Source organism: Sardina pilchardus, chromosome 8 (genome assembly GCF_963854185.1).
Source record: "Sardina pilchardus chromosome 8, fSarPil1.1, whole genome shotgun sequence".
NCBI lineage: Eukaryota > Metazoa > Chordata > Actinopteri > Clupeiformes > Clupeidae > Sardina > Sardina pilchardus.
In genome coordinates, this window is record NC_085001.1 from 2321644 (window position 1) to 2393732 (window position 72089).

Sequence of the window (72089 nt, forward strand, 5' to 3'; positions counted from 1 at the left end):
TATATCCTGGGATTGTCCAAAGCCATCAGAATACAGGCAAAATGCACAATGGGAAAATCTTTTCTATGGATGTGCCGTTAGAACCATCACACATATTAGGAATATTGCCAGATGATCTTGATGGACATAGCCAAACATGTCTAGAGTTCTCCTTCTGCAAATAAAGTAATACGTAAGAGCCAAGAGCATTCTGGCTGAAGCCACACCCTCCCACAATGACACAATGGAGGGAAAGAATTCAAGATGTTTACTGCATGGAATATACTGTAACATTCCATGCAATGAGACAGTTTACCATTAACCGGTACATTTAATGTTGACTGCTATAGGCCATGCACAGCCACGCCACCAGAACACTTTTACATGCTCAAATAGGAGCTCCAACTCACACACATCCTCTCGTTATCTCACACACGTTTTACCCCCAAAACACACACATATTACCCCCAGACGGGAGAGGTACCCCAACCACTGGCTCAGGTAACAGAGCCTATCAGAAACATCTAACACATTAACTGTCCCGACATAACTTTCAAGAACTATTATTATTATTGGGGGCCAAGCAGCGAAGCTGCGAAGGCACCCATTGTGTTTCTATGTTTTCTTACTATTATTATTATTATAAACTATTATACCTCTGCCATTGGAGTCAATGGCAGCCCATAGAACCGACTGGTGAAAAGTTGTGAAATTTGGCACACTGATTGGGGACAGTCCAATAATTAATTTCACCAAGTTTCATGTCGGCACCTCATATGCTCTAGCGCCACCAACAGGTCAAAGTTGGACATGCGTTCACGCACGTAACTTTTCAACCCTTGGGCCAATTTTCAAAAACCAGGTATCTTTGGAATCCTTGGACCAGCCCGAGTTCAACGCACCCTGTGACGTCATTTTCCGCCATGATGGATTTTCCGCCATTTTGGATTTCATCAAAAACACTTAAAAGATTATATCGGTCACAACTTTTGTCTCATCGACACCAAACTTGACACAGAGTATCCTCAGACCATGCCTTATTTAGCTCGTGCTTTGTTTCTTCGGAACTTTAACCGTTGGCCCATAACAGCCAATCGAAACTCGCTGCGAAGCCGCCAAACAGGAAGTGGGCTCATATCTCAGCAACCCTTGCACACATCAAAGCCAAACTTAGTACATGGACTCAACACCCCATTACACGGAGGCTCAAGAAATTTGGTGACCTTTGACCTCTAGGGGGCGCTGCAATTAGCAAAAAAGCATTTTGGCTTGTAGCTGTTGATGTGTTTGAAATCTAAACTTGCTACTGGTGCCTGGCTATACTGTTGAAGGTCCTTAGGATGACCCAGCTCAATTTGTGACATCAACCTATTTTATTCGGCCGCCATACTGGATTTAATCAAAACCCCTTAAACATTTCCACAGGTCACAAAATTTATCCGATCTGCACCAAACTTCACACGGATGATCTTCAGCCCAAATGTAACATAGGCCTGGCTTTTCGGAAGGATATCTTAAACCGTTCGCCAACAACAGCCAATCGAAATTGGCGGCGAAGCTGCCAAACAGGAAGTGAGCTCGCATCTCGGCCATTCTTGGGTTGTTTGACATCAAAATTCTTGTGACTGCTTAAAACTATATACCTGATGTAACAGCATTGAGTTACCGTGGCAACTCTGGCCTTTTTGTCCTGCCTGCTTGGCCCCCACATTGCTGCTTGCAGCTATATTTATCATTATTATTATTATTTCAAATGTAACATTCATCCATGCTGTGTACAGAAATAAGACAATGTGCAAGTGGATAGGCATGCCTCAAAATTGGAAGTTCTTGGTTACCAATAAGATCTGGTTCACCTGGATAAACCAGTTACCTCACTGCACTCTTATAGCTGTTGAAATCGAAAGAACTTACAAACTTACAGACTTGCAACAGCATTTTGCAACAGACTGAAGATTATGATGTTTCTCAAGATTTTGTAAATAGTTTTGGTGAGACAATGATATAATAAGCAGCTTGAATAATGACGACCACCATCAGGAACCCTTCAGGAACACTGTGTGTAAGTAAATGTTATCCTCTCCTTTAAACACTGTTTACAGTGTAGCCTACTTGTCGTCATCCACAGGACGACTACCAATGTGAATGCATTGGCCTATTGGGAAACCGAAAGATTCTGCTGAAAAGTCTTATTTTGAGTAAAGTAGTTAATGAGGGACAGGTCAACGTTTAAATGTGTAATGTCCTTAGTAGCTCATGTTTATGGGAAACTAGGTCATAACTTAACAATAGATATTCAGCAAGATTATTTTGTTCTTACTTCGATATAACCACTTGAAGATACACAGACCCACTCTCTTCTGAAATGTATTTAGTCTGTATAAAGCCACCTTAAGAGGATGGGGGTCGCTCAAAAATGTTTGCATAACACTGTAAATAACAGCATGTAGCCTTAGACTTTGACTAAAGAATCCTGGGAATTGCTCAGCCTCTTCAGTATTTTTTTTTACCTTTTGAACGCATCGGCTTCAGTGTTGGTAAGTGACCTCAATAACACACAGCCACAATAGACAGTAAGAGTGATCTGATTGAAATGAAAACATTCTTCTCTGTGTGTGTGTGTGTGTGTGTATGTGAGTGTGTGTGTGTGCACTTCTGTCAGTGTTCTGTAGGGCGTGGACATGGCCAACAATAACCTATTGTTGTGCATAGTGCTTCCTGAAATAGTAGGACAGCACAATAAGATGTTTCATTAAATATTATGTGAGGAGATCTGGGAAACCCTTGACACGGTACAGACAAAAGTCATTGATTTTGCCCTGTTTTAACCCTCTCTGACTGACCCCTGTTCTGGAACTGGAACATTTCAGCCTAGTTATCTAGTCTGACTAACAAAAATCAGAATGTTGACAGACCTGCTTTTTCAAAATTACTGACTGTAATACATGCATTGGACTTGTCTGTCTGTCTTACCTGGTAAGGGAGATGGTGGGATGAGTCTTCACAGGATAGGAGTTAATATGGATCTATATATATTTTTTAACATTTTTAGGAAAAATGGCATGTCCAAAATTCTCCTTTTAAAATAATCAATGGAAATTTGCCATCATAGCTCTCAAAATGGTTCTTAAAATACCTACCAAGCCTCTGCATGTCTACACAATGACTCTAGACTTCATCTTTTTAGCAGCAGTGGTGGTTTTGAGGCAGGAACCATTATTTGCCATCATTCTGGCCTCACTTTGTGTTCACTTTTTTATGGATTGAGTTCTGAACTCTGGGACACTCTAAAATGGGCATCTAGGGTAATATTAGAATTGGCCATGTGGCCTCTCAAAGACTAGACCCTGGCTACAAGTACAAGTAAATCTACTTAGACTTTTCTGCAGTATTAAGCCATTCATCCATGCTGTGTACAGAAATTGAAAGAAAATGTGCAAGTAGATACGCATGCCTCAAAATGGATCTTGGCTACCCATAAGATCTGGTTTACCTGGATAAACCAGTTACCTCACTGCACGCCTACAGTTGGAGTGCACTGTTGAAATCATATGATTTATAAATACCATTTTACAACCGACTGAAGAACAAGAACATGAACCACCACTTGTAATATATTCTTTTGACCATTCTTCCAGAGACTGGCTTTCAGTCTGGGCTCTAATTCATCTCAAAGGTGTTCTTTTGGGTTGACGTCAGGACTGGCAAGTCTAGTTCATCCACACCAAACTCTGTTTGTAGAGCATTGTGTGTGGTAATGCTTAAGCAGATAGACTACATGCACTGGTGATGTCTGCATGTTTTCAGCAAGATCTTGATGAATGTCACTCACTGGGCTTTGTGAAAATGTGAATCTCCAGCATTTGAGAGGCAGAAGCAGAGCAGAGCAAATAAGCATTATATGAAAAAGAAAATAAATTTAGCACCGACTCCGAACCAGCACCAAAACTGCCTTGGTAGAAAATAGGTATTGTATGCCTTACTACAGTGTTTCCCAACCTTTTCTTGCCTGTGTCTAAGACAAGCCAGGCCCCCCTACCCAAACTCCTACCCACATACACACACAAGACAATTGTGGTAACACTTTACTTGAGGGGTTCGTTCATAACACATTCATAACAGCTGTCATGAACTGCACATGAAGCATTCATGACTGATTCATGAAACATGACTCATCATTCATACCAACCCTTTCATGAATGTGGAAGACAAGACGTCAAACACATGTCAGAATTAAAGTCCAACAATCGCAAAGCAGCATTGCTCTCTTTTTTGTTTTAGCCAACCTGATCATGTCACATCTTAGTCAACGGGGAAGTCCAGTGTCCAGGAGAATTTAGTTTTTTGTTTTCCTGTTTGTTTATTTTATGATAGTAACCTCTGAAAAATGCATAATTGTCTTCAGCAATGACTGTATATATACAGCGCCCTCCACAATTATTGGCACCCCTGGTTAAGATGTGTTCTTTAGCTTCTGATAAATTCATTTTTTTTCCAAATAATATAGGACCACAATGAAAAAAAGCGTAAAATCCAACCTTTAATACAAGTGCATTTATTTAGAAGGAAATAAATCCCACATTAAGAAATAATTATTTTACAGCAAATCATGTGTGCCACAATTATTGGCACCCCTGATGTAAACGCTTTGTACAACCCCCTTTTGCTAATAAAACAGCACCTAATCTTGTCTTATAATGTTTCACAAGATTAGAGAAAACAGAAAGAGGGATCTTCGACCATTCCTCTTTGCACAAAATCTCCAAATCATCCAACGACCTGGGTTCTCTCCTCTTCAACTCACCACACAGGTTTTCAATGGGGTTGAGGTCTGGGAACTGAGATGGCCATGGTAGGAGCTTGATACGGTGTCTGGTGAACCATTTCTGTGTAGACTTGGCCATATGTTTAGGGTCATTATCTTGCTGAAAGACCCAGTGACGATCCATCTTCAGCTTTCGGGCAGAGGCCACCAGATTTTGATTTAAAATGTCCTGGTATTTCAAAGCATTCATGATGCCATGCACCCTAACAAGGTTCCCAGGCCCTTTGGAAGATAAACAGGCCCACAGCATCACCGATCCTCCCCCATACTTCACAGTGGGCATGAGGTGCTGTTCTGCATACTCATCTTTTTGTTACGCCAGACCCACTTAGAGTGTTTGTTGCCAAAAAGCTCTAACTTTGTCTCATCTGACCAAAGCACACGGTCCCAGTTGAAGGCCCAGTACCGCTCCAGACATTTGTGCTTATGATTTTGAGTGAGAAAGGTTGTTTTCCCTGCATGCCTCCCAAACAACTTGTTGGCATGTAGATAGTGCCTGATGGTTGTTTTGGAGACTTTGTGACCCCAAGATGCAACCATTTGATGCAATTCTGTAACAGTGAGTTTTGGAGATTTTTTTATTTCTCTTACCATCCTCCTCACTGTGCGTGGTGGCAAAATAAACATGCGTCCTCTTCCAGGCTTGTTTACCACTGTTCCAGTTGTTTTAAACTTCTTAACGATTCCTCTGACCATAGATATGGGCAGGTGTGCGAGTGGCTATTTTCTTATAGCCATTGCCTTACTTGTGAAGGTCCACACACATCTGCCTTACTTGAACAGTGTGTTCCTTTGTCTTTCCCATGTTGAAGAGAAATGGCCTCTGTGTCACGTCATATTGATAGCCCAGGGAAACAGGATGTTAAGAATTACTAATTAAATGTTCCTACATACTCTGATTGACTTTGTAAACTACTGTAGAAATGACAGAAATGACAGAAATACTTTAATTACATTTATTTCCTAGGAATTGTTAGGGGTGCCAATAATTGTGGAACAGGTGATTTTATGAAGAATAATTATTTCTTAATGTGGGATTTTTTTCCTTTTAAATAAATGCCCTTGTATTAAAGGTTGGATTTTACGCTTTTTTTTCATTGTGGTCCTATATTATTTTGAAAAAAAATGAATTTATTAGAAGCTAAATAACACATCTTAACCAGGGGTGCCAATAATTGTGGAGGGCGCTGTAGATAAAACTGGAATGTCCAACCATTCAGAGGTCCACAGATGGTCAGTAGTTCACTTCCCAGTATGATGAATACTTCACAACTATAGTAAAGTGACATTTGAAGAAGACTTAATAAAATATTCATGAGATGTTTACAAATGCTGGAGAGGATTCATAATACCCTGTAGCCTACAGTATATGGATTACTACTGTAGGTACAAAATGCCCGCCTGCAAAACTAAGAGATACAGAGGCAGTTTTGTTCCCTCAGCAATCATAACATTGAGGCTATTAGACTACACACTAATTTATCTAACTTATTGACTGCACAGTCTTCTTAATGTATTATAGATTTATTACTTATTCTGGCTTAGCTGCGAGAATCTGTTAGGATGACTTTTATTCTGTATTTTATCCCCTGAATTAGAATTTTTAGATTTAACCATGTCTTTATGTCTGGAGTACTGTTGCCACTGTTATGTCAATGTTTTCTTGTTTTCTGTCAATGTCATTTATGTCGTCTATGTTTGTGTAAGCAGCCTACTCTTTTTACCTGCAACCAAATCTACCCTTGGGTACAATAAAAGTTACCTTACCTGACCTTTTGATTGTTGGACAAGTTTTGGTCGTTTTGTCTTCCACATTCATGAACGTGTTGGTATGAATGTTGAGTCATGTTTCATATGCTTCATTTGCAGTTCATGACAGCTGTTATGAATGTGTTATGAATGAACCCGTCGAGGAAATTGTTACAGACATGGTTTTATTCAACAATCACAGTCCAGGGATGAATTACCAATGCTAAAGGTTGCTTAGTTCATACAGTAGCTCAGAGGTAATAAATAGCTACATGAAATTAAATGTGGAACAAAATATGTTTGATTATCCAACTAGGTGTGTAATTGGAATTTTATACATTTAATGTGTGCAAATATAATTTTGGTAACCTCACAACCTCAGCCCAGGCATTGTGCGGACCCCCTGCAATCTCTGGCCACCCCTAGTGGGGTTCCCAATGTTGCACTAATGTAGGCTATGTCTTGATTGCAAGCAGCTATGAGTAGTATTTGATGGGCAAGATGAATTTAACAAATAAACTAGTTGGCATCGCCATTCAAAAAATACCTCTAAACTGATGACCCTTTGTTTTCAGTTCCCTCCTCGCTGTCACTGATACCCAATCCAGCTATTTGAGTGAGTATCTGACTAATATCAGTATCAGACCAGTGCATGCCTAATTTCATCCTAGTTTGACTGATATAAAATCTTGAGATTGACCAACATGACATTCTGAACAGAGGGAAGCTGACACAAAGATGGTTGAGAGGATGACTTCAGTCGAGTATCAGGATGACATTACAACTGCCAAAGAGAGGATCTGCAGGGAAGTACAAACTGCATCCATAACAGGGAATCTTCACAGAACACTTCAAAGTCAAGATGCTGCCTCCTCGGGCCCCCCTGTGGGGAATGATTGCAAGACACAGTCTGCTGATCAATCTGTCTGCATGGGGTCAGCATCACAACATCAATTTGCATCACAGTAATCACCATTTCTATCCCACAATTCATCATGTAAATATAATTATGATGATGTATTGCAGCAGCTTGCACGAAGAAGGTCAACAATCCCCGGTGCCAGGAGCGATGTCCATGAAGAGTGATCAGTCAATGAATCATCCAAATCGATTTGCAGATGACAGGACAGGGTAACTATTACACCTTCACATACTGTATGACAGCAGCAGTTCACTGGAATATGTTACTGCATTGTTTTACCTGGAACATATATAAATACATAATATATGAATACAATGTTTTTGATGTTTGGCTGTTTTTTTTTCATCTTGTTACCAGGAGTCTGCTTGACAGACCTGATTCACCATTCAGCGATGTGACTATTGTACAAGAGGATGACTCCACTGTCAGCTTTGATAAACACCTTAGGTGCGTTGGTGTGATAGAATGCCATCACTATGCTTCAGTATGTACTATGACCTTGGAATCAGTATTTGGAGGGTTAGCTTTGGTCAATTAGCATAGCCACTGACAAGGTGGAACTAGAGCGTCTGAGGCTGCGTTTAGACTGCAGATCGTATATGCTCAATTCCGATTTTGTGCTCATATAAGATTTTTTTTATTGCATGTTTACATCTACTTTCGCCAGTGACCCAAATCCGATCATGTGTCTTTACATTTGCCAGACACTTGAAATGGCCCGCATGCGCATGGGCTAAAAGTTTCTTGTAAAACATTATGTGTAGCCTAGGCTACGGGCACTGCACCAGTTAACACAGAAAACACATTCACACATTGTATTTCAACACTGGTTTACAATGGTGGGAGCGAGTTGCCGCCGGCTAGTTAACCAAACCGCTCCGCCAGCGCGCCCACTCTGAATTGTAACCTAACGTCATTAACAGGCGCAAAATTGTCACAGATTAATGACGTGGGACACATTGCACTGGAATATCCGATTTGTCTGTTTAGACTGTAGACACATGAACAAATATCCGATCCATATCTGTTTTAAAACCCCATAGGCTTGGTTCACACTGTCAGTCGATTTTTTGCTTATCTGGATTGTTTAGTCTGAACGGCACAAAACCGCATAAAATGCTGATTGGCACCACATACGAAGTTGGTTTCAATATCGGATATGAGATCAATTTGAACAGTCGAACCACTTGAATAGGATTTCAACGTGCCCCTTTCATCATTTGCACTGAGACAAACAATTGCAACGTAATTCTGAGTGACAAAAGTGATCGATTGATTCAGCACGTGCGCCAGGCCCGTTACTCCCTGCTGGAAAAAACAGCCTGACCAGCTAAAGGTGGTTTGCTGGTTGACCAGCTTGTTAACCATCCCTGCTGAAAAAAACAGCCTGACCAGCTAAAGGTGGTTTGCTGGTTGACCAGCTTGTTAACCAGCTTATTTGACCACCCTTTGATGGTTAACCAGCTAGACCAGCAAAACTCTCGCGAAAACACACCTTCAGCTGGTTTACCCAGCTTATGATGGTAATTCAGCTGGTTTTGATTGTCGTACCACCTTAAGCTGGTCATTTTAGTTGGTGTTGCTGGTCTACATTGCTGGTTTTTACTGGCCACGCCAGCTTATGTTGGTTATTCTAGAAAACCAGCTTGACCATCTTTGTCAAGCTTGACAGGCTGGTCACCAGCATGACCATCTTAAACCAGTTGTATCCCAAACGACAGGCTGGTCACACCAGCACGACCAGCTTCCTCAGATGGTCACGCCAGCATGTCTAGCTGGTGGCCTAACCAGTTGCACCAGCAAAGACCAGCAATAATAACTGTGTTTTGGGCAAAGACCAGCAAAGACCAGCTAAAACCAGCTACCAGCCTAAGCTGGTTTCTTGCTGTTTTTTTCAGCAGGGATCTTATTTGACCACCCTATGATGGTTAACCAGCTAGACCAGCAAAACTCTCGCGAAAACACACCTTCAGCTGGTTTACCCAGTTTACAATGGTAATTCAGCTGGTTTTGATTGTCATACCACCTCAAGCTGGTCATTTTAGTTGGTGTTGCTGGTCTATATTTCTGTTTTTTACTGGCCATGCCAGCTCATGTTGGTCATTCTAGAAAACCAGCTTGACCATCTTTGTCAAGCTTGACAGGCTGGTCACCAGCATGACCATCTTAAACCAGCTGTATCCCAAACGAGAGGCTGGTCACACCTAGCCTGATTACCATCGACTTTCAAAGGCTCTGCGAGACTTTAGTCTGACCAAGAGCCTGTGCTAACACGGTTTCTCCAAGCGCTGGTTGACCCGCCTCCTTTAAGTGCCTCGATTTGCTACTGGTCGATGTCAGAAAGCGGTTTGCCGAGTTTAAACCATTAACAACACTCTTTCCTCTGCCTTGAACATGCCTCTACCCAGAGAGGTTGGAGCTGCTCAAAGTTGATTGGTTCTCGACCAAAGGGGGCAGTTCCGCAGATCTCGGGAACTCAGAAATCCTTCCCGATAAGCAGAATTTCAACGTTTTTTTTAGGTCTTCTATTTCCGTCATAGGTCTCCTGCGCAGGCTCAGGTGTCGTACATGTGACGTAGGCGACGCTTTACTCTCTATGGACGCATGTGCATTCTCACGTTAACATTGATTTCGGAAAAAGTTTATTACTCTGCCGATAAAACAGTTACGAGATTATGACGCCAATTTCACAATGTAGTATGCACTCCGACAGTAGAAAATGTTCATATAAAGGCTTAAAACGCTTCAGCTGTAACGTTATTTGATGTCAAAGTGGCGCTTACGCCCCATAGGATTCAATGGAATGGCCAGCTAGCCACGGTCTACTTTTTAGCATGGCGGCCGCCATGCTGTCTACACTCTCAGAACGTTCGCTGCCCCCTTGGGCTGGACCATGCAACCTCGTTCGACGAGTTGGGTTTGAGACCGTATCGCACAACCATAGAGAAAAACAAAAGATGAGGCTAACGAAGCGTGCTCGTTTGAATCGGCTTTGGCTTTTCTTTGAAGTTTGAGTAGAAAGAAGCACTCAAGTCGTTCGTTTTAAAGAAGGATGTATTTGCCGTTTTGCCGACTGGCTACGATTGGTCACAAATGCTGGCCTATTACGTGCAGAGGCAGTTTGAAAGACAACTGGTCATCCCACCCACAGGCTTCATCTCTGTGAATGGTCCGACCCCAGACTATACATTTCTGTGTAGTTTGGCTTGCCAGGCTAGTTGACCAGACCAGCGACAGCAAAAGCCATAGGTGTTACGTCACTGGGAGGGCGTGCCAGGCTAGGTCACACCAGCATGACCAGCTTCCTCAGATGGTCATGCCAGCATGTCTAGCTGGTGGCCTAGCCAGCTACACCAGCAAAGACCAGCAATAGCTGGAAGAAAACCAGCAAAGACCAGCTAAAACCAGCTACCAGCCTAAGCTGGTTTCTTGCTGTTTTTTTTCAGCAGGGCTGTGTCTTGCGCGTTGACATCGCTGCAAAGAAAAAACTTGAATATAGTAGTTTCCTCCGTTTCTGACACTTTCTCACAAACTGTAAGGTATTTGCGCCGCGGCTACGCATAATAAGTTGGAAAATATCAAAAATGAATCCGCTTTCATCCATGACGACTTGGTTGTGTACTGTACAACTCTACCTAATGAATCCAGCTGTGTGTAATTTATATCGGATCTGAGCATTGCACGCCAAGATCGGATGTGATCACTTGCAATATGCAATGAGAACAGTCAGTCAGAAAGATCAGATTCTGATCGGATATGCAAGACATCCGATTTCGACTGCCAGTGTGAACAAAGCCATAGGAAAGGGGCCTGTATCCGATCTGAGGAGATCGGAATTCCTGTGTTTTTTTACTGTTTACACTGTCGTGGCACAGATCGGATACGTGCCACATAAGAGCAAAAAATCAGATTTGGGTAACTTCAAACTGGCGGTCTAAACGCAGAGAGTGACAAACTGCTTCCTGTTTAGAAGGTGGGACTGGAACCAGGAGTTAGGCTGATGTGTTCAGGTATATGGTAAAGGAGGCTGGAATAGGAAAGTGTGTCAAAGGCTGTAGAAAGATCCAAGAGAATGAGGATGGCTATGCTTATATAGCCAGAATTATCAATGATGAGGTCATTGGTAATCTATTGAGGACAGTCGCTGTGCTATGATTTGTTTTCGCTCGTTTTATGCTTGTATATTTCTCTGCAGAGCTTCCCCTACAGCTTTAGCGTGTATATTTATACATATACAGTATAGGCTATACATATATTTATAAATTGCAAGCGTGGTTCTTCTTGTTCCTTATGCGTCTCAGACTTCCAGATGTAAACAAGGAGCGATCGCCTCCTGAACAAACTGCAAGGTTGCAATAGTGGATAGGGACACTGGGGGCGGGAGGAAATATGACTGTTTCGATAAAACTGGTCAGTCAAGCAAAACAACGATTTCTAAGCGATTTTATGACTATGAAAAAGTTGCATAGGGTCTCTTTAAAGGGACACTTCACCGATTAGCATTAAGCCTTGTATCTTTATGAAACCAGTCATGTTTTTGAATGGTTGTGCATCATTCCCTAAGTTTGCCTTGAGATGGGAGAAATACGGATTTCAATGAAACCCATGAACTTCCTGCTTTCAATGATGTAAAATGATGGAAAGGCAAACTGAGGGAATGATGCATTCAAATTATGCATTCAAAAACATGACTGGTTTTCTAAAGATACCAAGCTTAATGCTAATCGGAGAAGTGTCCCTTTAAGAAAGTTGTTGTGATTTATTTCTGCTTCCCCTGTTTCACATATAGGGAAGATGGTGGTGTGCTCTGTTCAGTTTGCTCCAAGAAAGCATTTAAGTCCTGTCTGACCTGCATTGCGTCTTTCTGTGAGACCCATGTGAAGCAGCACTACACAGCTCCAGCACTGCAGAGACACAAGCTGGTGGAGGCCACTGGAGACCTGGAGCAGAGACTCTGCCAACAGCACCACAGAGAGCTGGAGTTATTCTGCAACAGTGACAACACTCCAATCTGTGTGTTATGTGTGGCTAGAGAACATGCTGGACATGACATAACGGAATGGGGAGAGAATGAGGTAAACATGTTTCAACATGCTCCATTTATACATGTGACCCATGTTGCTGTTTTGAGAAGCATGTAGAGCAGTGGTTCTCAAACTGTGGTGCGGGTACCACTGGTGGTACGCGGACTCTCTGTGGTGGTACTCTGGGAGTCTCCAAGATGTTCTATTTCATGAAGACAAAATAATCATATATATATATAAACTAGTTTAAATGTAGCGATTTTTCTGTCTTCTGTTTTTTTTATCTGTCTTGAAAAAAAAAAAAATAAGTACAATGTAAAATTTAAATTGGCCTACGCTACCGTATTTTAATGCTGGTGGTAATGGTGGTACATGGAGAGTCAATTGTTCTCTGAGGTGCTCATTGTGAAAAGTTTGAGAACCACTGATGTAGAACATATGTACTGGAATGGTCAGATTGGATTTCGCCCTGCAGCTCAGGCTGGAAACTTGCACATTTATCTCTCTTGCCAAAATATTTGCTGTTGACAGACTGAACAATACCTGCCATGGCAGCCACAATAACATTGCTGCCAAAGCACCTACAGTATCAGCAACAGACATAACATGAAAATTCTGACAGTGAATTACAGTAAATTGACACTTAATCCTTGGTAGAGAGGCAGAACTGATAGCGTCATACCAGTAGTCCACACACTGACCAACGATAAGAAAATTTGGTAACACTTTATTTGAAGGGGTCTTCATAAGGATGACATGTAACAGGCATAAGAATGACATGACACATGTCATGCACATTAATGACACTTAATTGATGTTTATGACTGTTGTCATAATCTGTCATTCGGTTTCTGGAATGTCAAGTTGACATTGTTTGAGTGTCATCATTATGACAACTTGATATCAGGCAAGGTGACATTATTTGAAGGTGTCTTTGTCATGACAACTTGACATTAGGCAAGAACATGTAATCCGCTTACAATATTGTCATGACGACTTGAAATATAACTGTGTTTGGCCTGACTTATCTTCGAGGTTTTTTAAAGGAATAGTTCGGAATTTTGGACATAGGACCTCATTTCCAACTTTGCCGAGGTGATATACGTCGGTGGAGGGTTACATGCTGCCACTCAGACATGCCACCACTACGACATGCTTCCATTTAGACATGCCTCTATTTCGACATGCTGCTATTTAGACATGCTGCCAATCCGACACATTTTAGTACCCCCATTCCGACAGTTTACAAATCCTATTTTTTTCCAAGTCAATTTAACGAACCCTATGAGACCGACGGACGCAAAGTGCGTCAAAAAACACACCCATTCTTCTCTGTTACATTGCTCCGCGATTATTAGTCACAACGAGATGAGACCTATATTGCATGAAAGAGCAGAACCGGGGCTTTCCAACAACACTAGACACGTGTCTGTACGATCAAGTATGAAAATAGAATAAAATCATGAATTTAAATCAAAGTATATCATATTTACAGTCTATATTGCTCTGCGTTCACCCACGCAGCCACGGCTCTCGCTTGAATTACTCCGGGACCAGGCATCGCACAGACATGACACGCATACCAAATGAAAGAGGAGAAACAGAGCTTTCCATTGATACCAAACACATCGATCCTTTTGTGTTATAAAAACAGACGAAGTGACAAACAAATAAGAATGTCATATACAGTAGCTTCAGCTACCGCTACTTTCGTTTGCTTTACTCTTGAAACTGTGGTCAAAAAGATATGGCTTGCATGTCAGATAAAAGAGGAGAGCTAGAGCTATCCACAGATACCAAATATAACCTTCTAGGCCATAAAACAGACGAAGTGACAGCAAAATAATGACCGCGAATAATGTCCGCGAATAATGAGAACTTGCCATGTACAGAACTTTCACCTCCCCGAGTCGCGCACGCAACAGACACATAACCATATCAAGAAGTCTTCACAATGACATTTTAAATGTGAATCTTTATTCTTTTACACAATTGGATATAGTTATGACATTAATAGCCTATTAATGACCTCATGTCGGAATGGCACGTTGTTTGAAAAAAAAGTTAAATACCGCCACTGCGACCATGAAAAACAAAAAATGTCGGAGTGGTGGGACTTTTTCCCATAAAGAGACATGCCTCCACTACGACAATTGGACGTCCATGTCGGAGTGCTGGTATGTCGGAATGAACGGCGGATACCGTCGGTGGAGACAGTTTGTATCGCGTTTAACCCCTTCCTTCAGTTGCAGCGTTCCCCTTTGCTAACGCTGGTTCTGAGCTAACGCATTTCAACGGTAACATCCAAAACAGTCTTACTCACTCCCCACAGCACACCGAGACAAGTAAATTAAAACGGCAGACTATCGTTATACATGTCCGTGTTGATAGAATCATTTTAGAAATAAAACTAACCTTGCAACTCAATGATTTATTACAATTTGAGGGACTAGTTTCTCAATATCAATCTGCCACTGCCATACAGGAAACAAAGTAGGCTATTGCAATGCGATGCAAGGTTAGTTTTATTTCTAACATTGTTCTATCAACACAGCACAGGCATGTGCATCGATAGTCTGACGTTATAAATCATTTGTTTCGGGTGTTCTGTGGAGTGTTTTCAGTGGCAGGCTGGATGTTACTGTTGACTTGCGTTATCTCGGCACCAGGTTAGCACGAGATGAACGCTGCAACTCAAGGAAGGGCAGAAATTCACTGAAAATGGTCTCCACCGACCTATATCACCCCGACTAAGTTGGAAATGAGGTCCTACAGTATGTCCAAAATTCCGAACTATTCCTTTAAGTGCAATTGGCTGTTATGACACCATTCTAAATTGGTCATGAATACTTTTCTTGACCTCAACTACAGTGGGACAGATTTGTCATTAAGCTGTCACAAAGGACTATTACTGACCAAAATAGTTTTCTGACAGTGTCATGAATACTTACCTTTGACCTCAAGTACAGTGAACCATCTGAGATGTTTCCTGAACATGTCATGAAGTGTCATTACACTGTCATGTAGGTTTCATTTCTGTACATTTTACATTTCTGGAACATTGAGTCGAATTTCAAGTATACTGTAATAACAACAAACACCAGTCAAGTTCATCCACACCAAACTCTGTCACATGTTTTTATGGACCTTGCTTTGTGCACTGGTGCACAGTCATGTTGGAACAGGAAGGGGCCATCCCCCAACTGTTCTTACAAGGTTGGGAGCATGGAATTGTCCAAAATCTCTTGGTTAATGCTGAAACATTCATAGTTCCTTTCACTGGAGCTAAGAGGCCAAGCCCAGCTCAGGGATGGCCCCTTCCTGTTCCAACATGACTGTACACCAGTTTACAAAGCGAGGTGGATGACATGGATGACAGAGTTTGGTGTGGATGAACTTGACTCGACTGTACAGAAACCTGACCTCAACCCAATAGAACACCTCTGGAATGAATTAGAGCAGAGACTGAGAGCCAGTCTCCTTCTGCAATATCAGTGTGTGACTTCACAAATGTGCTTCTGAAGAATGGTCAAACATTCCCAACACACTCCTAAACCTTATGGAAAGCCTTCCCAGAAGAGTTGAAGCTGTTATAGTTGCAAAGGGTGGATCGACATCACATTAAACCCTATGGAGTAAGAATGGAGTATCACTTAAATTCATATGCGAATCAAAGCAGGTGACCCAATACTTTTGGCAATAGGGTGTATGTGAATATGAAAGAAAATTCTTTGCCTCATGTCCCAAATACTTTTTTTCTACAGAGTCCTCGATCACATCAATCACAAATGGCATTTCAGAGAGGTAGGCTATGCATTCTTTAACTGACTAGCACACTGAATGTTTACAGTTTTTGCCCGTTGTTTGAACACATTTTGCAAAAATCCGCTCACTGTGCCAAAACCCTACACACAAGTAAACATACAGTAACGCAACACTGGGAAATATACCTTTCACATCTATGTCAAATTGAAACTCTACTATCAGTACCTAGACTCTGCTATCAAAACCTAACAACCCTTTGTCAAAATCAAACTCTGGTGACAAAATGAACACACTTGCTTCATTAAGCATACACTTTCAGATCAGGAGGAACACACTAGTCTACTCTATCCACCTTATTCCTTAACCCGGAAATATGTATTGTTGCGATGGTTACGATACTGTTTTCACCTTCCGTTCATTCTGTTAACATGTGCGTTCTCCGTAGGTAACTAGATTATGCCTCAACTTAGATTTATTTCGAAATGTTGACAATTCTGCCCTCAGCACTCTTTTTGCGGAATTTTATACACTACTCACTGCTTACACTCAATTTCCAAATTTCCAACACACTCCTAGCAAAATTATACACACATTTAGTATTATTTACACTGTTTTGCCAACTGTATGGCACACGGTCACATCATGAAAACTGTTTTAGATAATTAGTTCACTCTGCAATCAGCCTGAGCAGTGTAAATAAGGCACAGGTAAGATATCCGTGTGGAGTTCAATGGAGGGAGCAGGAAGAGTGAGAATTAGAGGAGGCCTAGGAAGAGGTCATGGAGGTGAAGGAGCGAGAGGGAGAGGAGAAGGAGGTGAAGGAGCGAGAGGGAGAGGACGACAAGGACAAGGAGCCCGGGGCCTTGGACAGGAGGACATTGCATGCAATGTAGACAGATTTGTTTTTTCTTTTTTTTTGTCTCAGTAAAATTACTATTTTGTGTTTTGACTTTGCATTTGTTTTGATGAGTGTGAACACCAATACTTGAAGTTTGGATCCCTGTATGTTTACAGAACTATGACAAAAGTATGACCTCAAACTGACATACTGTACCTTGTGCACAGAGAAAGCAAAAGCCATGTGTCTTGTATTCATACCATCAGTGTAGTTGACACATTGTGTGCCTAGTAAATGTTGGCTTGTGTTTACTGTTTGATACAGAAACACCATTTTTACGAAGGTGTGGAGAGTTAATCAAGCTGTGTTCGCTTTTGCAAGAGAACTACAATGTTGGGTAACACTTTATAATAAGGGTACATGAATTCTCATGAACTAATGCATGAATTAATGCATGAATTGCGCCATTAGTTAATCCATTAATATATCATGAATCATTATGACTTAAAATGAATTCACTGATTGTCATTAATGAATTAATACATAAATAACTCATCATCTTAAGCATTAAGTACGGTTGGCACATCATCATGAATCATGATTAATTAAGCATGATCATGATGACTTTTTGTCAGACAAAATTTTGGACATCACCGTCATGGAGAAAAAAGAAAAGTAATTACACATGAATTCATGTTAACTAAATGTCATGAATTGTCATGAGTTAATTCATTAACTCATGCATTAATTATACATGAACATTTCATTAATAAACATGAATTAATAGTATGTCATTAATGACATCAGGTATGGACAACAAATTCATCTTGAGCATTAAGTACAGTGGGAAAATCATTATGAATAATAATCAATTACACATGATCATGGTGATTTCTAGGTTTTTGAAATGTGCTCCAAGGGGTAAGTAAACTATACATTAACTCATCATGAACTAATTAAGACCATTTTCAGAGAATATCGAAGAATCCACTTCTTTCGTCAGTGATAAAGAAGGGTCCATTTACCACTTTAGGTGAAGGGCCACAAACATGATGAACTCATGAGTAATTCATCATTAATTAATGTAAATTGACAATTTTTGCATGACTTCAAACTTCATGCATTTAAAGCACCACCTGTTCATCACTTTATCTGAGGGGCCACAGACATGATTAACTAATGAAAAGATAATGCTTAGCTAATGAGGACATGCCTATATTTGAACGATGTGGATTCTTCGATATTCTCTGAAAATGGTCTTAATTAGTTCATGATGAGTTAATGTATAGTTTACTTACCCCTTGGAGCACATTTCAAAAACCTAGAAATCACCATGATCATGTGTAATTGATCATTATTCATAATGATTTACCCACTGTAATGCTCAAGATGAATTTGTTGTCCATACCTGATGTCATTAATGACATACTATTAATTCATGTTTATTAATGAAATTTTCATGTATAATTAATGCATGAGTTAATGAATTAACTCATGACAATTCATGACATTTAGTTAACATGAATTCATGTGTAATTACTTTTCTTTTTTCTCCATGACGGTGATGTCCAAAATTTTGTCTGACAAAAAGTCATCATGATCATGCTTAATTAATCATGATTCATGATGATGTGCCAACCGTACTTAATGCTTAAGATGATGAGTTATTTATGTATTAATTCATTAATGACAATCAGTGAATTCATGTTAAGTCATAATGATTCATGATATATTAATGGATTAACTAATGCATAATTCATGCATTAATTCATGCATTAGTTCATGAGAATTCATGTACCCTTATTATAAAGTGTTACCCAATGTTTTGATAATTTGGTGAAAGGTTTTGTTATTTGTGTGTAGAGTTATGCAAAAATAGCCAATAGTTACAAAAAATGTGCTTAAGCAATCAGAAAAAAACTGTTACCAAACACCACACCACAAATTAGCAGAACATAACAGGTTGTTAGCGAAATGGAATATTTCTGTCAAAACAATAAACAAATTGATAAAAACCTTACTGTATCATATCACTAACACATTCTTCGAATGATTCTACACTGTCTCCATCTTATGCACCCCAATACAATACATTCAAAACACATCTGTAAAAGCCCTCTTCCAATATATGGATCTTATTCAGACATTGTTTGAGAGCATTAGGATAATTTAGATTTAGATAATATTTTGATGAACCCTCATCAAGCAATGCACAAAACTGATGCTGCAGACAATATTTATTTCTTTCACTGTACCATATGTTCAGTTACAGTTAGACCCCGAAGCCATTTGTTTTGAGAATAACGGCTGGCTGATGAAGTTATTGGCTGGCTAGCCGGCTCAGCCAAAACCTAAATGGCTGCTGCAGCCGCCAAATTTTTAATGGCTGATAATGGCTTAAGTTGCCTCTTCATGCCTACAGATGCCTATGTTGTACTAGATCTCAATACACAATGTTATTATATCATTTTAACAAAGCTCTGAACATTTCACTTCAATGTAGACTGAAGCATGCATTGTGAACTAGCGCCGCAATTTCTGGAGATGGTGAAATGCTGCAGTCGCAGTAATATCGCATGCTGTAAATCTGTCCGCTCCAAAATACGTTTCATATCATCAATCTTTGGTTTTGATGTTTGTGCAACCGGGCCCTGAAGATTTTCAAGTCCGAGTAGAACTTCGTAGGAATTAGGAAAGTATATGAAAAGCGAGATCAAAATAAGGCTACCGTTGGCTTCTTTCCCCCATTTCATCTCAGCGCGAGAAAGCAAAAACATTGCAGAGAACGTGGACTTTTAATTGGCCGTCAACTCACTGAGTCCTGTGTATCGTAGCAACGAGCACAAGACTGATGTGGTGAATACAGTGGGAAAACCTTGTGTATCGTTTATTTTTCGTACCCTCTATGTGATATAATTGTTTTTAGATGCAACAAGTCCAAGTCTAAGTTTGGCTCAGCCAAAGTTTATCAGATGGCGGCTCAATTTGGCTTACAAAAATTATTGGCTGGCGGCGGCTGAAATTCTAAATGGCGCAAATGGCGGCGTGTGGCGGCGGCTTCGGGGTCTAGTTACAGTGACAAGTCAATCAACAGAAAATGGCAAAATTATAGTTAAAGTGTAGAAAAATAAAAATCTGTACACAAATAAAAAGTACTGTACACTTACAGTCACTGAAGAAAAACTAAAGCAACAATACAAACAAGTAACAACAATACGTAATACTCGAATAATCTATCCGTCTAGCTGGATCAGGCCATAAGAGCTCATCCACATCACAGGCTATGGGTGCCTCTCATTTGGGCTTATATACATCCTCCCTCGCTCCTCGGGCCTCGATCCTCACTGATCGACATAAAGAATGATGGGGCAAAAACAATCGGATAGGCTATCCAGTGTTAGTTATAGATCAGTGGGAACGCCCCTCTAGGATCGAGCATCAAGGAGGCATGTTGTGAAGCACCTTATGTCTTCGTTGGCAAGGCAATACTGTATAACACGTCTGAATGCTGCGTTTTCACATGTGTGCTTACACACCTGGAGGATGTGATTATTCAATTTGTTCATTAGTGTGGTCATTGGCAAGTCAGGGCTTTGTAATGAGAAGGAAGTACCTTACAATCTGCATCTGTGTCTAAGGTGTGAAAATGTGTTTTACGTTTTAACATTCACTGTGTGTAATGTTTTGCAAAAAGTGTGAAGCTGAATTTGTGCTTACTGTTGTACTACTCTGCGCAGGTGTTTTGCTAAAGTGTTAAGCTTTGTTATGGTAACTGTCTGATAATCTTAATTTTAGTGTGTAAACGATTGGAAAAAACTGTAAAGCTAAACTGAGGGCTTTTTGTAGATGGCTGATTGGTGTTCAGTTTTGCAAGTAAGTGCGTTCAGGTGTGTATTTTAGAGGTTGCAATTACCCGATGTGTTTTGTATTTTGGATACATGTGTTTAACAAATGGTGAGATTTCATTTTTGAAAAAAGTGTCTTATGTATGACATAGAGAGTAGTATGCAGGACCAAGTGTGTCGCATAAAGGAGTAAGTGTGTTGCAGAATTGCAACGAGAGTGCAAAGCAGCACTTTTGCTTAAGATATGGGTACATGTGTTTGAGACATGGCAACAAAACTTCAAGTTGTGTTACTTTAGTCTAAGCATGCGTCTATAGTGTTCAAGCAACGGGCAAAAACTATAAACACATGAAAATTACTGCATTTTACACATGTGTTAGTAATGAACTTGTATTCTCTCTTCTTAATACAGCAGCTTATGTTTTGCAAATGAAAATGTCCCAAAACATTTATTTTTCGATGTTCATTCCAAGCTCACCCATCTCCTGGACCAATTCAGTTCACCTCAGTAAATCCACACTCAGTTTCTCTGAGTTGGGGACCTCCTGAGGGACTGACTGGACCTCAGAGATATAGAGTTACTTGGAAATGCGATGGAGACCAGGGCAGCGTTGTGGTTTCAGATGTCAGATTTACGGCTGAGGAACTCATTCAAGGGGAAAAGTATGAATTTGCTGTGGCTACGCTCATGGATGATGGTAGCCACAGTCGATGTGTATCTGCAACTACTTGGACAGGTTAGCTTTTAAAGATTCATATATTTATTTTGTCACAAATGTAATGCATTTGTTGCAATAACTACAATGCCATTATATGTTTTGGTTGGAGTGACTATTTGCGCCACTGCAATTACCTTTACAAAAATGTTTGCGGCAGATTTGCAGCGTAGCCTAGGCTAACCTACTTGTGGTGATTTGCGGGAAACAAATTAGTTTATGTGACACATCTACCGAGCTGCTCACAATTCATGTTACCAATTGGCTGAAAACGTTCTACCCAGAACTCTTGGACCCTTATCAAAATAAAAGTAATTTCAGTGCATACTGTATGTGTGTGTGTGAGTCCGTGTAAGCGAGGTCCTTTTCAGCAGGAGAACACAGAGGGATCAATACCTCACAGGTCCTCACAACAGCTCCAGACTCTGGCTACTTCCTGGGGTTTGTGTCCATAACGACAATTAGATGCCATTTTATGGGTGTGTGTGTGTGTGTCCATAATGATAATTACACTCTATTTTGTGTGTGTGCGCACGTGTGTGTGTGTGTGTGTGTCCATAATGATCATTATGCGCTATTTTGTGTGTGTGTGTGTGTGTGTGTGTGTGTGTGTGTGTGTGTCCATAACAATAATTAGACGCTATTTTGCATCTTTGAAAAGTTGTTTGTAAAAGTCTCATGTTATAGTACCACCTAGAGTAAACTGACCTTAGCAGAGTTTAGCAACACACACACACATGCGCGCACACACACACTCACGCACAGTGGCCCTCATCTATGAAACGTGTGTACGACCTGAAACAGGCGTACAACAGACATACACTTGTTTCCACGCAAAGAATGCCCTTTATCAATTTGAACTTGATCGGTGGCTACGCTTGAATTTCACGTCTAGTCTCAACTCGTGTACGGAAGTTTTTCAGGCGGCATAGCACCGTGCAGCAGTAAATCGGCGGTGGATTAGAAAGTTGAAGAGTTGAATACATGGAATATATCTCAGACATAACACTCTTCCTGCACGTGTGTAGTCTATTTGCTGTAATGAAGCCTATTATGTTACACATTTGATGGCTTAGGATAGCAGTATAGGAGATGACTACTTTCTCTTTGGTAAACGCAACATTAATCAATTATATAGCCTATTTGTTAATTATTCCAGTGGGCAAATGGCGGTGTCATATGGTTTGGTAATGAACATATTTATAGTATGATGCGTTCTCTCTGCGAAAATAAAGTCTGTTGCGCTTAAATCGCTCTAGTTTCCCGTCTTCCTTGATGACACTTCCAAATCTAAATTTAGATTTAAATTCGATTTAAATCATGCTTGTTTCCAGCCGCCACATTTATCAACACACGTTCTTACACTGGAATTGGAGAGATACGAAAGTTTGATGAATCACACGTGAGCCCCGTCGTCAGATGATTTCTGCGCCGAGATCTACGTTGGTTTCTACGCTCGGTTGATAAATGAGGGCCATTATGTCTTAGGCCTACAGTAGAGGGGTATAAAACAGTACAAGATACTAAAAGTATACGAACACTGTTCCAAGCAGGGGTACAAAGAATTTTATTTATTAATTCCAGTTTACTTAATTTGGCATTAAATCATATCCATAACCATATTGTGGGCTTAAAGCAATAGTTCGGGATTTTGGACATAGGACCTCATTTCCAACTCAGTCTGGGTGATATAGGTCGGTGAAGACCATTTTCAGTGAATTTCTGCCCTTCCTATGAGTTGCAGCGTTCATCTCGTGCTAATCTGGTGCCAAGATAACGCAAGTCAACGGTAACATCCAGCCTGCCACTGAAAACACTCCACAGAACACCCGAAACAAATACATTTTAACGTCAGACTATCGATGCACATGCCTAGTGTTGATAGAACCATGTTAGAAATAAAACGAACCTTGCATCGCATTGCAATAGCCTACTTTGTTCCCTGTATGGCAGTGGCGGATTGATATTGAGAAACTAGTCCCTCAAAATGTAATAAATCATTGAGTTGCAAGGTTAGTTTTATTTCTAAAATTATTCTATCAACACGGACATGTATATCGATAGTCCGACGATTTAATTGACTTGTCTCGGATGTGCGGTGGAGTGAGCAAGACTGTTGTTGATGTCAGACTGATATTACCGTAGAAATGTGTTAGCTCAAAACCAGCGTTAGCAAAGGGGGACGCTGCAACTGAAGGAAGGGGCTAAACGCGATAAAAACGGTCTCCACCGACCTATATCACCTCGGTAAAGTTGGAAATGAGGCCATATGTCCAAAATTCCGAACTATTCCTTTAACAACCTCCTTCTCTGCAAGGCCCCTTCATTTACCTTTTATCAAATGAACAACAACCACCCCCCGGTTCACACCTACCTCCGCTGCTTCTAAATGCACCAGCCTCCACTGGTATCAGCGTCTCTGCAGAGAAGGCACACAATTTAAAGAAGAAACAATGAGGAAAGCAATATTTGCACCAGGGTGAAAATGGTATAAAATGATGTAGCAATAACAGTATTATACAGTATATTGCTATATACATCAGGGTACGAATAGCATCAATTTCTTATTATTCACTGGTACATAGCATACAGTGATATTTGTACAGTTAAAAATAGCTTTTTGTTCAATGAATATCTAAAAGAGTAGTTAGTTTTATTGTGTTGTTGACCAATTGTGATGACTTTTTTTACAGAAATTCCCAAGCCTGATAATGTGTCTGCTACTACTGATCCTACATCACTGTCAGTGACATGGAGCAAACCAGCAGGAGTCGATGAGGTGAAATACCTACTGTCCATACACAGTGAAGGGGAATGTCTGCAGACCCTTTGCTTGAAATCTCTCCAACGATGCTTTTCTGGCTTGCAAAAGGGGAAAGAATACGTCATCAGTGTCTCCACTGTGCTGAAGGATGGGGGCCAGAGCAACCCTGTCACCAAAACCATCTGGACAAGTAAATAGCATTTATGTCCTCCTGAGGTTTCTTATTGCTTATTGGGGGCCAAGCAGCAAAGGCCCATCAGCTTTTCTTATATTATTCCTCTGTCAAGGGAGTCTAATGGCAGCCCATAGAACCGTCATAGAAATGTCTTGTTAGCACCTCAAGCGCTCTAATGCCACCAACAGGTTGGACGTGCGTTCATGCCACAATGGATTTTCCGCCATATTGAATTTTATCAAAAACGTTTTCACAGGTCACACATTTTCTCTGAGTTTCACCCAATTTGACACAGCATTTTCAGCACATGTTTCATAAGGTTGTGTCTCTGTATTCAAAGCTGTTCTGCTGTATTGACAATCAAAATTAGCAGCGAAGCCGCCAAGCAGGAAGACAGCTCATATCACAGCAAAACCCTTTCATGTAACAAAACCAAACTTAGTACATGGATTCATGGCCCCATTAGGAGGAACCTCAACCTTATAGCAATATGATTAGTCAATAGCACGGATCACATTTGGGAAATTGGACTTTGCTGCAAATTGCGCGTTTTTATTGAGTGTAAGGAAAGTTATAGATACTGTAGATAAATAAGATGGAATTTTTGACGGGCGCACCAAACAACAATCAACCACGTTTTAGATTTTAAACAGGATTAGGTTAAAGGGATATTCCGCCTCATTTTCCACCTCCCCTCGAGCAAAACAATCGATATTTACCTTGTTCCCGTTCATCCAGCCATTCTGTGAGTCTGGCGATACAACTTTTAGCTTCAGCCTAGCATAGATCATTGAATCGGATTAGACCATTAGCTTCTCGCCTGCTAGCTTCATGTTTAAAAGTGACTAAGATTTCTGGTAATTTTCCCATTTAAAACGTGTCTCCTCTCAAGTTAGAAAGTGCAATAAGACCAACTGAAAATGAAACCTGGCGTTTTTCTAGGCTGATTTGACATGGAACTACACTCTCATCTGGCATAATAATCAAGGCAACTTGCAAACGTACCATAGGCGCAGTGATATCTTAGGCAGCATCTGAAAATAGTCCCCATAGACAACAAGCAGTAGTAGTGCCAGTAGCTGCAAGTTGCCTTGATTATTACGCCAGATGAGAGTGTAGTTCCATGTCAAATCAGCCTAGAAAAACGCCAGGTTTCATTTTCAGTTGGTCTTATTGCACTTTCTAACTTGAGAGGAGACACGTTTTAAATGGGAAAATTACCAGAAATCTTAGTCACTTTTAAACGTGAAGCTAGCAGGCGAGAAGCTAATGGTCTAATCCGATTTAATGATCTATGCTAGGCTGAAGCTAAAAGTTGTATCGCCAGACTCACAGAATGGCTGGATGAACGGGAACAAGGTAAATATCGATTGTTTTGCTTGAGGGGAGGTGGAAAATGAGCGTATTTCCAAAAATGGCGGAATATCCCTTTAAGTCAGTTATGTGTTTGATGCGCGTGTGTACGAACCGTTTATAATTGAGGCCCCAGGTGGGGGTCACTGGTCTCTCCCTTCACTCCTGTATTAAAGTTAATGTTTAGAAGTTTCATCTGTTGTCATAAAATGAAAACATAATTTTAACAGACTCACTTTGATTGAGTATAAACTTATATTTTATGAAATTGTACTTTTTGTCACACAGCTGTTCCAGTTCCAGAGCAGTTGTCTGTAGACTCGGTGACTGCTACATCTGCTGATCTGAGATGGAGTCTGACTCATGTGATGAATGACAATCCACACAGTTTCCTGATCTCTTACCACAGTGAAGGGACTGAACCACAGATCATCTCTACAGATTCATGCAGTGCAGTCATCACAGGCCTGAAACCAGATACTGAGTACATAGTCAATGTCTACACAAAACTGCTACACGGACAACCGAGTCAGCCATCTTCAGTGACCATTCACACAGGTAAGACACTGCCGTATACATGGGGCAGCCTGTGGTGGAAGTTTGGAGCGTGAATATACATTGCCTAAAGTATAACATACTGTAACAAGCTTTGTTTTTTAGAACCCAAGAGAGATTTACAAATGCTAATTCGTAGACTTACTGTCTCTCATACAAGTTACCCATTAAAGCAAGCCTCTACAGTAGCCTACGCTACATACCTATGTTCGTAGCTAAGTAACTCACAAGGCAACAGATCGACTGCACGCGCCCATGTTCAGCTACAGGCACACAAGAGAAAATGTTACGACTCCAAACAGAAAAACCCACTACGGGAGATTTAAAGCAACACCATGTAGTTTTTGAGGTGTGAACCCGCGCACAAAAAGAACTACAAAATTCGACTGCTTTACAGCATACACTTCCCCCACCACTTCCTCAAATTCCGTGCGAGCGTTGAATAGACAGTAGATGCCTTATAAACATGAGCTACGTGATCTTTTGGCGTTTGAAAAAAATAAAACCCATGAAATTATATTCATATGATGATATGCTGAAATGTATGCTATAGGCTAGGCTACCTGGAATATACATTTCACACGCAACGCAGGCAGTCCGAGTTTGCCCAAGAGGTGAGAACTCCTCCTGCAGAATTCGGCACGTGTATCCTAGCTCTGTCTAGTGTCATCATGCTGCCAACCAAACTGCACGGGAGCTGGTTATGCTAGTTATAGCTCAACGTGTAATCTACCACGTATAGGCTACTGACCAAACAATTATCTTGAAAAACAAAGTTATCACGTGTAAGATTCTGTCATCATATTATAAGAGCTCTGCCTCTCAAAACATTTTGGGCGTGCAAATATATGCCACTATGGACGTGAATACCATAGCATACAATATCTGGTGACCATCGATGTTATAAAGACACTAAAAATGACCACCCTAGATTAGGCTACGCTATTGCTCATAAATATCGTAATTGTTTATTTTTCTAATAAGTAATTCTAATAAGACCAACAATTACCAACATTATCCCAATACCGAGAACGTGCACAGACCTGAGCTGAAAGCCTATAGTTTTACAAATGTATCACATGACTGGTATCGTAGTAGCCTACCACAAAATTTAATATTTAATGTGCAGCCTCAAGTCTAGCCTATACTGTACGCTATGTCTAACTTGCTGCTGGTGTAACCGTGACAGATTTTACGACATAAGTAGAAGAAATTACCGTTTCCCAACTGTAGGGGAACCCCAAGAGCAAAACTTACATGGTGTTGCTTTAAGAAAAGCAGTGCATAGCCTAGAGTGAGTAAGGGATGGTGGCTAACACGCACCCAGCAGGAGTGGGCTAGCAGGTGACGACAAGCTACAGGTAAAGACATATTAATTAAAACCATATTGTGAATAAAACAAACGAGTACTGCAACATACCTGATGGCCGAAACTGGTACGCTAAAGAATTATGGCAGAGCTTACCATGCTTCCTCATGCCTGGGTTTTTTTATACTGTGCAAACAGTAATCAGTATGAATGAACTCCGGTGTATAACTAATTACCCCGCCCCCCTCATTATCGGAAGCAGACCAGTGTGGGTGAAAACAGTGTTCCCTGGCTACACTATGGACGAAACCAACTAGCTGTTAGCCAACCAGAATTAAGCATCTTAGCTCGTTGAATATTAATGAGAACAGGAGTCTTCCTGCAGGCTTTCAGTGCCATGCTAGAATCGCTTGAAACAAGGTAGACAAGGCATTTTACCGCAAAAGTCCATGGTAGAACTTCAGACATTACCACAAAGCCATGAAATAAGTGTGGCAGGGCACCTTTACTAATATAAAAATAGCCTAAATCATGCCTCTCCCGTAAAGTTCATGTTCACAGCGTAGCCTAATGCAAAATTCATTTGAATTAATATGAATCATTTCATGTCGACGACTTCTGACATTGACACCCATGGATGTGTAAGGAGATATTGCTTTTGTGAACCAAATATAAGCACCTATAATAGTAAGGGCCATAAAACATTTTCCCTAAGTCTCCTACAAGATTTATTCTACTAAAACCAAGGGGGCAGGCGAATTCCCGGAAGTTGAAACACTAGGGTGACCAGATTTCTCTGAGCTAAAACCGGGACACTTTTGTGCGTGATCAAATGTAACGTCAACATGCAACAGGTGAAACTTTTTTTTTGTAGCCGTCCTTAAGCCCAAACAGTAGTGGGGGTTCGGGGGTGTAACCCCCAAGAAAATTTCTTAAATATTTCTGTGTAAATGCACAAATTCGGTCCACTTTCAGTCAGAGATTAGGGCCTGCACTGTCTGACTCCTAAACATTCCTTACCTATTATCTAGCCAATGAAAACATTTTTTTGAAAACGAAACTCAGCCATAGGCTATTATTTTCTCAACCTTAGTTTACATTATGTGTGATAACTCTAAACAGCTACTCTTGTCAGATGGCCATTATACATCATTGAAAAGCTGAGAATTCCAGGCTTTCAGTAAGGTATGGTTTGCCACCTTTTTGGTAACGACCAACCCCTCTGGCTCACGGACTATTAGGTTATTGAGAATGATAACTTTCTCTTCAGTCAGCGTAACCTGCTAGCCATTAAAACGAGGCAATGAAACAATGTAACGTGCGATTGCCTGGCACACGATCACACACACAAATCATACGTCGGACGCTTTATGCTAGTTTCTACATGGGCTTAGGTAGTGATCGGGCTATATTAAAATCACACTTCAATAGTGGTTGGTGAAAACCGGGACATATTAGCGTCCCGACAGGCTTTTGTCGGGACTCGGGACACACCACTCAAAATCGGGACTGTCCCAGGAAAACCGGGACGTCTGGTCACCCTATGAAACACGTATGGAGCTGGTTATCAACCCTTGGCTAACCCCATAGGATGCCCATAGATTTCAGGGTTTTTTTTAAATCCCATAACTTCATGTAACATGTGTCCTGTGTCACAAATTCCTTGTGCATAACGTTGGTTTCCCAGACAGTTAGTCCATTTCTTTTATAGGCTTTTCCCCCCCGAAATTGCACTGTTCCTACTGTACTCTAGAGGCAACTGCTCCCACCCAGTTTGGCCTATACCATCAAATGCTTGACCTCATTGGAAAGCTGAGACCCTGTAGTTTCTTAGGAAATAATCATACAGCGTTATAGAAGCTATATTGTTTTTTCTTTCTGCCGGATAACAAGCATCTCTGAACTGACCACAAACAGCCCTCTACGTCACGTGATAGACTTTAGAAACACAACTGAGCCCTGGCACCTGGTCTTGTGAAGCTGTGTGCAAAACTAGATCAATATAGCATGAAATATGAGTCCTGTAGACCATTATTTGCCAAGGTATGCTCATGTGTTTCAAATTCCCTATAACTCCCCATAGGACTTTTGGCTATCCAGAATGCATACTGACAATCAAATGCTTACTGCACATGTCCTTTCGTGTAGAAGCACAATCTTAGTCTCAAATTAAAGGTAACACTCTGAGGTTTCTTGTAGATTATTTGGACACATATTTCAAAGGATGACCATTACAAGATCTCCTTGAATACAAAGATATCATTTCACATTCATCTATTTTATTTTCTGTACAGAAAAAAAAATTCCACCAGCAGTTCCACCAAGACATAAAAGAGGTAGGTCACAAGACTCTACTTTTCATTATGTGCAGTTGAGAAAAAATATCTCCAAGTCTCAAGACTTAAAGGGATATTCCGCCATTTTTGGAAATTATTAGCTCATTTTCCACCTCCCCTCGAGCAAAACAATTAATATTTTCCTTTTTCCCGTTCATCCAGTCATTCTGTGAGTCTGGCGAATCGCGATACAACTTTTAGCTTCAACCTAGCATAGACCATTGAATCGGATTAGACGTGTCTCTAAAACGTGTCTCTTCTCAAGTTAGAAAGTGCAATAAGACAAACCGAAAACGAAACCTGGCGTTTTTCTAGGCTGATTGGACATATGGACCTACACGCTCATCTGGCGTAATAATCAAGGAAAGTTGCAAACGTACCATGGGCGCAGTGATATCACGCAGCATCTGAACATAGTCCTCAGGCAACAAGCAGTATTAGTGCGTGATATCACTGCGCCCATGGTGCGATCTATGCTAGGCTGAAGCTAAAAGTTGTATCACCAGACTCACAGAATGGCTGGATGAACGGGGAAAAGGTAAATATCAATTGTTTTGCTCAAGGGGAGGTGGAAAATGAGCTAATTTCCAAAAATGGCGGAATATCCCTTTAAAGACGTAGTTCTACATGTAGTTTAAACTATACAAGAAGAGAAATGGTCTTCCTTGTCAGATATAACACACTTTGTATTCTTCTCATACAACTCATACAACTCACAACATAGCTATTTCCTGTATGACAGACAGCCTGATTGCATGTTTTACAAAATACTTGTTTCCGCACGGTATCCTTTGTTAAGAGTTGATAATCATTGTCTTTACAGATCATCTGATGTCATTTCTTGGCAAATTGGGTCTTTTGGAATTCTATCCAAATAAACTCACTCTCAGTTCTTTACTGGAGATAAACAATGGATCAATGTTAGACCAAGAGGTGGAGTCTCTCAAAGATGTGCCTCTGGCTTTCATAAGAAAACTACTGATGATCAATACCAAGTGCCAGAATCACACATCCGCAGACTCTAGTAAAACAAGTGGAAGTGGAAGTGATGATGAGGAGAAGGAGGAGGAAGTCAATCCCTTGGATCTGGTTACTGCTCTTTACCTTTGTGCTGACAGCTTTTTGCAGCAAGAAATGTCCATCAAGATGTCAATGTGTCAGTTTGCCGTCCCCTTTCTGTTACCTCAATCTGACGACAGTCAGTGCACACTCATGCTATGGGCTCTAAGGAGTATCTACAAAGAGTGGCGACCTCCTGACCTTATGCACACCAAAAACTATGTAGAGGACAGTGTGGTCCATGCACAGATACCTCTCCTCTCATTTGTTTGTCTGGAAAATTGCAGCTTCTCCAAATCCCAACTTCTCAATCATGTCCTGAGTAATACACAACAAAGTACACCATATTTCACACGCAGAGACATATGTGGTGGAAATGTCCCAAAGAAGATTGCAAATGGCCTGGTGGAGATCGCCTGGTCTCTTCCATGTGGACAGAGCAAGACTGATGTGTTTCCTGAACCCGTAGCAATAGCTAATATGAGGGGAGATATAATCTCCAACGAATCACAATTCAGGTTCCTCATGCAGGTTTCTGCTGCAGTTTTTGTGTGCCTGGACACAATGACCCAAGAGGAAGAGAGACTGTTAGATTTACAGGGCCCGCTAAAGTCCAAACTGTTCTTGGTGATGAATTCTAAAAAAGAGAGACATAATGTGAAGTCTGTTGCCGAGTCACTGAAGCTCCGGCAAAGCCATGTACTGATGTGGAAACGGAATGTCAACATGCCAAAGTTCTGCAGTCAAATCACTGGTGCCATAAAAGTGGTCTTGGATGAGTGCAAGGAAGCATCCAACATAGAGAAAATATCACACACGGCACAACATTTGGGAATCTCTGTGGACGAAAATAAAAGTGAAGCCTCACAGTTAGCAAAGATGGCAGCTGAAAACATAATGAAAGGCATTGGGGTTTGTCAAATACCAGACTACAAGAGAAAACAAATGCCTCTTCAAGGTAAATACTTGAGAGAATTAGCTGAAATTGAGGTAGAAGAGTGCAGAATGCAAAATGTAGGTGATCTCAGTCCAGAGAATTACAAGGTTCAACTTCTTAAGAAAAAACATACACTAAGAGAACAACAAGGCAACATAAAGACATCACAAGCAATGGAGCAGTTCATTCAAGCACTGTCAACCACAGACAAAGAACAGAAAGCATTCTTTCTCAGATGGATGTCACTTGAATTAGATAGGAAATCACGTAATCACCTGACACAACTCCGCAGAAAATTCAAGGAAAGTTTCCATGGAAAGAACAACACATCAATCACAGAGTTGGATCAGCAGCTTCTGGCCAACTTCTTGGGCATTGAGCACTACATGAGAGAAATAGGATACATCTATGAATCAAAGCGATCAGATGACACAAGACACCTCCCCTCAGTTGCTGCTGAGCTTTTGCTTGATGGATACCCCATGGAGCTTCTTGATGGAGATGCGTCCATCATCCCAGAGATGTGGGTGACTGATGTTCTAATGGAGGTGCACAGAAAAGTAGGGAGCTCTCGACTCTTGGTTGTGTCTGTATTAGGTGTGCAGAGCACAGGGAAATCTACTCTGCTCAACACCATGTTTGGTGTCCAGTTCCCTGTTAGCAGTGGCCGCTGTACTCGTGGAGCCTACATGCTCTTCCTCTCTGTTGGACAGGAACTCAGAGAGGAGCTGAAATATGATTTTGTGCTACTCATTGACACTGAGGGCCTGAAGGCTCCTGAACTTGCTAAGCTTGATGGCAGCTCTGAGCATGACAATCAACTTGCAACACTTGTAATAGGCCTCAGTGATGTGACCATCATAAATATTGCCATGGAGAATTCATCAGAAATGAAGGATGTTCTGCAAATAGCAGTTCATGCATTTCTGCGGATGAAACAGCTTGGAAAGAAACCAGTCTGTCATTTTGTGCACCAAAATGTCTCAGGTTTATCTGCACACAGTAAACTGATGACAGACCAGAAGCACCTTTTGGAACAATTAGATCAAATGACACAGATTGCAGCAGACATGGAGAACCAGTCTGAAGTGAAAGAGTTCAATGATGTTTTGGATTATGATGTAGAGAAGAACAACTGGTACATACCAGGCCTGTGGCATGGAACTCCCCCAATGGCACCTGTTAATTCAGGATACAGTGAAGCTGTACATGAGTTCAAAAAAAATCTAATTAAGCAAAACCATACAGAACATTTGTCAGAGATTCCAGATTTTCTTAAATGGATGAGAAGTCTGTGGAAAGCAGTGAAGCATGAGAACTTCATCTTCAGCTTCAGAAACTCTCTTGTTGCATATGCCTATGACAGCCTTTGCAAAGAGTTCTCAGAATGGGAATGGTCGTTCAGGAAGTGTATCTACTCATGGCTGAACAACGCAGAGACACAGATATCTAACACTGACACCAGAAACGTAATGAGTCTCTCTGAAGATTTGGAATTGGTTGGCCTCAGAATCATTGAAGATCAGACAGCTGAGATGAACAAGAAGTTGAAGGAGTATTACACACGGAAAGACAGGTATGTGAGCCTAGTGGAAAGATACAGGGCTGAGTTCCTAATTAATATCAAAAGCCTTAAGGGAGAAATCACCAAACTTGTTGAAAATAAGCTTCAGTGTGCAGTTTCTCTGAAAATGGACATGGAGCGGGTAGAAAATATTTAAAAAAGAACACACAGATGTCATTGAACAGCAGGTTATAAAGCTCTTGAAAGCCTGCAAGAAATATCATACAGAATTGTCAGACAGTGACTTGGAGGAGGAATTTACAAAAATGTGGAAAGAGTTAGCAATTGATGTTTCTCCTTTGAAAGAGAAGGACATTCCCTCTTCTGTCATGAAGCAACTGAGAGCTAATCTGGCTCGCCGCAATGTGCAGGAACAGCTAGCGAATGTAACGACCCTCGTTTTCAGGCGTCGGTTGTGATGATTAAAACGGCCAAACACAGGAATTCTTCTTGGTGTCTTTATTTCCCTCACTGCATTCACACATAAAACAATAAATCCATTGATTTCAGATGAGTTGCGACCGTACATCCAAATCTCCAGCAGACTAAAGTTCTGACTGGCAGCATTACCTATGTTATTCTTGCATGCAGACACAAGAATACATAGCCTGTTCAACTTTAAACTAACATAAATGCTTGCAAAGTAAAATGACATACAGAGAGGGCATTTTGCACCTAGTGATCGTATAGTTTCTTGGTTTTCTATACAACATCGACTCACCACACAACAAACATTGATTCAATAACAATATAACCAACGTACCTGCATTCACACATAAAACAATAAATCCATTGATTTCAGATGAGTTGCGACCGTACATCCAAATCTACAGTATAAACGTAAAAAGAAGTCAAGAGATTGCTAGTGTTTTCTCCAGAGCTAGTCAACATAACGTGGCTGCCGCCAAAAAGATGTAGCATACAATAGCTTGATTAAATACAGTCTAAATACAACATTCTAGCTTCACTTGCAAAGATATCTGTTAATGCAACTTATGCAAATACTTATTAGCTAACCAGTATGAAAGACAGACATGCTATTTTATTAAAACACAAAATTATTCACGGAGCACTCTCCATGCACAGCTTACCTCCAGCAGACTAAAGTTCTGACTGGAGTACGGGAAGCGCAAGTGTTCAAAACATTGAAATGCAGAGTAGAGTGGAAATACAATTGCGGCCGCAATGCCTCATCGTTAAACTCGTGTGAATGGGTACAACATATAGAAACCTTTTTCAGCATATGAAAAACCAGTGTATATAAAAATAGAAAATGCAATAACATAGTAGTATCGTAATTTTGAGAGAATTATATTAGGTTATATTCAACTCTGTTACACCCACCCCCACTGAATTCTGGACAAAATTACACACCTTCCTCAACACTACACCCAAAACTCATCAAATGTCAAGGGACTACACATTTCAAGCCCGACCATACAAAAGGTATCCCTTAAGGATGCAGCGGACAGAGAGCAGTGCCAAACTCTCCAACCAACTACCGGAAGCAGAATGCCTTACACATTCTACACTTGCCCAAAACAATCAATACATACATCATCAGGTATAAATGTCAATACTATACTAAGACACATAAAAAAAGCAGAAGACTTATGCCCTAAGGGCCTGAACAACAGAGCTGCAGACAGTCTGAACATTCTGCTGCAACCGTTTAGTGATATCTTGTCTAGATATAGTATAAAGAAGCCTGTTAACCGGCCGAACAACACGACCCAGACGTGTAGTGCGATGTGGTGCAGAATCAGGTTGATCAGTGTGTGCAACAGTGTGTGCAATGTCACCTACAGAACCAGAAGTAACTACTGACAAAACTGTGTGATGGTCGCTAATGGCCGAAGCGTCATCCCTAGCAACAATGTCATCAGTGTGTGAGGCATGAGAATGCTCAGAGTCCGAGTCTGGGACCTTATCAGTCAGCACATTGTCAGTAACTTCAACAGATGACTCCCTGGCACTTCCTTCAGGAGACTGTTGACTTGGAGTGTCCAGGTGACTGACCCATTCTCTGGTTCTCTCTCCAGACACAGGCAGGATATCGGAGTAGTTTTCAAGTTCAGGGACGCTCACAAGGACATCATCTGTTGCACTCTGGGACTGATCCAGCTGAACAGACACTTGATTCTGAGTGTCGTCGGATGTAGCTTGACCCGAAGCCATGGAATGGACAGAGGACGCAACAGAGGACATTGAGTGGGCGGACTGCGAGGATCGTGGCATATCTTGAATAGGAAGAAAATTCACCAACATGAGTAAATTACGATGGACAATCCGCTCACGCCCTGTAACAGTATCCTGTATCTTATATGTGTGAGTTTGAGGATTCTTCTCAGTCACAGTGTAAACAATAGACTCCCATCGGTCAGCAACTTTTCTCTTTCCTCTCTCTTTCTTATTAGCCACAAGCACTCTGTCTCCAATTTCAATCATCGGTCCATTCGCCTTCCTGTTATATAGTCTGGTCTGCCTGTTCTGTTCCTTTCTCACATGGTCTTGAGCAATCAACATGGCTTCCTTAAGATCCTCAGACAGCTTTGTGACATATCTGCCAAAGTCAGTTACATCAGGGTCAGTCAAGATATTTCCAAACAGGATATCCACGGGTAGACGGGGAACCCTTCCAAACATCAGATAAAATGGTGCATAACCTGTTGTTTCATGGGAAGTGCAATTGTACATGAATGTGAGAGTTTGTAAGCGTCTAGGCCAGTCTTGCTTTGACTCTGAGGGAAGAGCTCTGATCATATTGCCCAGCGTTCTATTAAAACGCTCAACACTGCCATTTCCCATCGGGTGGTATGGGGTAGTATGGGACTTTCGCACACCAGATAGCTGCAGAAGTTCAGCAATCAACTCGCTCTCAAAACTTGGACCCTGGTCACTGTGAATCCTCTCAGGGAATCCATAGACGCAGAAATACTTCTCCAAGAGGACTCTCGCCACTTGCTTGGCTGATTGATCTCTGCAGGCAAAGGCCTGAGCCAGTCTGGTAAAATGGTCGGTCATTACTAAAACATCCACAGATCTGTTGCGCGAATCCTCAGCTGACCAAAAATCAATACAAACAAGTTGCAGTGGTCGGGAGGTAACAATACTCTCAAGAGGAGCTCTTCCTGCAGGCTCGGCCATCTTGCTCACTATACAACGCTGACAATGACGAACGTATTCCCTCACATCTCTATCCATGTGTAGCCAAAAAAATCTCTGTCTGGTAATGCTCAGGGTTCTTGACTGACCTTGATGACCTGCATCGTCATGTACTCCTTTCAAGACTTTAGCCTTCAAGCAGTCAGGAACAACAAACTGATGGCGTCTTGTCTTTGAAATCTGATCGTGTGACACCCTGTACAAGACATCATCACTCAGAAGGAACTTTTCCCAGTGTTTCAGTAGCCTCAGAACCTGACTTGTCTCCTGCGCTCTTTCTCGTCTGGATGGTCTCCGAGACCTCGCCACATAAAAATGAATACGAGACAAGGTCCTATCCTTAGACTGAGCCTCTCTAAGATCTCCAATAGAGAAGACAGGCAAACTGGACAAATTGTCAGGAATGAGCTGGGGTAGGTGACCCACAAGGGCTGTCGCACGAGTCCTTGCTCCAGATTTCCATTCAGTGTGTGACTGGATCACAGCAGTGACTTCCTGTGTGGATAAAGACTGAGATGACTCATGCAGGGACTGGGCATTTGTGGCAACCAGACGCGTTAGCTTCTCCGCCATCACAGACTGGTTGGTTGATTCCCTGAAGGTCTGTTGAACAGCTGTGTCAGACACAACAGCGGCTTCTCTAGCAAGTTCATGAAGTGGTTCACTGACCAGTCTGCGACTAACAGTCTCACAAAAAGGGACACGACTGAGAGCGTCAGCAACAACGTTTTGTGGACCTGGCACATATTTAATTTCAAAATTGTAACTGGCTAATTTTGACACCCATCTCTGCTCACAACAGTCAAGTTTAGGTTTAGTCATGATATGTGTCAGTGGATTATTGTCAGTCCACACAGTAAAGTCGTGGCCTTTCAACCAGTGGCTAAACTTGTCACATACTGACCACTTTAGTGCAAGAAACTCTAAACGATGGGCCGGATAGTTCTTCTGTGACCGAGTCAAAGACTTGCTAGCAAACGCAATTGGTCGAGCCACTGAGTCACCTTCTTGCACTTGAGATAAAACAGCACCAAGGCCATCCAATGAGGCGTCTGTAGACAGCAAAAACGGTCGACTAAAGTCTGGATGGGCCAAAACAACAGAATTGATGAGAGCCTGTTTGAGTTCAGCAAATGCTCGGTCATGGTCAGCAGTCCAGTCTGTTGACTTTAATTTACGGCTCACTGCAGCACACTTAGACTTCCTGCCTTTCTTCTGTTTCTGACCAGCCAACAGTGAGAACAGGGGCTTCGCAAGGGTTGAATATCCTGGGATGAAATGCTGATAGAAGTTTAGCATGCCAAGAAAAGACCTCACACGTTTCTCAGATGGCGTCACTCTGTCAGCTTCCATCAAATCAGTCACAGTCATACTGCTTATGCTTTCAACTTTGCCTGGGTCAGTCGAAACTCCATGCTCGTCAACAATATGGCCAAGGAATTTGACGGACTTCCTCAAAAAGTGGCATTTCTTAGGAGCCAATTTTAAGTTGTGGGTACGGAGTCTGTTGAACACCATCTCAAGACGTGCAAGGGCAGAACTTTCATCAGGAGCAAAAATCAAAATATCATCTAAATAGCATAACAGACTCAGATAGTTTTGATCACCAAAAATGGAAGTCATCATTCTCATAAAACTCCCCGGACTGTTACAGAGCCCCTGTGGCAACCTGTTGTACTCGTAAAGCCCCATAGGTGTAGTGAATGCTGAATACTTCCTGTCTTCCTCATGTAAGGGCATATTATAAAAGCCTGAAGTCAAGTCCATTGTACTGAACAGCGAATTGCCACCAAGTGCTGCCAAGCAATCGGCCTGATGTGGCAGAGGGTGAGCGTCTTTCAAAGTCCTCTTGTTCAGCCACCTGAAGTCAGTACAAACACGCAAATCACCATTCTTCTTCCAGATTAGGACCAATGGTGAGGCATACTCACTCGTTGACTTTCGAATTATCTCTTTCTCTTCCATTTCATTTAAGACTAGACGTAGTTTTTGGTACTGGCTCGGGGGCACACGTCTGAAAGGAAGTCTGAATGGCTTTTGGTCAATTAAGTGGATTCTGTGAACAAACTCCTCAGCTTTGCCACAGTCAAGGTGGTTACGTGAAAAGACATCCTGGTAGCGAACAATAAGCTCGGACAACTTGTCTTTACAGTTAGACGACACATCACACAGGCTTATATCCAGCTCACTCAGGCCAATGGACTCTAGCTTATCTTCAACACATGTCACATCAGGACAGACAGGGGTAGTAGGCACAGTGGAAGTGCTCTGATGACAACTGGCCAGGTCTAAATCTTCTAAAGCTACACAGGGCACCAGGTCAGCAAGCTTAGCATTACGCCTCAAAAACAAAGGCTTGTCAGAGACGTTCATCACTTTCAATGGAACCCATCCATCTGCCCACAAGGGTGTGACAACTCTAGCGACCATGAGGCCTTTGGGCGAGGACCTCGCCGATGTAGGCTCTGTCATCACTGCGCTACCCGGAGACACGTGTGTGGGTTTCGGTAGCTTTCCCCACAGGAGGTACTCACAGCCAGGTTGAAGACAAGTAGCCGAGTTGCAACGTACTGTGCCTATCTTCTCAGGCATCTCACCATCACCCCATCTATGCAAGCCAGCAAGCATGGAAAGAAAGTTTTCAGTCTCAATGTCGGTGGACGACGGTGCAGAAACTGCTGTCCAATACGTACTACACTTCTTTGACTCACGCAGTATGTGTTTGATCACGTTGGTTCCAATGATTAAGTCATCATGTTGCCCTTCAACCACAATCGTCGGTACAATCAATTTGCAGTCATTAACTTCCATACTAATGTTGAAGGCTGACTTCGGGTACACTCGTCGACCTCCAACACCAATGAGAGTCACATCAGTGGAGAACCTATCTGCCTCACACACTGCACCAGAAGAGAGCAGGTTACCCATAGCAGTATCACTGACTGTACACGCCATTGAGCCACTATCTAGCATAGCACCAAGTGTCACTTTGCCCCCCACCTTCACTGATACATAAAATAAGCTGTCACTGCCACCCACAATCTGAGTGTTTTGATACACAATGTTCGTTGATTGGAATTGAGACAAATTGGCAAAATTAAAAGCTGAATCAAAAAAATCTGTGTCTAGCGAATGGGAGGATTCTGTATGACCTGTATTGCCTCCCTCTGAATACAGGTCAGCTAGTTTCCCGAAGCTGGGCTGAGTTGGGGCGGGGCGTTGTTTGGGCATTGCTGCTTTGAGTGACCAGGGGCTAAACACTTGAAACAGAGATGGTCCGATCTACAGTGAGACAGGGTCGAGTGATTAGCGTCTCCACAAACTCTACATGGTGGCGAGCTGAAAAAGCTGGAGCGTTTCTTGCTACGCTCAGGACTATGCGGCTCCACTCTGGCCAAAACTCTCTCGAGCATGCTCATCATGCGGTCAAGGACTCTACTATCTGGCTGCTGAGCACTCTGTGGCGGCGGGATGGGCTGTGAGCGCTGGACGTGCTGTGGCGGTGAGATACGCTGTGGGCGCTGAACGTGTTGCTGGACACAAGCAGAGTCTGAGCAAGAGTTGGGAGTCTGCAACAAAGACGTGGCATGAGAGCATGGTGGACAACTTGACTGGGGTTCCATCCCATAAGAATCAGAGTGCACACAGGTGTTTGAATCATTGTCATGCACAGCTGCAGGGTGGCTTTTCAGTTGCGGGACACTATAAGATGTTGCAGACACACCCCATTCCCTTTGGTATTCGTCTATCCTGAGCTGTATGTCTTTAGAAGTCCACTCACTGACAGGCTTGCACTTAAGAATGGAGGAAAGCTGCGGATCAGGACAGTGCTTTGCAAACATTTGAGCCACCTCTCCACTAATGTTCTCCATTCTCCTACCCTGACGGCGCAGTCCCTCATCAGCTGTGTCTGCGGCTTTGTTAAGTCTAATCCAATAGTCGACTGGATTTTCCTTTGGCTTGGGCAGCGTGGTGTAAAAGTCTTGCAATGGAAGTGATGATGAAGACTGACTGAAGTATCGCACTAAAATATCATAAATGAGATCTGGGTTCTGCTTCACATCAAGTGTGTCATCACTCCTCAGAGCCACTTTGACCACGTCTCTTGCCTTCCCCAAAAGCCTCCCCTGTATCTCATCTGCCTGTTCAGCTGTTGTGTAAGACTGTTTCCTAAGGTGAGCCTTTGTCATGGCAATCCACTCCTGAACGGAGTACTTGTCAGAACTGTTTCCCCTAAAAGTCACAGGTTCACGTTCAGTCTTGACATGAACTACTACTGGCGTTGTGTTCTGTTGTGTAGGGCCTTGAGCAAGAACAGTCGCTGGTTTGTCAGTCATAGGTGTGTCATGAGCATTAGTACAATCAATAAGCCCAGAAGAGAAAAGCCTAGCTGCAATGGAGTTACCTATTTGCTCTCCCAGTTGGCCTACCATATCAGTCAGGTGTTGTATAGCAATGTTGTCACTCACTGGAGTAGAAGCCTGTACATCTTCCCTCAAAAACTGCTCACTAGGAGACCAGCCCGGGCTCAAACTAGACCCTCTGCCCCTAACATTACTCACATGTTTTTGAAGACCATCTGCACCCTCACTTCCATACCCACTAGACAATGCACCACCATTCCCACCATCAAAACGAAGACCCCTGCCCCTATTTATGGAAGAGCCTTTAAACCCATTGACCTGACTGCTATTCCCCTCAGCCATGTTAACTTGAGCAATACAAAATTGGAAATAGAAATATTAAATAAAAAAATAAGATTGACCAATGCAGAAAAATAGGCTACTGTCACACTACCTGGAAAATACTGAACACTAAACTGTAGTGTAATGTGAAGAAAACATTTCTAAATATATATAGCACTCTTAATTGAAAGACAAATGTTCAGCAGTGTAGCTACACTGCAATGAAAACTACAATGAATACAGAAATGCAGTGTTAGAGTACCCCCTAGCGGTCACACGGAATCACCAGAACACGATGCACGTTCCAGAACACAGTACAGCGCAGCAGCACCCTCGGCGATCTGCTTGTAGAGCTGATCCTGAAGATCCAGAAGAAGTCACGGCACCAGTGTAACGACCCTCGTTTTCAGGCGTCGGTTGTGATGATTAAAACGGCCAAACACAGGAATTCTTCTTGGTGTCTTTATTTCCCTCACTGCATTCACACATAAAACAATAAATCCATTGATTTCAGATGAGTTGCGACCGTACATCCAAATCTCCAGCAGACTAAAGTTCTGACTGGCAGCATTACCTATGTTATTCTTGCATGCAGACACAAGAATACATAGCCTGTTCAACTTTAAACTAACATAAATGCTTGCAAAGTAAAATGACATACAGAGAGGGCATTTTGCACCTAGTGATCGTATAGTTTCTTGGTTTTCTATACAACATCGACTCACCACACAACAAACATTGATTCAATAACAATATAACCAACGTACCTGCATTCACACATAAAACAATAAATCCATTGATTTCAGATGAGTTGCGACCGTACATCCAAATCTACAGTATAAACGTAAAAAGAAGTCAAGAGATTGCTAGTGTTTTCTCCAGAGCTAGTCAACATAACGTGGCTGCCGCCAAAAAGATGTAGCATACAATAGCTTGATTAAATACAGTCTAAATACAACATTCTAGCTTCACTTGCAAAGATATCTGTTAATGCAACTTATGCAAATACTTATTAGCTAACCAGTATGAAAGACAGACATGCTATTTTATTAAAACACAAAATTATTCACGGAGCACTCTCCATGCACAGCTTACCTCCAGCAGACTAAAGTTCTGACTGGAGTACGGGAAGCGCAAGTGTTCAAAACATTGAAATGCAGAGTAGAGTGGAAATACAATTGCGGCCGCAATGCCTCATCGTTAAACTCGTGTGAATGGGTACAACATATAGAAACCTTTTTCAGCATATGAAAAACCAGTGTATATAAAAATAGAAAATGCAATAACATAGTAGTATCGTAATTTTGAGAGAATTATATTAGGTTATATTCAACTCTGTTACACCAAGATCGAGGATCTAACCAGATGTGGACGTGAGAATTTCAAGGTGAAAAGTGAACACATAACCGGTTGGAAGTTGAAAGGTCTGCTGAATTTTTTCAAGAAGAATAGCACTGTATCAGATATCCAACGGGTTGCAGACAACATCATTCAAAGTTGTGAGCAAGTTATTGAAGATTTTGTTAGTACCAATAAAGATTACCAAGACATTTTCAGCAAAGAGCTTCTTGTGAAAATTGATGCAGAGCTGACTATGACAGCAAAGAAGGCCAACACAACTTTTGAGACAGATTTAAAAGTACACATATGTGGAATTGCAGTCCAAAGATTCTTAGAAATGCACAAGACATTCCTGTCAGATAGAAGTCCTCTGAAGCATTTGGAGAAGTCCAAGAAACAGCACTTATCAGATTTCCTTGACTCCTACAGACAAAGAGAGGGCACAAGAAGGCACAAGACTTTACTCAGCTCTGCATCAAACCTGCAGTCAAAGAATATATGAACAAATCGATTGTTGATGAAATTCTGTCAAGCAGCTCTTCTTCTAAGTACAGTTCACGATCATACTTTCAATACTCAGTTTTGTCAGAGCTGTTGGACAAGGATGACTTTGACAGTTTTATGAGATACATTTTAAAATACAAACTCTTTGTGAAGCAGTGGATTTACAACCAAATTGTTGAATGCCTGTACAAAGATAAGGGTTCGATTGAAAGTCCATATTCTAAAAACCATCATTCAAAAGATTACAAAAGCAGTTGAAGATGTTCAGAGTGAATTCAGTGATCCTAATATCAGTGACAAGGCAACAGTGTTTGTTGAACATTTGTGTTGTGTTCTAAGTGAAGAAATTATATTTCCCATGAACACAGTCAGAGGGGTTCTCTTCCAGATGTCTTGTAAATACACTCCCTTCATTGAAAATCTCTTGCAGTCCTTGGGTGACCTCAGCAAGCAGCTGGACAAAGAATTTGCGGAATCCACCAATATCAAAGATACACTAAAGGTCCTCACAGTCAAACCACATCAAGTAATTTACAACAGGGTTTTTGGGTGTGGGGAGCAGTGCCCCTTCTGCAAGTTAAGATCTGAAAAGCGGAAGCGCTCAAGCTCCGAATATTAGAGTCTTTGGGTGCGTAAAAACAAAAACTAGTATAAAGCAAAATAAACGCACTCTCGAGTAAATCTTGGTATTTTATTGACTTGAAAGCATGAACCAAGACGGACGCGTTTCGGCTAACAGCCGTCCTCAGCGTCTCAGCCTTCTGCAAGTTACCCTGTGAGGCTGGAGGTAAAGCACACACCCAACATCACGCCACTGTACACCGTCCACAGGGTTTAACAGGCTATGTATATGAAAGGTCAGAGATTCCTGCTGAGGTCCTTTGTACAACATGTGTTTACAGTGATGCAAAGTTCCGGAATCATGACACAAATTCAGAGTATCATCCTTACAAGGAATACCGTGTCCACTATCCAGAGTGGAACATCGCTCCAGACCCATCCATACAGGCATCTGACTACTGGAAATACATGCTGGTGAAATACAATGACAGGTTGGCTGAAACCTGCGATGCCAAACCAGCTGTCTGCCCCGATGAATGGTACACCATCACCAAAGAAAAAGCTTTGGAAGGATTAAAGTCAGCCTTCGATGTAAAATAGATTTGCAAGTAGTCTACCACAGAGTAATAGCTGAAAAGGGAAACATGTGTCTGATTCTCCATTTGGTTGCGCTCACTAATTACAGTCTGTGACCCAAATCCTGAACAGTCTACACTTACAGCTGCAAGTTACAACAATTAACAAAATACAATAAAACAACATCATAAAAAAGAATCCCGTATAAACGAGGGCCTGATCTAAAATCTAAAAGTCTGCATTTTGAATCTATGGATTTACAGTATTTTAGGGCATCTAAATTAACTAGTGGATATAAAGAAGAGCATGGAGATATCACAGACTCATACATAGACCCAGCTACACAGATGGGAACAGACTCTAAACACCCCAAGGCACACAATTGATGGAAATATCCAGCTGGAAAGCCAGTCACCACTCCTCAACATCTTCTGAGCACACTCCTTGAATCTCCACGCTGAATGGCCCAGCACCAGAGAGAGACTGACATCTGCAGCAGGAGATCAGCAGCCCCTAAAGCAGCAGTGATGAACATGCAGCCACAACCACTCTCTGATAAGTACCGACAGGGCGAACCGGACCCCAACAGGAAGAGGAGTCAGGTCTTATTTCGCTACACAGATAGAACGTGACAGTTTCATATGTTGCGTGGCAACATCTTACACAAACACAAAAGCGCACACATGTATGAAGCGTCAAAGTAACAATAATTAAATATAAAGTAAATTACAAAGTAAAATGTCATGTAAGTCATATCACCAAGTATCAAATTTAAATATATCAACGGTTATTAAATGTAATCTAATTTAACGTTTAAATCAATGTCATTTGAATTTTGAATTACATTACACTTTAAATCAATTGAATAAGAAGTTGAATTAATTTGAAGTCATACATCACATTTACATTTGCCTGTTGTTCTCATTTTGAATAAGACTTAAAATTTCAGCCTCATGCAATTCCGCGCGCCACCATTTAATTCGAACGCCTTTACTTCAGACTTTGGACTTTGGTACTTCAAGGTTGTACTGTCACCTGTCAATCATGCTATGTCCCCCGCCCCCCGCCCATCCACTGAATCTGAGTCGATTTATCAGTTCTTTAGTGATAGTTTCCCCCACTTCATCACCATCACCAGAGCCTTCGTCCTTCGTCTGACGCTGGGTTTCCACCGGTTTCCACAGAGCATGTCACCATGCGAGATCTTATACTGTCTTTGCGCGAAATACGACTGCTAAAATTTCACCCAGGGGGTGTTGTCCAGTTGTCACACACCTAGCGTTTCGGCTCAGTGGTCAACAGGTTAGCTTAGTGGTTAGTGGTTAGCTTAGTGTTTAGTTAGCTAGACAGTCCAGTGCTTCAGATTACATTCAGGGGTTTATTTAGCCCAAGTATGTTCAAGTGGCATACACACAAAAATCCGTTTGAATGTTTTGATGTTGAGAACAATTCATAATCTACAGAAACACCACAGTTCATATCAGCGTGCTAACTATCTAGTCGCCTAGCTTGCTATGTGTTTTCAATTGGTTATAATGGGTCAACAAGCTAACAAGCTAACAAGCTAACCTTCAATGATAGTGTGTCCTGAACACATTTGTTTAGCATATAAACAATAAACCGTATCAAAATAAGCCATTAAAAGTGGTCAAGAAACCTTTATTCACATTTAATATTTCCATGTTTGACATTGATTTTGTTACTCCCACCTCTGTGTACAGTGTACAACGTGGTGATAATTTCGCCCGGAGTGAGTGAGTCTTACAAAAGACCTGATAAATCAACTCAGATTCAGTGGATGGGCGGGGGGCGGGGGACATAGCATGATTGACAGGTGACAGTACAACCTTGAAGTACCAAAGTCCAAAGTTTGAAGTAAAGGCGTTCGAATTAAATGGTGGCGCGCGGAATTGCATGAGGCTGAAATTTTAAGTCTCATTCAAAATGAGAACAACAGGGAAATGTAAATGTGATGTATGACTTCAAATTAATTCAACTTCTTATTCAATTGATTTAAAGTTTAATGTAATTCAAAATTCAAATGACATTGATTTAAACTTTAAATTAGATTGCATTTAATAATCGTTGATATATTTAAATTTGATACTTGGTGATATGACTTACATGACATTTTACTTCGTAATTTACTTTATATTTAATTATTGTTACTTTGACCCTTCATACACATGCACACACTCATTTACATACATACAAGTTGCAGTAGGGGATGGAGTAGGAGATGGAAAAAAATTGACTAGCAAGATTTATTTTTGTGTAGAGAATGTGCAGGACTGCACAGCGGTCGTGTGTCATACCGCTTTGCGGTAGCCTACATCTAGTCTAATCTAATCGACTTAAATCTAAGGGCCAGCAAACGGCATATGTGTCCTACTGAAATTACACAATCTGCTTTCAGTTGAAACTGATATATTTTATGTAATACTACAGTTTTTGCCCGTTGCTTGAACACTATAGACCCATGCTTAGACTAAAGTAACACAACTTTAAGTTTTGTTGCCATATCTCAAACACCTATACCTATACCTTAAACAAAAGTGCTGCTTTGCACTCTAGTTGCAATTCTGCAACACACTTACTCCTTTATGCAACACACTTGGTCCTGCATACTACTCTCTATGTCATACATAGACACTTCGTTCAAAAATGAAATCTCAGAGTACCATTTGTTAAACACATGTATCCAAAATACAAAACACATCGGGTAATTGCAACCACTCAAATACACACCTGAACACACTTACTTGCAAAACTGAACACCAATCAGCCATCTACAAAAAGCCCATTCGTTTAGCCATTGGAAATGGTGATGTGAACGGTATATTTCCCAGTGTTGTGTCATTGTTTCCTTGTGTGTAGAGTTTTGGCACAATGAGTGAAGTTTTTCAAAATGTATTCAAGCAAATATGTTTTATATAAAGTAGACTAGTGCATTCCTCCTGATTTGCAAGTGTATGCATATGATGCAAGTGTGTTTTATTTTGTCACCAGAGTTACATTTTGACAAAGGATTGTTGGGTTTTGATTGCAGAGTTTAGGTACTGATAGAAGAGTTTCAATTTGGCATACATGTGAAAGGTTTATTTCCTAGTGTTGTGTTATGTTTACTTGTGTGTAGAGTTTTGGTATGGTGAGCGAAGTGTTGCAAAATGTGTTCAAGCAACGGGCAAAAACTGTAATACAAAATTGCAAACATTCTGTATTTCTTACTATGATGCATTGTATATGCGAAATTTTACTTTTTACATGAATAAGAAAAATATACTTTTGTCAACTTACTACTTTCCTGAACTGACTTTGTACAGTAGATTATTCTATTGGGGAAAGGACAATGATCTGGATTAAATATAAATCATGCCACATGTCAGACAATGAAAGAATCCGATTACAAAATGTGCATGTTTTCTCTATGTGAGAGAACAAACATGTTGGTATTGCATAGACCACAGTTGTGTTTTCTAATTAGTTAATTCTTGAAGGTTTTGACTGTATGGAAATTGTTCCTTCTTACTCTTATTTTCAATTTAGATAGAATGAATACTTTGTTTAGGTGATCTGTGTTCTTTGATGTTATTTTAGTTTTATGTATTCTTTGAATTGATGGGATGTTGACAGATTAAGGACATTATATAGGAGTAAGTGATGCTTTGCTATTGTAATGATAATACTGTATTACTTGTGATAGTTTTTGTGTCTAAACATACATTATTTGTTTCATGGGTGTTAGTAATTCCCTTGTGTATTTCTAGTAATTTACTTTGCATGATACATCATATATAAATGTGCCCTCTACCATATCCTTAATGGCACTTGTTAACCGATCTTTGTAATGTATTAAAGTCTTCAGCCTTCAACCTCATTCTTTCTGGTCTCTTTTCATTATAGGCCTACAGGCTAAACATAGATTATTTTGAAAGTAGCTAATTTGTCTTTACAACAAATACGGCTAAATACCAGTCATTTTACTTTTCATTTTTATACATAACAAAGCAGCCAAGAATGTTTTAAGCAAGTGGCAGCAGAAAAGTAAATACATGTACATGTAACAGCACTAGACGTGACAGACTGATCTAAGTAAGGTGGTGTGAAGTCCTTGCAGTGCTCCCCAGATCCACCTTATTCTAACAGGCAGGCCCGGTTCTCCCTATACGCACACTACGCAAGTTGCGTAGGGCCCCGCAAGTTAATGAAGGCCCCCTCCCCCGTCTCCCCTGAGTCAAGCGACAGACAGGCTACTGTACAGTTATTATAGCGACAATCATCATGAAACCGAATTACAAACAGAGGAAGAAACGTTACGAGAATGAACAGCGGGAACAGCAGTCGGGTAAACTTGTGTTCGTTCCTCGGTTTAATGTCAACAAATAATCTGAGTAGCCAAACTGATCCATTTGTTTGCATCTCTGATGCGCGTGTTGCTGCTAGCCTAACAGGGCAGTGAATCCCATGATCTGTCTGTGGCTTGCTTGCTAGCCTTTCCCAGTCAGAGTAATCTCCTTTGCAAAAGTTGTGAAATATAACCACAATTTGCGTTTTTTTGAATGTCGCGGCGACTGGCTACATTTTGAAATAAATGAATAAATTACAGTTTTTGCCTGTTGCTTGAACACATTTGGCAAAACTTCGCTCACCATACCAAAACTCTACACACTAGTGAACATAACACAACACTAGGAAATAAACCTTTCACATGTATGCCAAATTGAAACTCTTCTATCAGTACCTAAACTCTGCAATCAAAACCCAACAATCCTTTGTCAAAATGTAACTCTGGTGACAAAATGAAACACACTTGTTTCATATGCATACACTTGCAAATCAGGAGGAATACACTAGTCTACTTTATATAAAACATATTTGCTTGAATACATTTAGAAAAACTTCACTCATTGTGCCAAAACTCTACACACAAGGAAACAATGACACAACACTGGGAAATATACCGTTCACATCACCATTTCCAATGGCTAAACGAATGGGCTTTTTGTAGATGGCTGATTGGTGTTCAGTTTTGCAAGTAAGTGCATTCAGGTGTGTATTTGAGTGGTTGCAATTACCCGATGTGTTTTGTATTTTGGATACATGTGTTTAACAAATGGTACTCTGAGATTTCATTTTTGAACGAAGTGTCTATGTATGACATAGAGAGTAGTATGCAGGACCAAGTGTGTTGCATAAAGGAGTAAGTGTGTTACAGAATTGCAACTAGAGTGCAAAGCAGCACTTTTGTTTAAGGTATAGGTACATGTGTTTGAGATATGGCAACAAAACTTCAAGTTGTGTTACTTTAGTCTAAGCATGGGTCTATAGTGTTCAAGCAACGGGCAAAAACTGTAAGCACTCCAAGAGCGCAGACCTCCGCCCAAGTGCGCATTAGGCTACTCCCAAAATGTAATCCTTCCTTGAGTCATTTCAGACCTTTCCTGAATTCGAAATCCTTCCATAACGTTTGGAGTTATCTTGCTAACACACGAACAAACACCAATGAAGGTGGAGGTATCCTAATAGCCTACTAACCGTATAGGCTATCTTAAATACGTTCATGTGTGCTCGAGATGAAAGTAGGTTACCCTAATCGGTGATTTCACTCTTCCCATACATTTTTAAAACAAGTAAATGCTTTTACTGTTTTACAATATCAGTCAAGCTTTCTTTGGTTTAGATAGCTTTCTTACTTAACATGCAAAATGGAAAGTAGCCTAATGGATTAACTTTGATTTTCTGTGCTGCATACTGGACAATAGATGCACATCGTGAATTAGGCCTAGGGTAGGGCCTATATGAAGTATTAACATGATTGTTTAAATAGTCTATGTTTGAAAAAACGAATATTGAAGGAAATCATGGGAAGCCAGTTCAGTAGCCTGTGTCTTTGACAAACACAGGTCAGCCTCAGTGAGTAGGCTACTAGCACAATGAAGCAGCCCAGACCCTAAAACTGCTTTTATAGCTGTGAAGGTGATTCAATCACATACAATTATTTTTCTTTCAATTATTTTTACAATTATTTTCTTTCTCCTAGTCCTTTATGGGCAAAACACTATATTTGGTAACTTTTGTTGACAAGATGGGGTGGGATGATTGAATTGGGAACACTGAGGTATCAGGTGCAACTGTAAAAAAAATGGTTACATTTTGGAGGGCCCCTTAGCAGGATTTTGCTTAGAGCCCCATGGAGGGCTGAACCGGCACTGCTAACAGGATCATTTATTCGGACTTTACATGCAATTCAACTCTACCAAGTGTCTGTGTGTACACAATTGCTTCAAATTTGGATAGGGAGTGCAGTTTTGAGTACTGCCTGTTCTTCCACAGAATGACCTGAAGAGGGCATCCAATTCAAGTCTCACACACACACACAAACACACAAACACACACACACACACACACACACACAAACACACACACACACACACTCCCTCACCCTTGATGTCTTGTCTTGCCAATTCAGACTGAGGTATTGATCCAATGCTGTATGTCATACTGGTATATGAGGAAGAGTAATGATACAGTGTGGAGAGATGTGTGGGTTCTATTTCACCCTATTGTTGCCAAGCAACATTTTCTTTTAACTCTTATCTGTGACTTATACAAATCCTCTGATCTACTGCCTAAAGTCTTCCCAGTGTTGACCCATATCAAAGACCAAGTCACTCCTTAAACATCCAAGAAAGGGTCTTTCTCAATTACTCCATCGACCAGTTTGATGTAATGTTCTGAACTTGATTAATTGAATGGAATGTAATACTACATACAGTGCATAGTGTCTGACTCATTCTACTGGTGAAAGTTGTTATACCTGGATGATAAGACAGACAGTTTGTGTTTACAAATGATACTGTTGCTTTATTAAGCTTCTTGTGGATTTGTCTGACAGCATGCCAGGTGCTTGGAACATTTGCAGCTGCACAATAAAACGAAGACTTAAAGTCATGACACTACTCATATCTACACACTCTCAGTGTACTGTACACTGAACAATAGAATCATCTTTCATTATACAGGACAAAAAAAAACATTTACATCTGATAGAGCCGTCATAAAGCTCACACAACACAGTCATCATTACAATCACATCATGATGTTACAGTGTAGACACATTTGACAGCTGGTAGTATTTCGCACACACATACACTCTCTCTCTCTCTCTCTCTCTATATCGCTCTCTCTGTCTCTCTCTCACACTCGCTATATCTCTCTCTCTCCTCTCTCTCTCTATCTCTCTCTCTCTCTGAGCAGCAGCACAGGTTAGTGACCAGAGGTTGCAGTGATACAGGAAGTAAAAGAGTTCCCAGTGAGTACTACTCTGTCAGTACCACCTCTTTCCACCACCCTCTATGTGGTGCAGTACAGAGGACTGCCATGGGTCAGCGGTGCGTCTGATTCAGTTAGATTCAGCTGAGGGCTGGAACAGCTGAACATCAGTAGGATCAGCTGGGGCGTATCAGCAAAGACAACAATTCATCTCTGCTGTACAGGTTTACCAGACGGTGTTTACAGAGTTTAAAAATAAAAGAGCCCACAGGAATGAAGAACCACCATCTGCTGTTCTAAGAAGTTCTAAGAAGCCCTTGAGTGTTCTACACTCTAACCTAGAGCACCGATAACCAAAGGCACCTTCCAAAGATGGACGCCTTCCAGTCAGAGGGCTCTACAAGGGAGGCATTCTGGGTCAGCTCAATGCTGAAACAGTTTACAAGTTCTCCACCACCTCCTTGGGTCTCAGAGCTTTCGACAGCAGCAGTGGCATCGCTTTTGAAATGGGTGTCTTTCAGCAGTACATAAATAAATCCAGTGTAAAGAGTCTAGCGCAGTGCCATACCGTAATTTCCCATCTATTAGCCGCCGTTTACACATTGATTTAGCAAAGTGCATTCTATGACGTTAATACACAGGGGCAGTTAATAAGGTGTTAATATTTTTTTTTTAACTTGCATAAACCACCGTCTTGCGGTTTACACATAATGCAGCTAATACACAATAAATTACTGTATACTGAAACATCTACAGTGTCTACATTCTTCATATAGGAAAAATAACTGACAAGAACAAGACAGTGAAGAACTGGCTAAAGTAAAGCAACTTCAGAAATAGTAACAGCACACAAACTAACAAGGCACAAACGTAGCAATTTCACATTTAAGCAGATAAGAACAATCAACAATTTCTACAGTGATGTATGAAGTGCTATACTGTACATTCTATGAATAAATAACATGAACTGAAGTGCTTGTAGCAAATTCCTCTTTTTTTCTGAAATTATTTACAAAGTGACAGTCTCCACAGGCGATTTGTTGTACTGTACAAGTACAGTATAACTGGTTCTCTCCTAACAGCAAAGATTAGTTATCTTACTGTATAGAATCGTAAGTAGTCTACCTTATCCTCACAGAGTAAATTATCTAGTCGGAGATCTTAGGTAGGCGTTGACACATACTGATGTCCAATCTAAAATGGCCGCTGAATAAGCACTTAGAGGCTTGCAAACAGACAGTTTAAATTTTAGACTTCAGTCCTCATCATGCAGAGCACCATTCAACACAAATAAGCAGGGTCATTCAACACAAATAAGCAGGGTCACAGCAGTGGTTCATCATTCATGGTCAGCTTTCTGAAATATAAATGTCACAACTCAGAGATCTTGGTAGCAGTCACATACACCGAGGCTCGCGTGAGTGCATTTGCAATGCAAGCGAACGCCAGAAGACTAAAGACTAAGATGGGACACCCCTGATATTACACAGGATTTGTGTACGTAGCGGCACGTTCACACTCTGTAAAAACATTTTTGGATTGTGGTTCAAATTTGGGTTCTGTTATTACAAAAGCTCTTACTGATAATTAGCTGTAGTTAATATTATTAGTAGTACAATGTAATAAAGCCTTTGCAATATATGTTTTATACAAGTTCTTTACACAGTGGATGAACTGGAAACAAAAATATAAATAGATAACGCCTGGAGGTGCACACTGCTCTGAGATCCACAGATTCAGTCTTTGTTGCATTTTAATTCCGCTTGTTGTAAGCTGATGGGTGTGATCAGGAGAGATTATTACAGCCTCTAGCTGGCTGAGTTATCATCATCATCACCACACACACACACACACACACACACACACACACACACACACACACACACACCAGCGACAACAATGCAGTCTCCTCACAGCAGGTGTCCACAACGGGGTACGAGCCTCCTGTGGGATGTGGCAGCAGCAGGGTGGAGGTGTCTGGAGCTCCAGGGGGCTCCAGGGGAGAGGGGCAGTGCTGCTGGAGTTAGCCCAGCGGGGTGCATGAGTCTGGGGGAGAGTCAGCATCCTGCCTCCAGGCTGGGCCAAGGGTGCCCAATGAGAGATGAGGCTTTCCCAGTGTAAAGATGTCTTGAGGCAGCCCAGACCCCTTATTCCAGCAGGAGGATTAAAGTCTTGGTCCACACAACAGCTCCTCAGTGTCCTCATAGTCCCACCTCCTCAGTCCTGTCCTCCTCAGTCCTGTAGTCCCGTAGCCCAGTAGTGCAGTAGCAGGGCAGAGTAGGGTCCATGTCTGTCACTGCCTGCATTTCTTGGTGCCCGTGCATCCCCTCCAGCAGGAACCACCCCACTCATGAAATGTCCATGGGCTCTGCACAGTCAGCTCCATGGCATGTCTCCACTTCCTGGTGAAGTCCATAACCCCACCCACCAGCCTGTAGCCCCACCCACCCCTCCTCCTGAGTCCACCCCTCTAAAATACAGCAGCAAGCTTTGCTCCAGCAGAATATCCGCTGGCTCTCCATGGTCCATGTATCTCCATCTCCAGTTCCTGATCAACCCCATAGGCCAACGACCCTTGACCCCGTGACCCCAATAGGCCAATGACCCTTGACCCCCGTGACCCCTGTGACCCTGTGACCCCTCTATATGAGCCTCTCCTCTGGGGGCACCTTCAGCACGCTGCCCATCTCCAGCCTGGCGCCGGCCACTTCCTGGTTGCTGGGGCTGTAGGTGCCCTCGGACTGGCGCTTCTTGCGGGCGGTCATGGCCAGGCACACCATGGCCACGCCCGCGATCACCGCGCCCAGGCACACCAGCGGGATGGCCACCACCAGCCAGGGCATCCGCTCCCTCTGGGGCTCCCGCTGCAGGGCACAGAGCACTCACGTCAGGCACAGTTACGGGCACAGAGCACTCACGTCAGGCACAGTTACGGGCACAACACACTCACGTCAGGCCCAGTAACACTCACGTCAGGCGCAGTAACACTCACGTCAGGCCCAGTTACGGGCACAGAGCACTCACGTCAGGCACAGTTACGGGCACAACACACTCACGTCAGGCCCAGTAACACTCACGTCAGGCGCAGTAACACTCACGTCAGGCACAACACACTCACGTCAGGCACAGTTACGGGCACAACACACTCACGTCAGGCCCAGTTACGGGCACAGAGCACTCACGTCAGGCACAGTTACGGGCACAACACACTCACGTCAGGCCCAGTAACACTCACGTCAGGCACAGTAACACTCACGTCAGGCACAGTAACACTCACGTCAGGCACAGTAACGGGCACAACACACTCACGTCAGGCACAGTAACACTCACGTCAGGCACAGTAACGGGCACAACACACTCACGTCAGGCACAGTAACACTCACGTCAGGCCCGGTAACGGGCACAACACACTCACGTCACGTCAGGCACAGTAACGGGCACAACACACTCACGTCAGGCACAGTAACGGGGCACAACACACTCACGTCAGGCACAGTAACGGGCACAACACACTCACGTCAGGCGCAGTAACGGGCACAACACACTCACGTCAGGCACAGTAACGGGCACAACACACTCACGTCAGGACCAGTAACGGGCACAACACACTCACGTCAGGCACAGTAACGGGCACAACACACTCACGTCAGGCACAGTAACGGGCACAACACACTCACGCCAGGCACAGTTACGGGCACAACACACTCACGCCAGGCACGGTAACGGGCACAACACACTCACGCCAGGCACAGTTACGGGCACAACACACTCACGTCAGGCACAGTAACGGGCACAACACACTCACATCAGGCACAGTAACGGGCACAACACACTCACGTCAGGCCCAGTAACGGGCACAACACACTCACGTCAGGCCCAGTAACGGGCACAACACACTCACGTCAGGCCGTTACGGGCACAACACACTCACGTCAGGCCCAGTAACGGGCACAACACACTCACGTCAGGCACAGTAACGGGCACAACACACTCACGTCAGGCACAGTTACGGGCACAACACACTCACGTCAGGCACAGTAACGGGTAGATCTCATTTCAGTTGGACATATAACACAAATCTAATTTACTTCAATTGCATAATCCAGTGTTAACAAAAGGCATTTGCTTAAGTTATGCGAACATAAGGAGTCAAATGGATGTCTGTTATATACATTAACCCTGTGAGCACAAGCGCAAGGCTGGCTAGAGGGCGTGACTCACGCTGGTCTCGCAGTTCTTCCCACTGAAGCCGCGCACGCACATGCACTGGTAGTTGTTGACCCGGTCCCTGCAGCTGCCCCCGTTGATGCAGGGGTTGGACGCACACTCGTTAAGCTCCTCCTCACACCTGACATGGAGGAGGAATATGATATAGTTAGCATTAGTGTACTAGCATATCGTACACCTGACATGGAGGAGGAATATGATATAGTTAGCATTAGCGTACTAGCATACTGTACACCTGAGATGGACATAGCGTGAGAGATATGATATAGTTAGCATTAGCGTACTAGCATACCGTACACCTGAGATGGACATAGCGTGAGAGATATGATATAGTTAGCATTAGCGTACTAGCATACCGTACACCTGAGATGGACATAGGGTGAGAGATATGATATAGTTAGCATTAGCGTACTAGCATATCGTACACCTGAGATGGACATACATAGGGTGAAAGATATGATAAAGTTAGCATCAGTATAGGCCTACTAGCATACCGCACACCTGAGATGGACATACAGTACATAGGGTGAAAGATATGATATAGTTAGCATCAGTTTAGGCCTACTAGCATATCCTACACCTGAGATATAGTTAGCATCAGTATACTAGCATATCGTACACCTGAGATATAGTTAGCATCAGTATACTAGCATATTGTACACCTGAGATATAGTTAGCATCAGTATACTAGCATATCGTACACGTGTATTTGGGGGAGTGCAATATGAAAGACACTATGTTTACATTAGCTATTGTATGTGACACACATTGTATGTGACACACTCACATGGTGTATATGAATATAAAAGTATGAGACATTTTAAGACTTTATACTTTGCCTGTCAAAAGCATGTCATATTATGTTGTGTATGTAAGCAGTGCCACTGTAATATAATGTGCAATATATAACATAATGTTGTGTACTGTATAAGCAGTGAAGCTAGTATAATGTATGTGATATATAATATATGCTGTGCATATAAGCAGTGGCGGTATAGCATAATGTATGTGATATATCATACAGTATGTTGTGTGCATACTGTAAGCAGTGGTGGTCCCATCTCACCTGAGGCCAGTGAAGCCCGGTCTGCAGGTGCAGTTGGCTCCCCAGTAGCCATCGATGCAGACGCCCCCGTGAGCACAGCGCATGTCCAGGTTACACCGCGGAGCTGGGAAGCGCCACCTAGGGGCCACACACAGGATATACACTTACCATAACATACGGGGCATGGTCTCCAGTACACACACTTACCATAACATACGAGGCACGGTCTTAAGCACACACACTTACCATAACATACTGGGCACGGTCTTAAGCACACACACTTACCATAACATACGAGGCATGGTCTAAGTCCATAAGGACACACACATACGTACATACACATACATGAACATACACACACCAATATGAATACAAGCGTATCTCCCTCATTCACATATGAACAGATACATACACACACTCATCCAAAAAACAGATGACTACCTATCCTACAGTGGTCCCTTATCAGCACACACACACACACACACACACACACACATCCATGTCCAGCACATTCCTGCTCTGAGTTGCTTTACTCTAAACTCTCCACACTGCCCCCTCCACTGCACCCTGTAGCTCATAAGAGCAGACGCACTCCACTGCACCCTGTAGCTCATAAGAGCAGACGCACTCCACTGCACCCTGTAGCTCATAAGAGCAGACGCACTCCACTGCACCCTGTAGCTCATAAGAGCAGACGCACTCCACTGCACCCTGTAGCTCATAAGAGCAGACGCACTCCACTGCACCCTGTAGCTCATAAGAGCAGACGCACTCCACTGCACCCTGTAGCTCATAAGAGCAGACGCACTCCACTGCACCCTGTAGCTCATAAGAGCAGACGCACTCCACTGCACCCTGTAGCTCACACGCGTGTCCAGAGCAGACGCACTCCAGACTCAGGCCTTATCTGGGATCAGATGAGGGTGTGTGATAAGGGTGTGTGTGTGTGTGTGTGTGTGTGTGTGTGTGTGTGTGTGTGTGTGTGTGTGTGAAAGACCAGCATCCCCCTGCGCTTCCAGTAACTGTCTTTAGACTAATGGCGGATTTACACTGCATGTATTATGTGTGTGTGATAGAGAATTCCTCCTCTGGATGTTAGCCATCCAAGTTTAGTGAACACACCAATCCCAGGTTAGTGAACACACCCATCACAGGTTAGTGAACAGACCCATCCAAGGTTAGTGAACATACCCATCCAAGGTTAGAGAACACACCCATCCCAGGTTAGTGAACACACCAATCCCAGGTTAGTGAACACACCCATCACAGGTTAGTGAACAGACCCATCCAAGGTTAGTGAACATACCCATCCAAGGTTAGAGAACACACCCATCCCAGGTTAGTGAACACACCCATCCCAGGTTAGTGAACACACCCATCCCAGAGTGTAAGAACAGGTGGGCACTGGTACAGGTGTGTGTGTGTGGTGTGTGTTATGTGTAAGAGCAGGTGGGCTCTGGTACAGGTGTGTGTGTGTGGTGTGTGTTATGTGTAAGAGCAGGTGGGCTCTGGTAAAGGTGTGTGTGTGTGGTGTGTGTTATGTGTAAGAGCAGGTGGGCTCTGGTAAAGGTGTGTGTATGTGTAGGTGTGCAGGTGGGCCCTGGTATAGGTGTGTGTGTGTGTGTGTGTGTGTGTGTGTGTGTGTGTGTGTGTGTGCAGGTGGGCCCTGGTATAGGTGTGTGTGTGTGTGTGTGTGTGTGTGTGTGTGTGTGTGCAGTGCACTCACTGGCAGTAGGGCCCACTGAATCCCGGCGGGCACAGGCAGTAGTAGCTGCCCAGCGCGTCCACACAGGTGTGTGTGTGTGTGTGTGTGTGTGCAGTGCACTCACTGGCAGTATGGGCCGCTGAATCCGGGCGGGCACAGGCAGTAGTAGCTGCCCAGCGCGTCCACACAGGTGGCGCCGTTCTCACAGCGGCTGCCCTGGCACTCGTCCACCTCCACCTGGCAGTCGCGCCCGCCGAAGCCCTGCGTGCACACGCACCGGTAGTCCCCGAGCAGGTCGCGGCACGTCCCGTTGACGCAGGGCGAGGAGGCGCACTCGTCGATCTCCGCCTCGCAGAACTCGCCCTCCCAGCCGGGCGCGCAGGAGCAGGCGCGGGCGTGGAAGAGGTCCAGGCAGACGGCCTGGTGGAGGCAGGGGGACGGGGAGCACACGGGGGACCCCCTGCAGCCCAGCTCTGGGGACGACGCCCCCCCGCCGCCACCGCCCGGCTGACGCAGGAAGCGCGACGCCTGCGGAGGATCGCCGTCCTCCACCAGCGGCAGGTAGATCCCGCCCACGCGCACGTCGCCCAGGCAACCGGTGAAGTTCTCCGCCAGGTGGACGGTGGCGTTGCCCAGGAAGTCCAGCGTGTCGGTGGCGGCGGGGACGCCCGGGCCCGTGCGCTGCCCGTCCACGCTGATCTGCCACCGGAGGGCGCTGCTGCTGTCATCGTCGAGCGGCGTCAGGTCCAGGTGCAGCTCCACGTGGTGCCACTGCCCGTCGGCCAGCTGGCGCTCGCTGGACAGGGTCGCGACCTCCAGGCTGCTGTTGCCGCTGCGCAGCTTGACCACCACGCTGGCGTTGTGCAGGCCCACGCACAGCAGCTCCAGGCCGCTGGACGCCCGCAGCAGGACGCCGCTCTCCTCGCGCGTGCGCACGTCCATGGAGACCGTCGTCGCCATCACCGACCCCTCGGCACGGTACTGCAGAGCGTTGTTCTCGAACGTCGCGTTGGTGCGGCCTGCACAGACAGAGAGAGAGAGAGAGTTACGGCACGTTTTCATACCTTTAGGAGCGCAAACCATATTTTGGGAGTCACAAGAACACACAGATGGAGATTCAGATTTATATCTGAATTCAAAATCAATACAAAAAAAATAGCATTTACTTATCCTCAAACATATGTTATAGAGACATGCGAACACTATTTCCTTTAAGTATAAATGTTTTTCTGCAACAGCAATATACATTTGCATATTTAATGCCAATCTTAAAAAAGTACATTTGACTACCACATCTCTGAGGTTTTTTTGTTGTATGAAATATGTTTGGAGTGTGTGTATGGGGTGAGAAGTGTGTGTGATATGGATGAAGTACTCACACTCGTATCCGTCTGACAGGTCCACACACTGGCCGCCCATCACACAGGGGTCACTCACACACCACACGCGCGTCTCACACATCTTCCCCGTGTAGTTGAACGGACACTCGCACATGAAGTCATTCCACGTCATGTTGCACACACCCCCATTCTGACATGGCTGTGCCTATAGGCATAGAACACATTTTACTATAAATGTTTGTCATCTAGAACTATTTTCTGTTTACTAATTATTAATATGTCAATAATGATACATTTTTTTGCCAATAGACAAACTCTAAAGTACATGAGGTGTTGAATGTCAGAGAGTGCATTTGGCAATCAGCTGAGCGTCATAGAGTGCAATTCCATTTGTACAGCTGCGTTCTGATGCTACAGGCCAGTAAATAAAAAACTCTCATTTGAATCAATGGTCTGGATTTACCATCCCTCACAGAATAAGCTGTGAGTGGACATTCCTCATCACGCTCTCTGCAGTGTTACCAAACACACACCTTGCACATGTCGGCAGTGTGGCTACAGGCTAGTAAATTAACTCTTTCATCATCACACTCTCTGCAGTGTTACTACTGTAAAGGAGAGCACACACACCTTGCACGTGTTGTCTGAGAGGCAGTGTTGCTCCACGTTGAAGGAGGCCCCTGGGAGGTAGCTGCGCTGCTGCTGCTTGGAGTACTTGCTGGTCTTGGTCTTGTAGATGAAGAGCTGCGTCTGGTCCAGGAGGATGTCCTGCAGGCAGCCCTTGAACGAGCCTCCCCAGCGGGACGTGTCCTGTCCCTGGGCAAGGCCTCCGACGAACGCCTGGTCCCCGGCCTGGACGCTGACCAGCGGAGGGGTGTCGTCCTCCTCGAACCGCACCGGCTCCTCGTTAAAGAACACAAAGCCCGTCGACATGGTTACGGTCAGTTGGCGCTTGACGCCGTCGGTGACGTAGAGTGCGGAGCGGCGGGTGGAGGCGTGGATGTCCAGGTGGAGCGATCCGTGGCGCAGGTAGACGCTGAAGTACTCCTGCTCGCGCCGCCGCAGCTGGAACACCAGACCCGCCTCCTTAGTGGAGCGCAGGAAGAAGGAGACGGAGAAGGACTCGCCGTGGGACTGCGTGATGGGGAACATCACGAACGACGACGGCGTCCGCTCGTAGCTGAACGTCCACGAGGGAATCTCTGCAGGGACACCCAGGAAGATACTGTATATTACCAACCAACCATGAACATATGGAGGGAGTCACAGAGATAAATAAACATACATATGATACATCATAATATACATTTACAGGCCTATGCCCTCCATTATACTATTTGCGTATCATTTATGTATGAAATTTGCATTTTGTATAAATGTGCATCTAATTTCAGACAGCTATATCTGTGATAACAAAAGAGTGAAGGTGTAAATATGTTCAGAGTCAGTATAGCTAAATGTAGTTGTCCTGTGTCAGTATGCTAGTGTAGTTTTTAGAGTCAGAATAGCTCATGTAGTTTTCAGAGTCAGTATACTGTAGCTATTGTAGTTTTTAGAGTCAGTATAGCTAATGAAGTTGTCCTGTGTCAGTAGCCTATAGCTAATGTAGTTTTCAGAGTCAGTATAGCTAATTTAGTTTTCAGAGTCAGTATAGCTAATGTTGTCCTGTGTCAGTCTAGCTAATGTACTCGTGCTGTGGGGCTGCTGCCCGTGCTGTACCTTCAGAGCAGAAGTTTCCGTGGAAGGGTCTGAAGCAGTCGCAGCGGTAGTCCGTCCAGAGGTCCACGCAGTGTCCCTGCTGGGAGCAGGGGTCCTCGCGGCACCACTCGGTCCGGTTGCAGCCGATGTCCGGGGCGGCGCCGAGGTCCGAGAGCAGCTGCTGCGGCAGCACGAGCAGCGCGTCCACGCGCAGGTCCTCCACGCAGCCCAGCAGGCCCGTCCTGCTCACCGTGCTGTTGAGCAACTCCAGCGGCACGCCGCCCACAAACACCTGCTGCAGCCCCTCGGGGTGGAAGAACAGGAGCTGATTCTGACCGCCGTCCTCCGCCCTCCTCGCCGCCCGCTCCCCTCCGTCATCTTCATCACCACCGTCACCATCACCGTCCTCTTCGTCATCATCATCATCATCTTCATCATCATCGCTGGCGTTGGCGCTGTCCTCTCGGGTCAGGACGAGTTTCTCGTCCACGGTGACGAGGGCGTCGTGCCAGCGGCCGTCGTTGACCGGCTCCAGCAGGGCGGCCTCCATCCTCAGGGCGCCGGAGCTGGACTCGGCTCTGGCGGTCAGCGCTCCTCGGACCAGCTCCAGGCACACGTAGTGCTCGGCCGTCCCCCTGTAGAACAGCACCAGGTCCGGCAGCGTGGTTCTGAAGCGCAGCCGCACGCTGGGGCTACTGCCGCCGCCGCCGCCGCTGACCGCTGCCTCCACATCCCGCCGCGTCCGGTTGGCCTCCGGGACCTCCGGAACCTCCACCAGCGCGAAGCCCTCCGCGGAGAACGAGAACGTGGTGGGCGTCTCGCAGCGGTCTCCGTGGAAACCCGGCGGGCAGGCGCAGGTGTAGGTGTGGCGCTGGGCGTGGGCGGGGTCCAGGCCGGGCGTGCAGGTGGCGCCGTGTTGGCACTGGTGAGCCTGGCAGCCCACGAGCAGGGTGGCGCAGTCGGGGCCGCCCCAGGGCAGCTGGCCGGGCGCAGGGGCAGCGCAGGTGCAGTAGAAGGCGTTAATGCCGTCCTGGCACGTGCCACCGTGCTGACAGGGATTACTGGCACACTCGTCTACGTCCACCTCACACAGCGCACCTGGGGGGGAGGGGAGCAGAACACACACTTAATCAACACACAACACACACACACACACACACACACACGCACACACACACACACACGCACACACACACACACTCTCGTCCACGTCCACCTCACACAGCGCACCTGGGGGGGAGGGGAGCAGAACACACACATAAATAACACACACACACACACACACACACACACACACACACACTCGTCTATGTCCACCTCACACAGCGCACCTGGGGGGGAGGGGAGCAGACACACACTTAATCAACACACACACGCACACACACACACACACACACGTCCACATCCACCTCACACAGCGCACCTAGGGGGGAGGGGAGCAGACACACATTATCAACACACAACACACACACACACGCACACACACACACACACACACACGCACACACACACACACACACACACACACACACACACACACACACACTCTTCCATGTCCACCTCACACAGTGCACCTGAGGGGGAGGAGCAGAGGGGAATGAGCCAGCCGGGAGGAGCTGCTGTTGCTATGCACACACACACACACAGACGCACGCACACACACACACACTCACACACACAGACGCACGCACACACACACACACACACACACATACAGTACAGTACATGCATGCATACACACGCACACACACACACACACACACACACACATACTGTACATGCATACACATGCACACACACACATACAGTACATATGCACACACACAAACACACACATAGTCGCTCTAAAAAAAACACACATATGCCAACTGTGTCTGTAAACTCCCCAGCCACAGCATTCAATGTAGCGCTTTGAGTTCAATATGCTTATTTTTATCAATTCAGTCATTTTTAAAGCATAAAATACACACAGAAAAAAACAGAAACACTGTGTTGCATTTGCTATGGATCCTCCAGAATACTTCAGCAGCATATTTACTCTCTGATAAATAGATTACACTTTAAATGTGCACTACCCCAGTGTAATAATGTTAGTGGAGGAAGTCATGACTAAATCTCCAATGAAATGTTCATCTCATAGGGATGAGGAGGAGACTCCACTGTGCTCTGGCTACAGTATATGCACAATGCAGTCTCAGGAGAGAGGGCTTCATTCTAATCACCCACTCATGACCCTCAGCTCGGGAGCCTGCTGTACAGTACGCAACCAGTGGGTCAAGCAGATGAACTCAAGTCGCTTATTGACCATCTCAGGACGTAATTCTGCTCCAAACCGTCTGATTCAGGAAGCAACTTACTGGAACTGCTCTGCATGGGAATTAGTCAAACGCTAATTAGATTTGTAATTAGTCTTTTACTCAGTTAGCTTGTTAATTTCATTAAGACACAGGTTCCTGGGACAAATCTAAACTTGCTCCATAATAAAGGGTTTTCTCCCATAAAAACTGTCGGCTTTGTAACAGTAACATAATTTTATCAACAACAAAAAAATGGGTAACAATGTGTACGTTTCATTCACATTCTCTCAGTACAACGGATGAGCAACACAAACAGCATCACCACGGAAACAAGTGAGCATTCCAACAAGGAACACAGTGTGCCTTATGGACACAGAGGGAGTAGCTTCAGAGAACAGCAGAAAAAAGTCCAACATAAGACCCAAAAAACAACGCAAATAAACAGCATACTGCTGTACCATCTACATTCATCCTCAGAATCCAAACACAGATTCTAGAACACAAGATTCTGACATGAAATTCCAGAATGGACTCTGAACTCAGCCTGTGAGGAACAAGCGTCAGTAGAACTCCTGTGAACTGTGTAAAAACTTCTGTGAATGGATGTATCCGGCCGCCCACACAGACCCAGAGTTCTGCACCAACACAGACCCAGAGTTCTGCACAGACATGGCCCGGGTCTGTTCCGGGTTGGACCCGCTCCACAGGGTCACCTCTATCAGGGAGACCACTCGACACTTGAGCCACCACAACCACCAATCAGACGAGGATACAGCCAGGCGATCAGGCACTAACAAACTAACCTCTCTAAAGCTACGCACAGACACTTAGTAAACGTAGTAGACTTCAGCAAAGACACGTTGTCATGGACACCAGAGCAGCAGTCGTGCCAGAGAAGAGCTCACGCTCGCCATGAACTATGCTCAGCCTGCTCCACCCTGCTCTGTGTGCAGCTGCGGAGACGACACAGAGAGGTACAGTACTGGCGGTTACCCCACCTGCTCCACCTCCCCGCCAGCCCAGGAGGTGCCCAGTAGGGTGCGGGGGGTGCGGAGGGGGTATGGGGGGGGGGGGGGGGGTTCAGAGGGTGCGGAGGCGGTATGGGGGGGTCCACCCTACCTGTCATCAGGAGCAGTCCCCAGAGCAGCGGTCCCAGAGTCCACATCCTCACCATGAGCCCAAAACACACACACACACACACACACACACACACTAGCACAGTCCACACAAGAGTCCAAACAACAGGAGGAACCCTCTCTCTCTCTCTCTCTCTCTCCCTCTCTTTCTCTCTCTTTCTCTCTCTCTCTCTTCCTCTCTCTTCCTCTCTTTGTCTCTTTCCTTGTCTATTTCTCTGTCTCTCTCTCAACTCCCTCCCTCTCTTTCTCCCTCTGTTTCTGTATGTATAAAACTCTCCTTCCCTCCCTTCCTCTGTCCAACTCTCTCTATCTTTTCCTCCCTCTCTCACTCCCTCTATCTCTATCTTTTCCTCCCTCTCTCTCTCCCTCCTCAGGTCTATTCTCTTTCCTCCACTCCACTCCTCCTCTATCTCTTCTCTGTCTCTCTGTACCAGGCGAGCAGAAGTGATTAGGAGTTGAGCCGTGCCGTCTCCCCCCTCCGCTGTGCTCTCGGCTGGGCCAGTAATCCACAGCAGTCCCCTCCACCCTCCACCCTCCACCCCTACCCCCACCGTCCAGCCTCTACACCCTCTACCCCCACACCTGCTCCACTCCTCTCCACTCCCTCTCTCTCTTTCTCTGTCTCTCTTGCTCTCTCTCTCGCTCTCTATCCCTCTCTCTCTCTTTCTCTGTTTCTGTCTCTCCCTCTCTCTCTCTCTTGCTCTCTTGCTCTCCCTCTCTCTCTCTCTCTCTCTCTCCCTCTCTCTATCCCTCTCTCTCTCCCTCTCTCTCTCTCTCTCTCTCTCTCTCTCCCTCTCTCTCTCTCTCTCTCTCTCTCTCTCTCTCTCTCTGTCTCAGGCCGGCTGGCTTCTGTCATCTCAGACAACAGGAATGTTTGTGGAGAAGCGGCAGGGCAACGTAGTGCATGGTAGCGTAGCGCAGGGCAGTGAAGAGCGGGAGTGACAGATGACCAGTGGTGGTGGTGGTGGCCAGTGCACCACTAATTAGCCACGATGTGATTTTAGCACAGCACCGGAGGACGGGAGGGGAATGGAATGCCAGACGAACGCAGGGAGGGAGGGGGAGGGTGTGTGTGTGTGTGTGTGTATGTGTGTGAGAGCGAGAGAACAGGGAAGGAAAAGAAAGAGTGATGAAATTCATTCAGCTTTGCTGTCCAGTACAAGAGCACTTGAGTACTCAAAACTAAGTGACATCTCTGTCAAAATGCAGACTAGCACATGGACAAAGACTGTATACAGTACTGTATATGCACGCATCTACACAGAGAGCTCGACAGATAGTCTGTAATGTATATGTATATCTGCAGGCCAGTGGGCATGCCTGCTCCTGGTCGTGAGAAAATGAGTTGGAGTCTCGTGGGTGCTTTATGCCCGGAAGCGTTGACTTATTTTGTGACTGGAAACCTCTCAGCTGCGCTGCTACACGTTTGCTTTACTTCATCGAGTCTAAGAGGCTTTCCAATAATCTCCTCCTCCCCTTGTGCACGTCTGCAGACACACACACACACACACACACACACATTCACCCATGCACACACACACACACACACACACACACACACACGCACACACACACACACACACACACACATCCACGCACATACACACACACACACACACACACACACACACACACACACAGGCAGACTGCTGAAGTTAACTAAGCCTGCCAGCATATGGCAGGAGTAGGGCTCTAGTTCTTGTTGTGGCTTCTCCATGTCTGCAGTACATCTCCACTCCTCACCACATGCCACTATACTGTACACACACTCTCACCCCTCAACACACTGGCCTGAATTCAGAAAAGCCCCCCCCCCCCCCCTTACTGTCTCTACTACACACACCACTATACTGTACACACACTCTCACCCCTCAACATACTGGCCTGAGATCAGAAAAGCCCCCCCCCCCTTACTGCCTCTACTACACACGCCTCAACACTGACCATCAGCAGGCGTGTACTTCTGTGTAAATGATTAAAACGGTGATGAATACACTTTTTCTTAAGAAGCAGCTCAGCCTTAAATGAAGAAATGTAAATGTATAATATATGACACACTTATATATGAATTAAATAACATTTTTACCAACTTAGTATTAACTATTGTCAAGAAATATTAGGTGGAGCACTATACAGTATGTGGTGAGAAAGTATGCTCTTGACTGAGTATGAGGTGTAAGAACATTGAGGGGACGGTTAGGGTGAGGCAGACATGCTGTGTGTTTGAGGTGAGGGGAGAGAGAGGAGAAGGTTAGTATGCTGTGTGTTTGAGGTGAGGGGAGAGAGGGGAGAAGGTTAGTATGCTGTGTGGTTGGGGTGAGGGGAGAGAGGGGAGAAGGTTAGTATGCTGTGTGGTTGGGGTGAGAGAGGAGAAGGTTAGTATGCTGTGTGGTTGGGGTGAGGGGAGAGGGGAGAAGGTTAGTATGCTGTGTGGTTGAGATGAGAGAGGAGAGGGTTAGTATACTGTGTGGTTGGGGTGAGGGGAGAGGGGAGAAGGTTAGTATGCTGTGTGGTTGAGGTGAGAGAGGAGAAGGTTAGTATACTGTGTGGTTGGGGTGAGAGGAGAGAGGGGAGAAGGTTAGTATGCTGTGTGGTTGAGGTGAGGGGAGAGAGAGGAGAAGGTTAGTATGCTGTGTGGTTGAGGTGAGGGGAGAGAGGGGAGAAGGTTAGTATGCTGTGTGGTTGAGGTGAGGGGAGAGAGAGGAGAAGGTTAGTATGCTGTGTGGTTGGGGTGAGAGGGGTGAGGGGAGAAGGTTAGTATGGTTGAAGACATGCTGTGTGGTTGGGTGAGGGGGGAGAGAGGAGAAGGTTAGTATGCTGTGGTTGGGGTGAGGGGGGAGCATAGTGAGGACATGGGGTTTAAGATGAGGATTAGTGGAAAGCAACTTAGTGGTTTGTTTAGCTCAGCACACACACACAGCAGGCCAGTCCAGTCAAAGGCAAGTCATCACCCACTATAGACCCCACTTCCCATAGACCCCACTTCATTTCCCATAGACCCCACTTCACTTCCCATAGACCCCACTTCACTTCCCATAGACCCCACTTCTCACACAGAATAGTGTTACCCAACTTATCACATGTCCACATCTCAAACAGCATATCGGTACCAACTTATCACGTGTCCACAACTCATCCTGTATATTGCTACCCAACTTATCACACGCCCAACTTCTCATACAGTATATTACCCAAAATTATCACACGCCCGCATCTCGTACAGTAGAGCATTACCCAAGTCATCACAGGCCTAACTTCTCATACATATATGAGATGTTCTCACAATATATTTGGAGTGCTATGAATTTGTTTGTGTGTCATAGTCAGTTCATTTGATTGTGCATGTATGCATGTGTGTATACGTGCATGTGTGTGTGTGTGTGTGTGTGTGTGTGTGTGTGTTGCTTGCCAACTAAGCACTAATGGGTAGTTTCAGAACTGCTGCAGTAAACATAACAGAAGTTCTACAGTTAACAGCCCAGACAGTAACTCAGAGACGAGCTGGCATTGCTAATCCTGAGGCCTGCCGGACGTGAGCCACATTAGGGCCGGAAGCACGCCAGCGGCAGCAGCTATCAGCTCATTTGAGACTCTGGGAGTCATTTGTATGTGTTCCCGCCACACTACAGCCGACAGTGCGAGTAATTGCTAGAGTTATGAGCAGGAGCAGCATGTGCACTATGTCTGTATCCCCATTAGGACCCATTCAGTGGTGTAACTGTAACAAGGACTTCCTCTGGGCTCACAGCTGCTGACTGTGGTGAGTTTTAATATCTCCGTGCTGCATGTCTCTTAATGAGAGGAGATACAGTGCGCAGATATTCACTCCGCAGAATGGTTTCTGCGTAATTGGTGCGGTGGTGGTGGGGTGTGGTGTGGTGTGGTGTGGTGTGGTGTGGTGCGGTGGTGGTGGTGGGGTGTGGTGTGGTGTGGTGTGGTGGTGGTGTGGTGGTGGTGTGGTGTGGTGTGGTGGTGTGGTGTGGTGTGGTGGTGGTGTGGTGTGGTGTGGTGTGGTGGTGGTGGTGGGGTGTGGTGTGGTGGTGGTGGTGTGGTGTGGTGTGGTGTGGTGTGTTGTGCTGTGTTGTGCTGTGTTGTGCTGTGGTGGTGGTGGGGTGTCGTGTGGTGTGGTGTGTCCAGAACGTTCTGCTGTTCCTGCATGTGGACTTTTTGTTTGTTTCCACATTTTGGGACTGGGAGCTAAAGAACACCGAAGTGCGTAAATCCTGCTGGGAGAAACAGCACGCTAAATCCGGAGCTGGTGCACATGCACAGAGCCGTGTGCAGTCGGGTGGTTGTGCAACTACATCAAAGGGAGCTTAATATCTAATGTTCTGATCACTGTGTACTCTAGTGACTAAATGAATAATCCTATGCATTACATCTTAAGCTCCATATTATTACACATATTGCCACACACACTACTCAAAACTCACAACCCTTATTAATAATATAATTAGGACAATATTAGTAGTGACATCAACAAACCAACAAACATTCACACACACACACACACACACACACACACACACACACACACACACACAGAGAAAGAAAGAGAGAGAGAGAGAGAGAGAGAGAGAGAGAGAGAGAGAGCTCTCTTACCTGTGTATCCAGGTGGACACACACACTGGAATGCGTTGAGCAGGTCCACACAGATGCCTCCGTTAAGACAGGGCTGAGACTCACACTCGTCCACGTTTATGGAGCAGTTTTCTCCTGCAGGACAGAGCAGCACGCCAACCGGTCAGAGTGGACATGCGTCAGGAGTTATTATCATACACACACCCTCACAACACACACTCACACACTCACACACCCTCACACACTCACATACCCACACACACTGAAACATGCAGAAGAGACAGAGCAGCACGCCAACTGGCCGGTGTGGACATGTACCCGGTATGATTATCAGGGAGGGTTGGACAAGTTATCAATCATCATCAAGGAGCACATTTCTGTAAGCAGTAGGGCAGATAAACAATATATACTGTATAAAGCCACTTCTGTAAAATATGAGATAACGATGGTGAGTGATTGTCCCATTTGCTTCCTGTCAGCCACAGGGCCACGTTTTATGCAAGTTAAAAGAAACAAAACCATATTAATACCATATTAACTGCACCTGCGCACCATAGCTGAAGAAATTTAGCAAAATCAATGTATAAACCATGGCCTAAATCCTAAGACCTAATGTGGTGTTTAACATGTGAGGTGACCTGATTCTCACCTATGAATCCAGGTACGCACTGGCACAGGTAGCCCGCGGCGCTGGCATAGCTGAACTCACCTATGAATCCAGGTACGCACTGACACAGGTAGCCCGCGGCCCTCGCATAGCTGAACTCACCTATGAATCCAGGTACGCACTGACACAGGTAGCCCGCGGCCCTCGCGTAGCTGAACTCACCTATGAATCCAGGTACGCACTGACACAGGTAGCCCGCGGCCCTCGCATAGCTGAACTCACCTATGAATCCAGGTACGCACTGACACAGGTAGCCCGCGGCCCTCGCATAGCTGAACTCACCTATGAATCCAGGTACGCACTGACACAGGTAGCCCGCGGCGCTGGCGTAGCTGAACTCTGCGTCCAGCTGGGGCAGGAGGCCGTAGCTGTCCGCGTCCGACAGCTGGAAACACTCGCCACCGTTCTCACACGGCTCAGACGCACACTCGTCTACGTCAATCTGGCAGTTTTCACCCTCATAGCCTGGAACATACATGCACACACACACACACACACACACACACACACACACACACACACAGAGAAAGAAAGATCATTTAAAAATGTACAATATTTATCCAATCCAATCCACTTTATTTATATAGCACAATTTAAACAAACACAAGGTTTCCAAAGTGCTGTACACCACAAAAATGAGGACAACAGTAGGATAAAAGAGATAAAACAAACAGTAAAAAGTAAAAGTAATAAATAAAAAAGATAAAAAGAAGAGAGTAGGATAAAATAGGAATAGGATAAAAGTAATCAATTTATGATATGGATAATATGGTATGAACGTCCACATATCCATATGATATGGACTAGGTTCAAATTCAAAACGACTATTATGTCCAAAAAGGACAAAAAAAATTCTTTGTAAACAGAGAGTTTCTACAGTATGTTATGTCTATAAAGACCTTACCTAAATCCCCTACCCTTTAAAAAGGCAATAAGCACCCTTCAAAATTCCATCATGCACATGATTTAGTCATGGGTGTTAAAATGAGTGAAAGAGTGGACTGCAGGTCATTTGAGGCCATGTGTGTGTGTAATAACCGGTAAGAGTTAAGTCTCCTGGACGGTGTCCCACTAAGACCAACTTTAATCACCTCTAGCAGATGGAGCTGCATGGGGCCGCTTTTATATGGGACACAGAACGGAATGTGTGGAGGCAACTACAAAGAAATCAAAAAGGCTAATTAAAGAAATAAGCAAGCATAGGCCGAATAGAGTGAGATATGAAGAACAAAAGAAGATAAATTAAAGAAAATAAGCAAGCATAGAACTATGGAGTGAGTTATAAGAAATAAAAAAGAGAAATTAAAGAAAAGTGTAGTAGCCTTATGAGAGTGAGACACAATGTTGTAGTCCAGAGGAGTGGTAACTCTGAAGCGTGTGTGTGGAGAGATAGAAGATGTACTCGTGTGACCAGAGGAGTGGAGGTAACTCTGAAGTGTGTGTGTGTGTGGAAAGAGAGCGTGAGCAGACTCTGTGGAGACCAGAGAGGAAAATGGACAACAGATACAGAGGAACAAGACAACATGGTCATGTTTGCCACCGTAACTGAATTCATTTGGAGGCCAATACGGCAC

The 72089-nt window shown here is 43.7% G+C and overlaps 2 protein-coding genes across 3 annotated transcripts in view; one reads left to right on the forward strand and one right to left on the reverse strand.

Moving 5' to 3' along the window:
- Positions 1-1902: 1902 nt before the first annotated feature.
- On the forward strand, positions 1903-34199 carry LOC134088373 (up-regulator of cell proliferation-like). 2 transcript variants are annotated; one of them, XM_062542308.1, is made up of 12 exons: positions 1903-2041; positions 7129-7169; positions 7274-7488; positions 7580-7684; positions 7833-7922; positions 12265-12550; positions 16264-16303; positions 21421-21684; positions 24357-24617; positions 26244-26513; positions 30114-30155; positions 30979-34199. In XM_062542308.1, the coding sequence occupies exons 3-12, from the start codon at positions 7292-7294 to the stop codon at positions 33870-33872; spliced, it is 4449 nt and encodes a 1482-aa protein (XP_062398292.1). In that variant the 5' UTR covers positions 1903-2041; positions 7129-7169; positions 7274-7291; the 3' UTR covers positions 33873-34199. The 2 variants fall into 2 exon arrangements, with proteins under 2 accessions (XP_062398292.1, XP_062398293.1); XM_062542309.1 differs by having other exon boundaries at positions 7583-7684.
- A 20262-nt stretch (positions 34200-54461) lies between these two features.
- The window catches only part of crb2b (crumbs cell polarity complex component 2b), a 31573-nt gene continuing 13945 nt past the window's right edge, over positions 54462-72089 (reverse strand). Inside the window, exons 5-14 of the mRNA XM_062543908.1 lie at positions 70798-70980; positions 69870-69983; positions 62279-62932; positions 61856-62212; positions 60767-61338; positions 60176-60341; positions 58921-59815; positions 57113-57229; positions 56041-56167; positions 54462-54683 (exon numbers count right to left, since the gene is read on the reverse strand). Coding sequence (XP_062399892.1) covers positions 54462-54683; positions 56041-56167; positions 57113-57229; positions 58921-59815; positions 60176-60341; positions 60767-61338; positions 61856-62212; positions 62279-62932; positions 69870-69983; positions 70798-70980 — 3407 coding nt within the window. The remainder of the gene's footprint in view (positions 54684-56040; positions 56168-57112; positions 57230-58920; positions 59816-60175; positions 60342-60766; positions 61339-61855; positions 62213-62278; positions 62933-69869; positions 69984-70797; positions 70981-72089) is intronic.

Bases quoted from the DNA above. Each gene is read 5' to 3' on its own strand.
- LOC134088373 (XM_062542308.1), top strand. From the start codon at position 7,292: ATGGTTGAGAGGATGACTTCAGTCGAGTATCAGGATGACATTACAACT. The intron at 7,685-7,832 runs GTAACTATTACA...TCTTGTTACCAG, and splicing joins TTTGCAGATGACAGGACAGG to GAGTCTGCTTGACAGACCTG. The intron at 24,618-26,243 runs GTAAATAGCATT...TTTGTCACACAG, and splicing joins CACCAAAACCATCTGGACAA to CTGTTCCAGTTCCAGAGCAG.